At 43.1% G+C, this 69385-nt stretch overlaps 8 protein-coding genes across 9 annotated transcripts in view; 5 read left to right on the plus strand and 3 right to left on the minus strand.

Annotated features, from left to right (window-relative positions):
• Positions 1–12562: 12562 nt before the first annotated feature.
• On the plus strand, positions 12563–19522 carry bbs5 (Bardet-Biedl syndrome 5). Its single transcript, XM_076264149.1, has 12 exons — positions 12563–12723; positions 12921–13003; positions 13404–13469; positions 13600–13649; positions 13838–13965; positions 14311–14446; positions 14876–14971; positions 15346–15408; positions 15695–15829; positions 18038–18121; positions 18582–18605; positions 19015–19522. Exons 1-12 carry the CDS (start codon positions 12662–12664, stop codon positions 19114–19116), a joined length of 1029 nt encoding a protein of 342 aa, XP_076120264.1. The 5' UTR covers positions 12563–12661; the 3' UTR covers positions 19117–19522.
• A 951-nt stretch (positions 19523–20473) lies between these two features.
• Positions 20474–25138, plus strand: klhl41a (kelch-like family member 41a). The gene is made up of 6 exons (XM_076264148.1): positions 20474–21855; positions 22125–22282; positions 22467–22574; positions 22733–22918; positions 23358–23504; positions 23973–25138. Exons 1-6 carry the CDS (start codon positions 20728–20730, stop codon positions 24082–24084), a joined length of 1839 nt encoding a protein of 612 aa, XP_076120263.1. The 5' UTR covers positions 20474–20727; the 3' UTR covers positions 24085–25138.
• Positions 25139–36513, minus strand: fastkd1 (FAST kinase domains 1). Its single transcript, XM_076264147.1, has 17 exons — positions 36180–36513; positions 35306–35862; positions 35086–35154; positions 34823–34948; positions 34006–34135; positions 33186–33454; positions 32268–32378; positions 31851–31982; positions 31479–31697; positions 30464–30731; positions 30063–30177; positions 29265–29393; positions 28505–28636; positions 27830–27943; positions 27054–27195; positions 26040–26154; positions 25139–25619 (listed from the first exon to the last, which is right to left on the minus strand). The coding sequence occupies exons 2-17, from the start codon at positions 35644–35646 to the stop codon at positions 25527–25529; spliced, it is 2505 nt and encodes an 834-aa protein (XP_076120262.1). The 5' UTR covers positions 35647–35862; positions 36180–36513; the 3' UTR covers positions 25139–25526.
• A 2205-nt stretch (positions 36514–38718) lies between these two features.
• On the minus strand, positions 38719–46310 carry cfap210 (cilia and flagella associated protein 210). The gene is made up of 9 exons (XM_076262692.1): positions 45066–46310; positions 44772–44980; positions 42421–42594; positions 42077–42282; positions 41530–41686; positions 41123–41262; positions 40128–40320; positions 39471–39635; positions 38719–39188 (listed from the first exon to the last, which is right to left on the minus strand). Exons 1-9 carry the CDS (start codon positions 45124–45126, stop codon positions 38835–38837), a joined length of 1659 nt encoding a protein of 552 aa, XP_076118807.1. The 5' UTR covers positions 45127–46310; the 3' UTR covers positions 38719–38834.
• A 142-nt stretch (positions 46311–46452) lies between these two features.
• On the plus strand, positions 46453–53709 carry phgdh (phosphoglycerate dehydrogenase). The gene is made up of 12 exons (XM_076264150.1): positions 46453–46658; positions 47241–47392; positions 47488–47553; positions 47765–47819; positions 48028–48126; positions 48557–48689; positions 49095–49243; positions 50016–50168; positions 50774–50912; positions 51199–51326; positions 51783–51999; positions 53267–53709. The coding sequence occupies exons 1-12, from the start codon at positions 46521–46523 to the stop codon at positions 53419–53421; spliced, it is 1584 nt and encodes a 527-aa protein (XP_076120265.1). The 5' UTR covers positions 46453–46520; the 3' UTR covers positions 53422–53709.
• Positions 53710–54943: 1234 nt separating this feature from the next.
• Positions 54944–59898, plus strand: klhl23 (kelch-like family member 23). Its single transcript, XM_076262693.1, has 3 exons — positions 54944–56171; positions 57042–57194; positions 59588–59898. Exons 1-3 carry the CDS (start codon positions 54944–54946, stop codon positions 59896–59898), a joined length of 1692 nt encoding a protein of 563 aa, XP_076118808.1.
• A 1408-nt stretch (positions 59899–61306) lies between these two features.
• On the minus strand, positions 61307–63569 carry mettl5 (methyltransferase 5, N6-adenosine). The gene is made up of 7 exons (XM_076264154.1): positions 63302–63569; positions 63111–63225; positions 62837–63021; positions 62673–62755; positions 62516–62567; positions 62376–62425; positions 61307–61465 (listed from the first exon to the last, which is right to left on the minus strand). The coding sequence occupies exons 1-7, from the start codon at positions 63399–63401 to the stop codon at positions 61424–61426; spliced, it is 627 nt and encodes a 208-aa protein (XP_076120269.1). The 5' UTR covers positions 63402–63569; the 3' UTR covers positions 61307–61423.
• Positions 63570–64055: 486 nt separating this feature from the next.
• The window catches only part of ubr3 (ubiquitin protein ligase E3 component n-recognin 3), an 81096-nt gene continuing 75766 nt past the window's right edge, over positions 64056–69385 (plus strand). For both annotated transcript variants that reach the window (XM_076264151.1, XM_076264152.1), the window contains exons 1-6: positions 64056–64570; positions 65411–65550; positions 65897–66049; positions 67732–67902; positions 68451–68491; positions 68578–68644. In XM_076264151.1, the coding sequence (XP_076120266.1) occupies positions 64137–64570; positions 65411–65550; positions 65897–66049; positions 67732–67902; positions 68451–68491; positions 68578–68644 (1006 nt within the window). In that variant the 5' untranslated portion in view covers positions 64056–64136. The remainder of the gene's footprint in view (positions 64571–65410; positions 65551–65896; positions 66050–67731; positions 67903–68450; positions 68492–68577; positions 68645–69385) is intronic.

A 69385-nucleotide genomic window follows, 5' to 3' on the forward strand; every position in this document is an offset into this window, starting at 1 on the left:
GTTGTCCAATACGAAAAAGCAATAGGCTATCATGCAAATTTTACTGCATCTGCTGCAATTAGCATATGTGAGTGTGCGTGTGTTTAGATATTTTTCCCTGCATATTCAAATATCTCTGTGTTTGTGTGTTCTTAGGTGTATTTTTATGCCAGATCAGGGGGCGTTCTTTGTGAACTATGTGATTACATCGGCTCTAAGTGGTGCAGTGATGGAACTCCTCTGGTTTCCATTGATAGAGCTGTTCGACATGGCCAAGTCATGGGCATGGTATAAGAGGGAATACATCAAGGTATACATGTGTGTCTGTGTGTATGTATGTGTGAATGGTAAGGGGGGGGGGGGGTATAAGGATTGCATGTAATTACCGGTATGTGTGTGTGCATGAGACAGAAAGAGTGTATTAATGTTTGTATGTGCATGTGTTTCCAGAAACAGTCATATTTGTTTCCGTTCGGGGCCATGTATGCCTGGAATTTGTCTGTGTTCACTGTTATCATGGCCTACAGCATCACATGTCCAGTCATCGTACCTGTTGGTGAGTGACATTAATTATTTTTATATGTATCTGAGCATGCAACTGGTGTACAAACAACACATTCTTGGTTGTGTGTGTGTATGTCTGTAGTCTGTTCTTCATGTTTGTGTACTGACTGTCCACTGGCCTACTGTTTTACTGCTACACTGTTTACATGCTATATTGGCACATATGCACAACCCCTCCCTCCATCCCACAGCCTGGATTGTGGCCATACTTAATACTTTATACTTAATACTTGTCCAATGGCTGTAACCCTATTACTTCAGTCTATTCTTGTACTGATATAGTTGTTTATATTACCTTGTCTACATTACTCTCTTACAGTATATGTCCATATTTATTTTATGCTGGTCTCTAGACTTTATTCTTGCACTAACTGTTAGACTTACTTATTTGCACCATCACCATGACACTCACTCTCATAGAACACCTTACTATGCATACAGAATCACAGGCTCAGTCCGTGCTCTGTCACTGCAAGCGCCTAATGCTTAATCATCCTTAAGCACACTATGGCGATACTTGATTTAGTTTTATTTAGTATATTTAGTATTGTAGTATTTTTTTATCTTCTACTGTCTTTATTGCTCAGTGGTGTTTTTTTTAATATTGATAATACATATATTCGCTTTGGACAAAGGCGTCTGCAAAGTCCCATAACCATAACCATAACCATTACTTTTTCTGCTGTAAGTGCATGTTGTATGTGATGTCTGTATGCTACTGAGACCTTGAATTTTCCCTTGGAAATCAATAAAGTATCTATCTATCTATCTATCTATCTATCTATCTATCTAGGTTGTGTGTATCTTATTCTGAAGCACCTGGTGGACAAACACAATCTCTACTATGCACACAAGACCAAGCACCTAGATAGAAAGGTGCACTTTGGAGCTGTCAAACTAGCCATGGCTGCCCCAATCATCTGCCTGCTCTGGTTGCACCTGTTCTCTGCACTTCACGCAGGTACACCTTCACACACCTGAACACAGCCAGCCCATCTGTACCAATAAACATGCACAAGTCTATCTGTCTGTGTGTGTGTATGTGTGTGTGTGGTGTGTGTGAGTGTGTGTATTTACTTTTGCCTGACTCTACTGGTGTCAATGTGACATCTGAGCTCTGCGAAATTTGTCTGCCTTTTCTTGTCTACTTGTGACAATACAGTTGTGCTCATACGTTTACATACCCTGTACATACACATGCTAAAGTTGACTAATAAAAGGAATAAGAAATAAACTTTTGGAAATTTTCTTTGTGAATAAATAATGTATCGTAAATTAATAAATGTGAAATACAGGGGTCATAAGTATTCGCACCCCTATGTTAAATTCCCATAAAGGCAAGCAGAGTTTTATTTTTAAAGGCCAGTTATTTCATGGATCCAGGATACTATGTATCCTGGTAAAGTTATCTTGGCCTTTGGAAATAAAATAGCCCCACATCATCACATACCCTTCACCACACCTAAGATTAGCATGGTTTTATTTCAGTTAGCCTAATAGCTGGTTTGATTTGCATTGAGAGATGATCTTATGGAAAGTACCCCAAAGCCAAGTGTGAGATATGGTGAAGGGTATGTGATGATGTAGGGGCTATTTAAATGAGCACAAATGTACAGGGCCAAGCTTGTTGTATTTATCTGTGTTTTTTTTACATATGCTGCCAATATACCTGTTCCAATCTAAGTGCGGTCACCTACCTGTCTACCATCCTATGCCAGTGTGTCATTGCCAGTATTTGTGTCTGTGTATGTACCTGTCCTGCACCAAGCTGCTTTAAATATCTGTCTTTTCTTCCTGTGTTACCCTGCTCTGCTTGCCAGCTCTTTACCTTGGTGTTCTGGCTCCTGTGTATGGTGAGGTGTCCTTGTATGTATATATTGAAATGATAGAGTAGATTGGTTGCCATGACGTCCGATGTCTCCCTCACAAACTAGATTATCTACCTGGCTAATGTATTGTACTAATTAAAATCAGCTGATTTAATGAATAGTTGGAACAAATATATAGGCTACATGCAGAGGCTAAGCTCTGTGAGCTTGTTTGTTTCTAATGGAGCCAGGTGTGTTTGAACCTGCCGCTATTGTTAATGTAATTAGTGTCTACACGAACCTGGTTGGGTATTGCACCTAGTGAATCAGCATGTTACGATAAAGAAGGATTTATGCGTGTGTTATAATTGTTATCATTGGGCAAACAAGATATTCAGTGTCGGAGTGAAGAGGTAAGGAGCAGAACAGAAGATGCTGTTACAACAGAGCTAACACTCCATCGGAAATACATGAGCGTACAGGAAGAGCCTTTCGTGCACGTAGCCTATTGTAGGACTTTTACACCTGTCATCCCTGGTTACAGGGTTCATGGCGGGGACATCTCTCTGTGCCCTGGTGGTCCTTTGCATCACCATCTTCATCTGTATTGTCCACTCCTATTACGGCTGCTTCAAGTACTTCTGCCCATTCAGCTGCACGGTGAGCTTTACAACAAAGTCTTGTACGACTGTATGTCTTGTTTGACTATGTTAAGACCCACACAAAGAGAGTGAGTTACACAGCCCCACAGAGTGGGTCTAAAAGCCTTCACAACTACAAGAGAGGTTAAGAACCTCACAATGTAAAGACTTCAACAGACCCATCCAATTAAAAGTGAATTTCAAACTATTTCAAAGGTGAGCTCAACATTGTGAGGTAAAGCCTACATAGTATAGACCCTTATGAAGGACAGATTAACATGCCTGTTATTCCAACTAGCCACTTAGATTATGCACAAGGTGAGGAGATATCAACAAGTACTGGTTTGGATGATTGGTTGGGATGTTTGTTCAATTATGCTCCTCTGGTGTCTTCTCAGAAAAAAGACAATAATGGAGGACCTTCTAACAATGAAGAACAAGGACTTTCTAACAATGAAGAACAAGGACTTTCTAAGGATGAAGTTAGTCTAGCATACGCATGCACGCACACACACACACACACACTCACACACACACACAAAATCTTAATAATCAATATATGAAGGAATCAAGGAAGAAGTGGAATCCATGAGAAGCAGTTGAACCTACCTGCACAAGGTGCATTACAGAATAGGAATAGCAAGGTTTGGAGGTGAGAAGATGAAAGCATGGGGTAAGGCTGCATTACTGGAGAGGAGGCAGATAATAACTAGCTACATCTGCGACCAAGATGAGGGAATTAGAGAAGTAACTGCAGAGAAAGTAGGGGCAATGGATGAACAGAGAGAAGGAAGACTAGATGAAGGAAGTTGCAGGCTATGGATGCTCACTGCATTTAAGTTATTACTGGAGCCACTATGTTTTCTCTACTCCGCAGTCCAAATTTAAAGTTGTTTGCAGGTATTGGCTAAATTAAATATATTCCCTCTGGCTATGAAACTACAGTGTCAGCAAATGCAGTCAGATTTTAAAATCATTGGCATGTTTGCTTGAGGGTAAACAAGCTGAGGGGAGCAAAGAAGTGGAAATTAGGCAAGTTTAAAGAGCCATAGCTAAATAGACTGAGGTGCTGAAGAGGACATTACTGACTGACATCAAGCAGATTGACATAAAAACAGAATATTGTAGACTAAGTCACCGAATGCAGGTTCAGTCACAATGAGGCACATTTATCATGAACAGCATCTCCTGCAAAAGGCCTCCTTGAACTACCAGACAGAGATGAAAACAACTCTACATTGGATTCTGAACCGCACAGACATACAAAGACAAATAGACAAGCATACACACACAGGAAGACATGTATGTGCACACACACACACACACACATACAGTACATTCATGCACACACATATACTGCACACAGACAGACAGACACACAAACACACAAACAAACGGGACAAGAAATACACACGCTTATTAGGGGTCTGTTTTGTGTGTTGACAGGAGTACATCCCTGATGCGCTGAAGGAAGAATCTCAGCAAGACTCGCCAGACAGGGACCCACAAGATGGCCTCCAGGTGCAGGAGGTGTGACTGTATCACCCAAGGTCACCCCAGTGACTCCGGCATGACTCAGGCTTTCTGTTTTGGTGTTAAAGAGACCTGTTACAACGGGACAACATTTTCCAAAGACCGCTTTATTATCGTAATACAGACTAATATGCTTTCTACATTTTGTACTCTTAGATGCTTTTGGAAGTAATTGTGTACTCTAGTAAACGTGTGGCCAACTAGGACCTCCATCTGTGTTTTCGGATGGGTCAATTCTTCACTTTTTTATATTATTTTGCTCTGCCTTTATTGTAGGTGCTTAAGTAAAGTTATGTTAAGTAAAGTAAAGTTGGCTTCATGCTTCATTTGATAGCAAATGAATCTTGAATTTCCCCTGGGGATCAATAAAGTATCTATCTATCTATCTATCTAGCACCTGAAGACACTTGATACAGTAAGCCTGGCTAACTAGCAAAGCTGTAGCTGCAGGAATGGTTTGTTATGTCCTGTGTGAAGTGAGTGCTTCATAACAGACTGATGTGATATGTCACAACCCCATCAGAGTTTCCATTGGCCCAAAATAAATGAAAAAAAAAATGGTCCCCATTTGTAGATGGGATTTATTTACTTATTTACAGGACCTGATTGACCAATCATCAGACCCATGTCTGTTCATTCATTGATTCCCTTTTGCTTTATAGATCAGCCATTCTGCCTCTTAGTGGACCAGGGGTAGACATTGGCCAGATGTGTCATCGATAGCTAGTGTCCATATGGGCATTGTGACCCTAGTCCTCCCCAGAGGTATAGCGTCCATATGGGCATTGTGACCCTAGTCCTCTCCAGAGGTAGCTAGCTGCCAGAGCCTTATAGATATGGCTCTGGCTAGCTTCCATATGGGCATTGTGACCCTAGTTCTCTCCAGAGGTAGCTAGCGTCCATATGGGCATTGGGACCCTAGTCCTCCCCAGGCCGCTGTGCCAACTGTGCATTATATCTACTGATGCAGCGCCCATGTCAGCCGAAAAGATCATCGCCTAACCCTACTGTGAAAGCAATCATTAGACCTGAGCTAACTAAAGGTAACTTCATCATACTGTATAGCCAGTGCTCTCCATCTCCGGGTCTATCAAGAGGGGTCTAAAGGCATATCTGTTCAACACGCACTCAGTTTATTAAGCGCTTCTTAGGGGTTATGGTTTGTTTAATATAATATTGTTTATTGATTGAATTGATATTGTTGTTTATTATTGCTATTCTCCTTAATGTAGTCTCATTGTTATTGTTATTATATTATTGATTGATGGACTTTATTGTTTATTTGCTTATCTCCTTTACTCTAATTGTTTATTTTCATTAGGCTATTGATTGAATTAACATTGTTGTTTATTATTGCTATTCTCTTTAATGTAGTCTGACCAACATTTTAAATTGTTCACTGTTAAATATAACTATTGTATTGTTTTTTATTTGTGTGTCGCTTTGGACAAAAGCGTCTGCCAAATCCCATGACCAACCATATACCTCACGTATATAAACCAGTTATAACATGTCAGAGAAACATTAATTTATAGAACAGTAATGAAAGGAAGTTTTGTATGATGTTATTTTTATTGCCTATTATGCTTGTGCACAATTTTGCTTCTTTTACAAAAGACTATACTGTATGAGCATTGTTTTTGTATTAAAACTATATTCAAAGACTCGAAGTACTGTGTGCTCACAGGCAAACACACACATGCATGTACACCCCAAAAAACATATACACTTTCACAAACAGACACACACACACACTAGCACTTATTGTAAACGTACAGCATAGTGATGAGTAACATGAGCATCACATAACGCACACATAACATGGCAGAAGTACATTTTTCCATCACCAAGTTATGCATTGTCGACACACGATTTATACTATTTTGTAACAACAAATATTGTAAAACTAAGCCTATGAGTGAAAAACATTACGTGACTAAAGTAACTTTTTTTGTATCGATAATAAACATGAAATGTTGGATAAGTGTACAAATACATATTGAAAATGTACAGAGGCCTAACGATTACGAATATTCTGTCAAATCCGACCTTTAGTCCATTAGTAAATGAACTGGTGGAGCTGTCTCAGGCTGATGCGTGTGGGTTTAGACGCTGAGTTCCTCCATCTCCATGTCATCAGGGAGGGCTCCATCTCCTCTCTGCTGCCCCTCTCTGCTCGGCTGTCCTGGAGTCTCAGTGTCTCTCCTCAGGCTGTCCTGGGAGTCCTGGTCTCCTCTGTTCCTCAGATACACCAAGATCAGAGCAGAGACCATCACCAGCAACCCACAGCACATCACACAAGTGTACACTGTGTAGAAGAGAGAGTCAACACTGTAGTACAGGTGGAAGGTTTTCTCAAGGCACAAGTATTGAGATGAAAATATTTTCATCCTGCATGAGTACGTGCCACTGTCGTCAGCTGTGGGCTTGGATATGACCAAGGAGAATAGAGCATTTGATGTGTTCACTCTGGTTCTCAGATCCGCAGGTAAAAGCACAGTTTTGTTATGAGAGTCCAGAATCAACTCTTCTGCTCCTGCGACTTTCTGACGGAACCACTGGACCCTGCCTTTATTACTTGGAAAGCATTCTAGATTAACGGTTTTATATTTGGAAAATATGGCGGTTGTATTCAAAATGTTGAGGCAAATAAAAACGTCATACTGCAGTAACACTTTCTGGTGAGTACAGTAGTATGAGCCATCTTGTTGGTGTTTAACAGAGGGGATGATGAGGGAGTAGTCTCCTGTCTGGCTGCCGTTCAGCATGTACATCTCCTCCTCTTGGTGATTCTCATAGTGAGGTATCTGAGAGGGGTCTTTAGATTGACCAGTGACCTTACCACTGGGAGTTTTCCAGTAGACCTGATGTGGAGACGTGGAATTGACATTACAGGGAAGAGTCAGTTGGTCTCCATGGTTTGGGTAGAGTTTAATCACATGCCACCAAACTGACGTCACTCTCCGGTTTTGGCACTGACCTCTATGCCAAATCAAACACTCATATTCATGACAGATATCCTTTTCTTTTATATGGAGGATGACTGATGAATTATTAAGGTCAACCTGCAGTCTACCCCTCAGATATTCAGGGAGTCTCTCCATGAATGAGTTGGTGTCCAAAACCAGACTTCTTGGGACATACCTTTGACAGTCTGCAGCAGTCCTGTACAGTTGTATTTTGTCAATCTCTAGATCCCTTGAATCTGTTCCACACAGTTGAAGTCTACTGTCCATCTGTGTGTGGACCAATCTCTTTCCTGCAGAACAGACGACGAGGGAGTAGTTCTTCTGCACTCTGATGCTCCCCCCCATCCAGCTTTCCACCCGGTAGTCTCCGCTGTCAGAAGTACCTGTTGCATGTAGCTTAAAATGTGGTGAATTAAATGTGACACGATGCTGTGGATGTGATCCATCAGGCTGAGAAGTGTTGAGCAGTAGCCGGTCTCCGTCTGTAGACACCCTGTACAGCATGAAGTAATCAGCAGGTTCCAGACCCCGTGCGCAAAACTCAGGATTTTCTCCGACCAATGCAGTCACAAATGACTCAGCGTTCTGGTGACAGTTTGCACCTCTGATGAGGATCAGCAGCAAAAATGGGACCAGTCTTCCCACTTCCATTCTGAGACTCTCAAACTCACTACTGCTCTCACTGATATTCTCACACATACTGAATCCCCTCATTCTCACACAGACTAATAAGTGCTGTGGGTAATATCTCTGTATCTTGTACAGGCTCCGCTCCTCAGGAAGTGTATATGAGATTATATAAAGCTTATACAATGCTTCAGTTGATGCAGATAGGACAATCATGTCCACAGCCATGTCACCAGTCTTACTTCAATGTGGTGTTGGTGAATTTGACATTGTAAACGCTATCAAGGAATCTAAGCTATCTATTCTCACTGTGAGGAATCATAGTGGGGTCCTTAGGTAGAACAGTGACCTTTACGCTGGGAGTTTCCCAGTAGATCTGATGAGGAGACGTGGCATTGACATTACAGGGAAGAGTCAGGTGGTCTCCAAGTCTGTGGTGGACTTCAATAATGTCCCAAATCCCAGTTGTGGCTCTATAATTTTGGCACTGTCCTCTACGCCAAATCAGACACTCATATACCCGACACAAATCATCTTTAATACCCTGGAGGATGACTGATGAACTATTAAGGTCAACCTGCAGTCTCCCCCTCAGGTCTTCAGGGAGTCTCTGCACGGATGAGTTGGTGTCCAAAACCAGACTTCTTGGTCCACGCCATACTTCACAGTCTGCAACACTCCTGTACAGTTGTATTGCTGCCGCTTCCTGCTCTCCTGAGTCTGATCCACACAAATGAGTACTACTGTCCAGCTGTGTCCCTTCTACAGTCTCTACTTCAGAACAGACAACCACAGAGTAGTTTCTCTGGACGATGATGTTCCCACCACTCCAGCCTTCAACCCGATACTCTCCACTGTCAAAGGATGTGATAGCCTGTAGTTTAAAATATGGTGATGTAGACTTGACATAATGCACATTTGGATATGATCCATCACGCTGAGAAGAGTTGAGCAGAAGCAGGTCTCCCTCTGTAAAAACTCTGTATAGAACGTAGTAATGAGCAGCCTCACGGCCCCTATGGAAAAACACAACATCCTCTCCAGTCTTTTCAAATATTAATGAGTCCCCCAGGTCCTGGTGACAGTTCACACCGCTGATGAGGATCAAGAGCAAAAATGGGACCAGTCTTTCCACCTCCATTCTGAGACTCTCACACTCACTACTGCTCTCAGTGATGTTCACACACGTACTGAACCCCCTCATTCTCACACAGACTAAAAAACACTGTGGGTAATATCTCTGTATCTTGTACAGGCTCCTCTGCTCAGGAAGACAGTGGGAGATTATACGATGCTTAACTTGACATTAACAGGAAAACGGTTGATGCAGATGAAGCAACATGTGAAGTTGCTGTTGTTAATACAGTTTTTTTAACAGAGTAAACAGAATTATTTATTTATTCATTAATTCATTCTCATTCAGGTAGATACCTCTGTAGCCACAGACAGAAGGAGGTTCTATCCTCAAGATATTCGGATTCTCAAAACTACTTGTCCAACCTCCACATCACCTACTCACTTGTAAAACCAATTTCTCATTAATGAACAGCAAATGCTTTGAACAATTGTCTGCTGTTTTTTTCACCATCCATTGTCCACCTCATCCATTACTATGTCATGTTAGTCAAATTACATTATACAGGTCTCTGTTGAATAACAACTAGGCATTAGTAGTTCATTGCTTCAGTCATTACCTTGAACACCTCGCCATATGTAATCTGTCGAGTATATAATATTATTTCTATAGAACTGCAGTGATGTATGACAATGAATGACAGGGCCTAAAACCAACTGCAGTCCAAACAGTAGGCCTACTGTAAAGGTTTAAAATAAATATGTATCTGAGTCTCCCACATACAGTTATATGTAACTTTTAACTGATGAAACTGATATGTGCCAAATAACTGCAGCCTTGTGGATTTTTATAAGAAAATGCTTACAGATTTATAGTGTATAGGGTCACTGGCAACATATGCTAAGCATTTTGACTATCTTATTCATAAGAGTCACACAGAAACATATCATTCTGATGGCACTGATATGTTGATTGACATTGTTTTCGGACATGTTGAGTGACTTATGTGCTTTTTGCACTGTGTGGTCAAGACTAGTTTGCACAAATTATTTTAAGATTTGCACTTACTGCTTTGTATGTGTGATAGGTAGGAACTATGAACAGCCATAATTAAAAACCCTCCAGCTATTTTTCGTTATAGAATTCTGGGACCCCCTCGGAGACCCAGAAAAGAAATCATGGCTGAAAATTACTCTAATTGCAATGGCTACCCTGATAATTCTGATAAAGATATGAACATAAGCTTTATATTTCTATATAGCATGGGTTTCCTAGTTTCACCGACCAAAAGATGAAGATGAAGCATTGAAATTAAGAAGGTGTAGGCCTACTGGGGGGTTATCAGAACCACTGTAAGCTGAATTTTTATCTCTACATTTTGGTCATTTTTATGAGCCATTATCTCACATGTACAGTGGCTTTGGTGGATGCTTTTACTGTTGCTGGAGAGAGGAACATCTACTAATTCAAAAACAATCATTGTCTAATTGGGCCACACATAACACAAGCTGTGACAGGGGGGTCTTTATGGGGATTTGGGGGGTATAATAAACCAGGTTATAACGTCTCACTACAGGGTACTAGGTCTATAGTAGCCTACATCCTCTTAATTTCAATGCTTCATCTTCAACTTTTGGTCTGTAAAACTAGGGAACCCAGGCTCTATGGAAATATAAAAAGCTATGTTCATATCCAGGGTTCTAAATTAACACCCGCCAACCCGCCAAATGCGGGTTAAAATAAATTTTGGCGGGTGTTAATAAAAACTTACTAGCCAGTTTGGCCGGTGATGCATGAGGCATTAGCCTACATGCATGATACATAAGGCTCTGTTTTCGGTCATATATCCCCTGGCAGTACTTCCTACATTTCCCATGACCACTGTGCCGTAATGCTAATGTACGTCGGCTGCACGCAGTTTGCAGTGAAACCAGCGCGAGAGACCATGGAAACGAACGGAGCGTCTACCAGAAAACACAAGGAATTAGAAGAATGAACGGAGCCAGAGCAGGGAGCATAGACCGAAAGAGGAGGGAGTTAGCCAGTAAAGTAAAGTAAAAAGTACCTAACACAATGCATTACGAAATATTAACGCATTGTGTTTACCTATTTCCTTTGTGGGGGGCTGATGTCATGTAACGGCCGCAAAACCTGAAGCAGCTAGATCGTTTATTTTATTGTCTATTGAGTTAGCTGAAGATGGAACGTGAGGAGCTTGTACTGTAGGCGAAAATTTTCAGTTTTAAAAAGTCCTGATCAGTTATCACCACCACCACACGCATCACGCACACCTGATCAGTTATCACCACCACCACACGCATCACGCACTGTGCATAGGGCACCAAGAGACAGAGGAGGGACCAACATTTAGCCAATAAATAGTAGCTGTACTGCAAACTGTTTTTCACTCTTGTTAGAGAAAGTATACAATGTCAACATGCACCTACAGCATGTTACATAAAGATGATACTTTTCAGGTCCTCTCTATAAAGATCCAACTTGAACATAGGCCCTATGCTACTCCATTTAATTGAGAACGCGTCTGAGTGCGCAGGAGAGGGAGAGAAAACGAGTGGCAGGTTCTAGCTGGCTTGTCATTGTTGATGATAATTGATATCTCCTTTTTATTAAGTTAAGATTAAACTAAATGCGGCAGTGGTTGGGACAGACTTATGGGGGTGAGAAAAGGAATGAAGCAGGGGAGGAGGATATCGATAGATAGATAGATAGATGAGATCCCAAACATGAAATGAAGTGTTTGCACTTTCTGTGTATATTTTGTGGTATGTATTCATGGCAACAATGTTAATAAAATGACCAAATGCATTCAGTGACACTCATCTCATAAACTCATAATTCTCTTATTTTCACCAGAAAAAAAATGGCTAATAGAAATTCTGATTGGCTAGTAACTTTAGAAAGTTACCAGCCACATTGGCTGGTGATCAAAAAAGTTAATTTAGAACCCTGTTCATATCATATTAGAATTATCAAGGTAGCCATTGCAATTTCAGTCATTTTCAGCCATAAATTGCCTGATTTTCGAGGGTCTTCAAGGCCCTCATAGCTATGGCTCATTTCCATCTATTTAGTCTATTACATATTAAGTAGGCCTATGAGCCGATTTGGCCGACCACCATCTTCCGACCTCTGTCTGTTTTTCTCATGACTCTTAAAATCTTTGTTTACAATAAAGATGCACTGCATTTTTCCTAATGTAGGCCTAGTTTACAATGCAGTGCAATGCAGTGTCATGTCCAAAATACTATTTCAACGTTAGTGCAGTACATCTTCTAGGCTGGACTTTATTTGTCCCTCAACGCTCACCATAGATGGGATGTTGCCGTGGTGACGCAGAGACGCGGATTAAGCTTGCCTTGTAGCTAGAAGCTAACTGTTGGAAGGATTGGGAATAGATTTGACTGACCCTAGAACTAACTAAACAGATATTCTGATCGACTGATTATGGCGTCTGTCTTAGATGTGCTATGGGAAGACCGAGATGTTAGATTCGACATCACTGCTCAGTGAGTTCTTGATTCTAGCTGTCAACCAAGATAGTGGCGTTAACCAAAATATGCTAAATCAACGTTAGCTGCTACCATAAAACACCAGCACATTTTTTTGAAGGAGGAATGCTATAGAAAGCATTATATGTTCTAACACATGTTAGGTAAATGCAGCTTAGTGGCAATAACAGACAATATAATTAAATATTTTATAGACAAATGAAAACGAGGCCCGGAGAAGTTCTTATTGACTGCTTGGATTCTATTGAGGACACGAAGGGAAACAATGGTGACAGAGGTACCGTTAAATACAGATACAGTTCACAATGCGTGCAATCTGGTGTTAGTTTACGTGCCAACAGGTAACTTCGTTAACTTCCCACTCATTCACTTACAGTTTAGCTAAAGTGATGCCATTTTGCTGCTTTTTGCAGCTGATTGTCTATTAGACCTGTAAACAATGTCGATTCACCCAGCATAACGTTACACCTGTTTCTGAATGGGTGAGTTGCACATTAGTAACCTGCATTTTCAACGAACTAGTAAGAGTGAACGTGCCTTTGTGAACATGAACATGCTTCTGTGTTCTAGACTAGAGTATAGACAACAGCACCATATTGATACTTGCATTACACTGTACTGGTGCTTGTGGGGTGGCACTGGCAGGCTAACTATATCATTAAATATTAACTTCGCAGGGAGACTTTTGGTGACTAACCTAAGAATCATCTGGCATTCACTTGCTCTACCAAGAGTCAACCTTTGTAAGTAGCTACAATATACCCCAGCTCGACTGGCATTCAACAGAACATTCTTCAATTTATTTGATGTAGCCTGGTATACAGTTGTACTGACCAAGAGTTACTCGTCTCGATGCTATCCTCTATTCCACAGCTGTGGGATACAACACTATCATCAACATCACAACTAGAACAGCCAATTCAGTATGTCAAATTATCATTATGTAATTTTTGTCACATTTGATTTCTTAGTTTAATTTGGTGTTCTCTCTAACTTTCTCTTTCTTTCTCTCTCTCTCTCATTCTCTCATACCAACCACACACACACACACACACACACACACACACACACACACACACACACACACACACACTGCTGTGTATACACACAGAAACTAAGAGGACAAACAGAAGCTCTGTACATACTAACCAAGTCCAACAACACCAGATTCGAGTTCATTTTCACCAATGTGGTACCAGGCAGCCCAAGACTGTTCACATCTGTCATCGCTGTACACAGGTAAGTTCCTTATCATGTCTTTGGCAGCTTTTCACTTCTTTTGTGACAATGTTTCTTAAAAAAAAACTCCACAAGGCCCAGAAACATACAAACAGAATAAACAGACAAAAATGTATTGTCCACATTTAAGTATGAGTATCTCTAAATTGTCAGAAATTACAATATAATTCACCATCTCAGTTTCAGTTAGGTTGTGTATGTAATTGATGAAATTGGTTCTACATTTTTTAGTACTGGCCACTTACAGTGTAAGAAGTGCCTTCATTTAACTACTGTTAACTATAACAAAGTGGTTGTTAGTAAAGGTTGCTCTGATGACTAATGTAATTGTCTATTTTCCTGCAGGGCCTATGAAACCTCTAAAATGTACCGGGACCTGAAGCTCAGGGGAGCTTTGATTCAGAATAAACAGTTGCGACTGCTTCCACGAGAGCAAGTTTACGACAAGATCAACGGAGTGTGGAATTTGTCCAGTGACCAGGTATGGGGCCTGGGCTTCCCGTGACTGATTTAAAAAAGTTTATATCTAAAAATGACTTTAAAAGTGAATCTCACCATTCTGGCGAGAGGTGGTTGCCTTAAATGTCAATCAAAGGTTGTGTTTTGGTTGACTGGAGTAGTGTTGGGCTCAGTTGGCTCCAAGCTACATTGTTGGTCTCACATTTACATAGCTGGGACTGGATAATCACCTTGACCTTTTTGACTGGCTCTGATTAACCTTTATTTTTTAAAAGACCTTGTCCTTAATCCCTCAAAGTGGTTCAGCAATGGTTGGTCTTGTAATTGTTTAGTCTGGGACAGGAAACAATATGACACAGCATTTCACCTTTAATTTCTTTTAATCGGAAGAATGAAACATTCAGATTCAGCACCAGAATTTGTAAGCAGACTGGCTTATGGTGTGTTTCAGGGCAACCTGGGGACCTTCTTCATTACCAATGTCCGGATTGTGTGGCACGCCAACATGAACGAGAGCTTCAACGTCAGCATTCCCTATCTACAGATAGTACGTATGCCAAACAACTCTGCTTCATCAGGAGAATGTTAGCGGCATTCAAGTGCCTTTCACGTACAAGCCAAAAGAAGCCTTTGATCAGAAAAATATGTGAAATTAGCATATCCTCAAATAATTTTGTAAACGTGCCTTCTTTCAGCATTTTATCTTATGTTTATGTTTTTTATGTATGCGCTGCAGCAGTGTACAGAGAGAGAGACAGACAGACAGAGAAAGAGAGAGACAGACAGAAAGAGAGAGAGAGAAAGAGAGACAGAGAAAGAGAGAGACAGACAGATAGACAGAAAGAGAGAGAGAGAGGAACACAATTTTATTGTTGTGGATCTACTGAATGTGTGCATTTTGCCGTTTGTCTTTGTGTGAAGCGCTCCATCAGAATAAGAGACTCCAAGTTTGGCTTGGCCCTGGTGATCGAGAGCTCGCAGCAGGTACGGCCACTCTACACTTCACCAGCCCCCACCCCCCCCCCCCCCAATCACTGACAACACACACAGACACACACACACACACGCACACACACACAGTCACTGACAACATACAAGTCACTAACAACTGACAACACACCGCTCAGACACAATCCCCATAAGTCACTGACAACACATGATGGTGATTAAAGGCTTGCCATGCTGTGTTCTGGATAATATTACACCCGTGCAGCATATTGGTCAATGTCCTGTTGATTATATATTTTTGTGTTTATTTCAATTTTTACAGACAGGAGGGTATGTTCTCGGCTTTAAGATCGACCCGATGGACAAACTGCAGGACGCGGTGAAAGAGATCAACTCGTTGCACAAGGTCTATTCTGCAAACCCCATCTTTGGCGTGGACTACGAGATGGAGGAGAAGGTAAGTGTGATGTGTGATTCAACACTGAGAGGCGTGCTTTTGTTTATTTTGTACACGGGTACACGTTTACTATAATTTCACAACATATAGGGTTTCACAAAAGTCTATCAGACTGTCCTGCAAGTGACGATAAATGTGATGTTGCTGCATGATACAACAAAGTTAAATAGGGTAACATCAAGTGTTCCGAATATGCAGTGACAATGATACTATTCTCCCTACTATGAGTCAGTCTGCCATCAAAATGAGCTTGAAGTTGTTATTTTAAAGGAAAAATACTGCAGTGTTTCTTTGATAATAAGACATATTTTCAGGAAATTCATAACTTGTGGTTTTTGGTGTTTTATCTCTTGGACTAATTTTGGTGCGTCACTCGTGTCCACTGACATTGATCTAATAATTACTTATCTCAACACGGCAGCCGGGGGTTTTTAGTGTTTTGAAACTAAAGCTGATAATCATATTAGTTGGAAATAAATCATCAAGCTGCATCTAGTTGCAGTCCGCACATGCACACTAGATGGTACACTAGATGGTTCTCAACCCACGCACACTAGATGGTAATCTACAGAAGAGGTTTGCAACCTTTTCGGGGCTAAGTTCAAACTGAAACGCCAAGGCACAACGACTTACAGTTACTGACTATGATTGTAGCAAAGGGAGAACGCAGTGACCCAACCCGGCCTTGAACCTGCAGCAAAAATGCATTGGGTTCCTCAAAATTCCACGGGACACTTTGCTTTGCCTTACGGCACTCCAGGAAAACCTCAGAAAACCAGATGAGAACCACTGATGTCCAGTGCATGCAAGAACCACTTTTGCACATTAGTGCACCCTAGTGGTCAACTGAAAGTAGTTTACATGTGACATAACATACAGGACATAACTTCAGCACGATGTGATACTATAAAGTAAAAATACTATACAGTGTTTCTTTAATAATAACACTTATTTTCAGGAAATTCATAACTTGTGGTCTCTGGTGTTTTATCTCAGATTAATTTTTATGCATCACTTGAGCCCACTGACATTAATCAAATAATAGGCTACGTGCACTCTGTACACTCATTTGTTTACGGTGGAGCCATGTGTGTTTGAACCTGCCGCTTGTAATTAGTGTCTACACAGACCCGGTTGGGTGTTGCATTAGGGTGTGTTACGATATAGAAAGATTTTATGCGTGTTATAATTGTTATCATTGGGCAAATATATTCAAGATATTCAGTGTCGGAGTGAAGAGGTAAGGAGCAGAATATAACCGAAGATGCCGTTACAACACGCCATCGGAAATAAATAAGTGTAGAGACGTTCGTGCAAGTAGTCTATTACTTATCAACACTGCAGATGGGGGTTTTGAGTGTTTTGAGACCAGCGCTGATAAAATCACATTAGTTGGAAAAAAATTGCCATGCTGCATCAAGTTGCAATCCACATACACATACATCAGCCTTTCTCAAACGTTTTTGACCTGAGGCCCTCATGTCAGACTCAATGGGGTGTCAAGGCCCTCATGTCAGAGTTTGGGGTGTTAAGGCCCACCCACATGCTCCCCCCACACCCCTGGCCCAGTCTAAGGATAGGCCCAGAGATCTACAGTATGTGGATATACAGGATGCATATATTATCATCATTGTTGTTGAGCTATTGTTGTTGCTGTACACACGTATGCATGTGAAATTAGCACATGTGCACATTGTGCCGTGAATTATCAGACGATGACATAATATGGCAACGGACATAATTTTACTCTGCGGACCAACAGGCTCCTCACGGACCGGCCCATAGTTTGAGAAACACTGCACTAGATGGTAATCTACAGTACTTACCAGAAAGACTTTTGCACATTTGTGCACCCTGGTGGTCAAGTCTCACACTAGTTACCTATAAGGAATTTACATAACATAACACAACACAACATGACATACATATACACAACATAACAGACGCAACATAACATAACACAACATGTAACATCACATACATAACTGACACAACATGACATACAGCACATAACAGACACAACATGACACACATAACAGACACAACATAACATACATAACAGACACAATATAACATACACAACATGACATACATCACATAACATTAGCTAGTTAGTTAGGTGGGAATGGTTAATGAGGGATTTGAGATTGTGTTAATGTGTCGTGTAGGCTAACAATATGAACTGTTGTTGTTGTTGTTGTGTTTAAGCCTCAGCCACTGGAGGAGCTGACCGTGGACCAGCCTCCTGATGATGTGGAGATCGAACCAGATGAGCAGACAGATGCTTTCACTGTAAGCATATCTCCCTTTCTCCCACATACACACACTCTTTATCTTGGACACACTCTATCTCACACACACACACTCACTCTCTCACACTCTCTCTCACACATACACACACACACACACACACACACACACACTCTCTCTCTCTATCTCTCTCTCTCTCTCTCTCACACACACACACACACTCTCTCTCTCTCACACACACACACACTCACTCTCTCTCTCTCGTTTTCCATGTTCTCAAAATAGAAGGGTGCCATAGCCAAGTATCGCAATGTCCCACAAACACAAACTGATGTTGCTTAGCTTCAAACACATCATTTGCCAAATGGCTTTAGGTTAGTGTAGGAGTCAGGTGTCACTAAACCATGTAGCCCCTTGAGACCTGACCTGCAATCGTAGACTTGTCAAAGATGCTCTCTTTGTGTGTGTTTCTAACGCTCTCCCACCCTTGCTATCTCTTCAGGCATACTTTGCTGATGGAAATAAGGTGAGACACTCATTTAAACTGCATGTGTGTACTCCACATTTACATACAGACACACAGGTGATTTGTTGAAATTCAAGTTAAGCTTTTGAAATTGTTGTTGAACAATTACTGACCATCACATTAACCAAACCCAACTTTAATAAAAACCTTAACCATAACAATTACTGACCATCACATTAACCAAACCCAACTTTAATACTAGCCTTAACCATAAATTGTTGTGACAGTTTTCAACCGATGGTTTGTGATGTACAGATCTGAGCATCTGTACATAGTCTATAAGCGACCATCCAAGTGTGACCCAGAGAACACCTCTTAAATATAAAATAGCCATACAAGTTCATACATGCAAGTGTGTGTCTGTCTGTATGAGCCTTTGTGATTTCCTCCTGCTCTTGTTGTTCTGCAGCAACAGGACCGGGAGCCGGTGTTCTCTGAGGAGCTGGGTCTGGCCATAGAGAAGCTGAAGGACGGCTTCACCCTACAGGGGCTCTGGGAGGTCATGGGCTGAGTCTGGCTCAGGTCCGGCTGTGACTCGCGGCGCTGATCTGGTGTGGATCCCTGCCAGACTCGGCCTCTTGCTAATCTGGGGTCTAGTGCACGGGGTCACGGCTGTCTGCACAGTGGTCTAATGGGATGCTATGGTAGTTACTTGCTTACCACAGTTAAGTCTGTGTTGGTAATTGAATGTTCAGTAAAATATTTAATTATGTCTGTCAGTGCACAGGTGGTCATTATGTAAACTATAGAGTTATTATGAATGTCAGTGGCATTTGCTGATAAAGTGTTGTTGTGTGAGAGGTTATTTATTTATACTTCAGGTCTTGTGTTATTTTTACATGTAACTGTATATTGTACTTTGTATAGATTTCTACAGGAAAAGGCTTTGTTATTTTGCTACTGACACATACATTAAAGTCTGTAAAGGATTAAACCCTCTTGTTCTGTGCCTGTGTCAATCCTGTTGATATGTTGATTTAGTGTAAATGCTCTCGAACAGTAGTGGAGTTCTCGAGGGTGGGGGGTCATCGGAGTCATCCGCTTGCTTTAGCCCGCCGCAATGCTTTGCTAACAATAATCCCGGAGCTATTTACAAACGTGTGTGCAGAGCCAGAGTGCTTCACCAAAAGCTAGAGTGGACGGACAAACGTCACCTGTCGGGCTGGCAGCTGCTCACTGACCCATGCTTTGGAAGGTCAGACTCTGGGAAAATCATACTCATGGTTAAATACAAACTAATTACAGTGTGAGGTGTCAAGGGGGACAGGAGCACAGGGTGATTATCAATGATGAATCATCATCATCTGAGGTGACGATGCCAGCCATCCTTGTGCTTTAGTCACTGCATTAAGAAACCAATGACATCTTGAACCCTCAAGCCTCACCTGCTCCATCATATAGGAGCATCATATATTCACTACTCCTCAAAAACACATACATCCTCTCATTCTGTAAATGACCCTCAGGCAGACAGACTCAGCCTCTGTGCTATGCCGATGCCCCAACGCTACGCTCACTTTTGCCCCTTGTTACCCCGCAGCTTCTGGTATCACCTACTACTGCTGCTCATGGAGTGATGTAAAGGGCAGTTAGAGCAAACGTGTTCTCTCCTGGGGAATGCACCCCGTCATAAATACACTCACTCACACACACACTCACAAAGTGACTTAAGCTCAGCAGTTGTTTCTTTCACTCCGTGACAGCTGTCGGAGTGTCCTCGTCTGTTTTCCGATTCGGCCAACCTGAATTCCTGCCGGCTATGACGGCCTCGCTAAATTTAGAGGCGGCGGAGTTAAATGTGCGGGAGACAATTCGGGCTGCCCCACTGCCTCCAAGGCTGCCCAACTGCCTCTTCATTGTGCCAAGACCAGAGGACCAGACGATCAGACCCGAGTGGCTCCGTCCCTTTGCTCTGACGGTTCTCTCTTCTCTCCCACCTGCTCAGGACTCTGCTCACTTCCACCAGGGACTACCCAAGCCACTACTCCACTTGTAAGAGAGGGGATCCTTCCTCCTTTACTCCACCACTCTCTCCACGACCCTCTCTCCTCTCCGCTTATTCACGCTCACCCCCCCCTGCTTTCTGCCTGACACACACACACACACACACACACACCGAGACATGGAGCCAGGGAGTATACGTGAGGACCTGCGCCTCTACCAGAGCACGCTTCTCCAGGACGGCCTCAAGGAGCTGCTGAACGAGAACAAGTTTGTGGACTGCGTGCTGAAGGTGGGTGAGCGCAGCCTGCCCTGCCACCGGCTCATCATGGCCGCCTGTAGCCCCTACTTCAGGGAGCTCTTCTTCGACGAGGACGAGGAGAAGGGAGTGTCCGGCGAGGGCAACAAGGACGTGGTTCTGGAGAACGTGGACCCGTCCATCATGGAGATGATCATCAACTACCTGTACTCGGCCGACATCGACATCAACGACGACAACGTGCAGGACGTCTTTGCCATTGCCAACCGCTTCCAGATCCCCTCGGTGTTCACCGTGTGCGCCAACTATCTCCTCAAGCAGCTCTCCATGGGCAACTGCCTGGCCATCTACCGGATGGGGCTGGTTCTCAACTGCCCCCGGCTGGCCGTGGCCTCCCGGGACTACATCACGGACCGTTTCGAGATGCTGTCGAAGGAGAAGGACTTCCTGGAGCTGGCCGCCCACGAGCTGTTTGCCATCATCGGCGTGGACTCGCTCAACGTGGAGAAGGAGGAGCTGGTTTTCGAGACGCTGATGCGCTGGGTACGCAAGGACAAGGAGCACCGTCTCAAGACCCTGGGCGACGCCTTTGACCACATCCGGTTTCGCCTGCTCCCGGAGAAGTACTTCAAGGAGAAGGTGGAGACGGACGACATCATCAAAGCCGACCCCGAGGTCATGAAGAAGATTAAGGTCATCAAGGACGCGTTTGCCGGGAAGCTGCCCGAGAAGAAGGAAGGGAAGAAAGGGAAGGATGGGAAAGAGGAGGAGGAGGAGGAGGAGGAGGAGGAGGATGGTGGCCTGCCCGGGTACCTGAACGACACGCGCCGGCTCGGCATGTACGTCAAGGACATGATCCTGATGATCAACGACACAGCGGCCGTGGCGTACGACTCGGTGGAGAACGAGTGTGCCTTAGTCGCCATTGGGGAGCAGATACCGCGGAATCACGTCAGCTTCATCTCCGCCAAGAACCAGCTCTACGTGGTCGGAGGCCTGTTTGTGGACGACGACAGCAAAGATGCCCAACTCCAGTGTTACTTCTATCAGGTACCTCACAGAGTGTTAGCTGCAGTTGGCCTCTGGATCAGATGAACTCACAGATAAACTGACTAGTGCGCCTGCTTAAAATCTTAAAATGTTCCATCCATCCATAGATTTGTGATATATTCTGTTCAAATGCATCTCGGCAATGTTGACATTTTAAATTGTGGGTATGTGAGGCAGGTATATTAGGGACATTATAAGAAATGTTACTGTTGTCACATTAGATATCTAATGAGGACAGAGCCTAACCAAAATGGGCGTGGCTCTTTCAGCTGGACCCCATTTCTGCTGATTGGACAGCACTTCCCCCTATGCCCTCCCCCAGATGTCTTTTCGCTATGGGGGAGTGTGACAACTTCCTGTTTGCTATTGGTGGCAAAGACCTACAGACCAACGAGTCCTTGGACTCAGTGATGTGTTATGATACTGAGTAAGAATGGAACAAGATATTAATTTATATACAGCATATTTGTTGTTCCTTATGTATAGTATTATACAATATTGTTGCCTATAGCATTTCATTTTACTGTTTATTATAAATCATTATATAATGTTTAGTTTATCATAGATAGTGCACATTAATGTAGTGACTAATCTGACCATGTGCTGTACAGTAAACTGAAGTGGAGTGAGACCAAGAAGCCGCCCCTGCGGACTCACGGCCATTGTGTCATCTCACAGTACGGAATGATCTACTCCATAGGAGGCAAGACAGATGACGGGTCAGTCGACTTTTTTTTAATATTTGAATGAATATGGTATATTATGAATATGACACCAAAAAAAATCCCAGTAGACTTAAAGCTTCAGACGTATTGATTAAAAATCTAAGACCTATTGGGATTTTGAATACATTCCATTTATCTCCCCCTGACGACAGCAAACACATCAACAAGATGTTTGTGTACAACCACAAGAAGGCCGAGTGGAAGGAGGTGGCTGGGATGAAGACGGGTCGGTCCATGTTCGGCGCGGTAGTGCACAAGGGGAAGATTATCGTGGTCGGAGGGGTCAACGAGAGTGGGCTGTTGAACTCATGTGAGGCCTATGACTTTGGAACAAACAAGTACGTGCTCTTGGTGTGTGTGTGTGTGTGTGTGTGTGTGTGTGTGTATGTATATGTGTGTGTGTGTGTGTGTATGTGTATGTGTATATGTATGTGTGTGTGTGTGTGTGTGTGTGTGTGAGGCACACCCATTACAGATGTATGGAGAACATGTATATGGTTTTTATAATATAAGATAAGAGAAGATAAGATAAGACTTTATTGATCCCACAGCTGGGAAATTTACTTGTCACAACAGCCCAGTAGTATATGAATAAAAGAGTAATCATGGAGTGATCATGGTATTTAGCAGACGCTTTTTTCCAAAGTGACTTGCATTATATGAGCATTACATACAGGCGTTAAAGCCAAGAATGAGGAATGAGCAACAAATTATACATTTTATTCTCTCTTAATTAGTTAACCATGAATTAACCCCCCCCCCCCCCCCCCCGGCTAGGTGGGAGGCCTTCCCAGACTTTCCCCAGGAGCGGAGCTCTCTGAACGTGGTGAGCAGTGGGGGGGCCCTGTTCACCCTGGGGGGGTACACCATTGTCGAGACGGACGATAAGGAGTGCGCTCCCACAGAACTTACAGACATCTGGCAGTAAGTATGGGTCCATTGGCACAGAGCGGTTCATTATGTTTTTTTTTTAGTTTGGATTACTTAAACTCTGTTATAATTGTATTTCATAGCGCATTTTCAATCACCTGTACTCTTCAAGGAAAACTTCACATATAATTTGCCTTATTCACCCGACGGCCAGAACGAGGCTAAAGGGAACACTTGCCATTACACCTAAGTCCAGCAGATGGTGGTGGTAATTGCAAACTGCCAAAAAAAAAAAAACTCACTGAAGTGAACCCTTCTTCTTTTTCGGTGAGCTTTTTTTTTGGCAGTGTACCCTTTAGCCTCATTCTGGCCGCCGCGTGAATAAGGCAAATTGCTACTTAGAACCCTTCAATGTTTTATGTTTAATGTTGTGGGACTCTTCCTAGAATAGAAGTGAATGAAGCCTATCATGCCACCAGTCTCACTGCCGTCTCACTTCCATCTCATTGTCCGTCCCTGCAGGTACGAGGAGGACAAGAAGCAGTGGACGGGCCTGATCAGAGAGATGCGCTACGCGGCAGGGGCCTCCTGTGTGTCCATGCGCCTCAACCCCACCAAGATGCCCAAACTCTAACTCCGTTCTCATTCACACACACATAGCTCTCATAGGGCCAGAGGCAAAACATACCAGAAGAAAAGCACACAAGTCATATTACAGTATCCTTGTTACATTGGGAAAAATACCCATCACAATTAGTAGTGTAAGCACACAACTAAGTTGACAGTGTAGTATCGCAGGGCTTAAAGCAAGGAACATCTCTGTGCTTGAGTTTATCAGAAATCTTTCAAAGCCTGGGAGCTTTATGTCCTGATACTGAGTAATGTAAAGTTGGACACACCGCTAAAGGCCCAATGAATCAAGGATACTTGTGATATAGATTGTTACTAAAATGCTGGTTGGTGTTTTGTCCGCCAGTACGCCTACTGAATGTGAAAATAGTAGAAGCACAACATCCATTTTTCATGAACATTCTTGTTCAACAATTTTGTTTGTTGGAGTTTCACCATGGCAACACTGCATGCTCGACTGAACAAGTGATTCCTTTAAGTTTAAGTGCTTAATTTTGAGCATTTGAGATGAGATTTGTTCCGAAAGTTTCAGCAAGAACTGTTAGTGATGCTTTAGAGGAAAGTGGTCATGTAGCCTGCATAATTTCACAAGCATTACGCCAGCGGACTCTAAAATTTGAGCAGGACCTATTGGCTCAGGAATGTCTAATACCAACACACTAGCACCACTAGAGGGCATCATTGTCAACATACACTTCTTGCCTTTAGGACTACAAACTCAACCAGTTCACATTTTTACACTTATTCTGTTTTGGTACACTGTGGAGTGAGTGGCTTGGGGTTTCACACTAATATTCCATTATCTTTCTTCCTTTCTTTAAAAAAAATAAATATGTGTTGTGGGGTGGAGGTATGGCCTTCTTACTCTGCTGTGATAGGCCTAGCAGATGCATCATGCAGAGTTCAATCAGTGTTGAAATGCTGACCACTGTTCTCAACATAAACCAGCAGAGGTTTAGTATAGGACACTGCCACATGTTGTTAAAAAAGACTTTTCACTTTAAATAGACTCTGTTGTAAGTTATTTTATAAAAAATAAAGTTGTATTGACCATGCTGCTTTTCATGTGATCGTCCATACATATATATTGCTTGCCTTGACTGCTGAAGGTTAAGAGCAGGCCTTTTTGATGAAATGTGTACAAAAGAGCATCAGACATTTTATTAAACATTCTGTAGCGATATTAGCACAGTGGTCAAACTCAATATTAGCACATAGGATTCACACTCATGATTTAATATATTTCCCAAGGCATCGTCCGTTTTTTGGATGAGTCTCACTACCATACTGCAAGGTGCACTTAATCCCCAGTCAGTCTCCCCTTCTTGCTCGTAAGCATGGTCATCTTCAAATGATGTCCAACCTTGATCCTGTGGCAATGCACTGAACTACAGGACCTTTATAAAAAAATATGTGTATGTGCATATATTCATGTCTGTCAGAAGTTCATGGTATGTCGTGGAATATCCTCTTCTTTAGGTACTGTTGCCACGCATCGTGAGTGGACAGCTCCATAGAGTTCCATTCATAGTGAGGGATCTATTGAATCAGAGTTGGGAAGTCACGAAATTAGGGAGGAAGTTGTATTCATAACTGATTTCACATAGTACTTCACAGTGAAAATAACAGTCTTCATAAATAATTTCAAATAGTACTTTACAGTGAAAATAACAGTCTAAACAAATAGTAGAAATATTAACAGGCTAAACATCCTAAAGTAAATCATACATTTATGTAAGATGATAAAATTAAATAAAAAAATGTATTTCATCCAAAAATGTCCAGTCTGTACAGGTCAATGGGGTAATGGTGATTATGAATAACTGAGATGCTAAAAATGCAAGCTGCTTTACTTGCAGTTTTTTATGACTACACAAATATAAATATTCACACACACACTATATATAAAAAAAATCGCCAAATAAAAATATTTACAAACACCAGTGTCTTTTACTTTACCTGGATGACATGGTATCCAAGAATTTCCAAGTGCCTTTTCCTTAAAAGGACCTCTCCTTTCCTATGCCGAGAGTTTTTGCAGAACGACCTTGGGCCGAGGAAGTCAAGGGCAATTCTTTTCAGCAGAGAAGACAGCAAAAACAAAGGTCAGATTAACCGTCTGTGTGACTTTGTGGATTTTGTTACTTTACCTGATACTATGATGCTCTGACTAGAGTTACGTTCAAATTCCTTCAACAGAGGTGAACATTCGCAGCGAACACTTTCTCTTTTTACCTTTCTCTTTGTCTTTTTTCACTTTTTAATTTTACCAAACCAAATTTTATCAAACAATCCATTTCATTGGTAACTACCTTCTAAAATTGTCTGAGTGTTCACAAATATTTGTGGAGAATTCAAGGCAAGCAGAAAACTTTGCAAATGCTAACATTCGCTAATGTTTTCGAATTTGAACGACCCTCTGGTCAAGTGAATTTTGAAAGGAATAGCATTTAATTTCTGGTGGTGAAAAACTGAAAATATTTTCCTCATTTTGCCATTTGACCGGGTGTGTGTGTGTGTGTGTGTGAGTGTGAGTGAGTGTGTACCTATATGTGTGTGTGTGTGTGTGTGTGTGTGTGTGTGTGTGTGCGCGTACGTGTGTGCGCGTACCTACCTCTGGGCTGTGTACGAGAATGTGTGTGTATGTGTGTGTGTGTGTCTGTGTGTGTGTGTGTGTGTGTGCGTGCGTGTGCGTGTGCGTGTGCGTGTGCGTGTGTGTGTGTGTATGTGTGTGCGCGTACCTACCTCTGGGCTGTGTACGTCCCATAAGTGCGAGAATGTGTGTGTGTGTGTGTGTGTGTGTGTGTGTGTGTGTCTGTGTGTGTGTGTATGTGTGTGTGTGTGTGTGCGTGTATGTGTGTGTGTGTGTGTGTGTGCGTGTATGTGTGTGTGTGTGTGTATGTGTGTGTGTGTGTGTGTGTGTGTGTGTGTATGTGTGTGTGTGTGTGTGTGTGCGTGTATGTGTGTGTGTACCTCTGGGCTCCTGCGGGGAGCTCCGTCCTCTCCTCGGTAGTGTCTGACGCCCACTGGACCTTGCCCTCCTCGCTGATCTGCAGCTGGCTGGGCATGGAGTAGGGCACCGGCTGGCCTTGTCGGTCCAACACACACTCAAAGTCTGGGGAGAAACCACAACACATGCCAGTCAAACAAACCTCACATCAAGGAGAATGGGGAGAGAGTATAAAGTATGGAGTGTAGAGTGGAATACATGTGGAAGTATATAGAGAATGAAGTAAGGGTGTGGAGTAAGTATAGAAGTATGGAGCATGGAATGAGTGTAGAGATTAGTGTAGAAGAGTGTGGAGTGAGTGCAGAGAGTAGAGTGTAGAAGAGTGTGGAGTGAGTATAGAAGTATGAAGCATGGAATTTAGTTTAGATGAGTGTGGAAGTGGAGTGTAGAAGTAGGAAGTGTGGAATGAGTGTAGTAGAGTGTGGAGTGAGTATAGAAGAGAAGAAGTGTGGAGTGTGTGGAGTGAGTGTAGAGTAGAGTGTAGAAGAGTGTGGAGTGAGTATAGAGTATAGAAGTATGAAGCATGGAATTTAGTTTAGAGGAGTGTGGTATGAGAGTGGAAGAGTGTGAAGGGAGTATAGAAGAGTAGAGTGTTAAGTGTGTGTAGAGGATTATGGAATGAGTGTAGAAGTATGGCATATGGACTGAGTGTGGAGGAGTATGGTGGAGGAGTGTGGAGTGAGTGTAGAGTGAGTATGGAAGTATGAAGTATAGAAGTGTGGAGAGTGTGCTTGCTTACCAACAGTGTAGAAGTATGGAGTCAGCACGGCCACACGGGCGCAGTTGATCCCGCCCAGAACCTCCCCAAGCATCTTATGGATCTGCTGCTGGACCGGAGTCACAGAACCATTGCCTGTAGTGAACACACGAGACATGAGAACCATTTCCTGTAGTTAAAGGCACACAGGAGCGGCATAAGATTGTTTCTCAGCCCTAGTGAGGCTCACTGAGTTGGAAGCCTGGGCTTTTAGCTCAGTGGTTAGAGCGTTCGACTCCCATGCCGGTGAGTGCGGAGGTGTGCGGGTTCGAGGGCCGTGAGCAGCGGACGAATTACGACTTCGGTTACAGTGGTGAGGTGACCCGGATGGGAGTGAGGATTTAGGAAGGTGAGTGTAATGGAGGCGAAATGAGCTAGCGTGCTAGTTGCCCGTGTAAATCCTCACAGCCCTAACCTTAAGAACGCTTCTAACCGCTGAGTTGGAAGCCTGGGCTCTTAGCTCAGTGGTTAGAGCATTCGACTCCCGTGGAGGTGTGTGTGTGGAGGTGTGTGTGTGGAGGTGTGTGTGTGGAGGTGTGTGTGTGGAGGTGTGTGTGTGGAGGTGTGCGTGGAGGTGAGCGTGGAGGTGTGTGTGTGGAGGTGTGCGGGTTCGAGGGCCGCGAGCGGCAGACGAATTACGACCTCGGTTACACCTACCTCTCTTCTGCTGCTGTTTGCAGTAGCGCTCGTGGAACCAGGGCACCTGGTACTCGGGGCACTCCAGACACACGGCCCGGTTCAGCTCCATGAGTCGGAGCCGGATCCGCATGTTCAGGGCGTCCGGTAGCGCTGAACATAAAAACACCCAACGCACACCGTAAGCCACGCACACTATACACATCATCACACACACTTTAGATCAGCTTTTCACTTATGAACATGCGAAGCACACTGAATTGCCCCAGTATATGATGTGTGCTATGCATCTAAACTTGCCTTGCCGTCATGGATAAAGTGAAATCAATCGTCACTGACGATGGCTTAGGCCAAAACACGTCTGTGGACATGGTATTAATAAATAAGTAAAGAGAATGTACTTGAGAGTGCGGTTTTTCTATTCTATTCACCTTTTGGCTCGCACCCGAAATTGTTGTGAGATTTGGAGTTGAGCGCGCCTGCTCTCACTGCTAAAGTGAAATCAACTCAACAGAAATGCAAGAGTAGGAGTCAACATAGTTGCTAATGAAGTCCTAGAGATGACAATTACTAGAGGGAGAGTCACTAAAAGTCTTTTTTTAACATTTTTTGAAAAATCTAAGAAACTAACATTAAAAGGTACAACTGCTAAAATGCATATTAAATACATTATTTTTGCGTGTCCAGTCCCCTTTAAAAGGACGCCAGGGAGTTGAATGCGTGATATTTGTATGGGTTACTGCCTGGACGTCATGGGTGCCCTGGGGGCGTCCATACTCACTCTCCAGCTGGGAGTCCAGCTTGGCCAGGAAGTCCACGGTGAAGATCTCCTTGATGACCTCCTCTGGGAAGTAGTCGGCCAGGGCCAGCGCGTACGCCAGCAGCACCAGCAGGTGAGGGTCAAACGAGCCTGAGAGAGGGGGAGGGAGAGAGAGAGGGAGGGAGAGATTTACATTTACATACAGCTCATCCAATTCAAAGATAGTAGCCGGTTGCACCAGCTGAGTTTATGTTTTATCGTAAGTTTGGAAGTCTGCATCTCACTCTGCAACCTCAGAACTATTTGTACTTTCAGTAGCTTCTAAACTCCAACGTAGTGCATTTTTATGTTCAAACTAGACAAAGATGCAACTTACACTCTGCTAATTGCAAATTAGCCAATTGGCCTTTTATGCAACACATCTACACATATTGTTATGGCATATTGTGATATTGTGTTTATGTATGTAAATATGTATGCTGCATTGTCCCAGACAAATAAACAATATATAAACAACAATATAAATAAATAAATAAATAAATAAATAAACAATGGCAACAGACCATCTGAATCCCATTCCACTAGGCCTACAGAATTGTATAAATCAGACTCCACTGTGCTTCAAGAAATATATGAATAAAAATCTACTGTGTGATACTATTCTATTATCACTTTTAGTGTGTGAACAAGTTCAACAACATATTTTCACATTTCCTATTTCCTATATGCAAGAATCTATTAAACATGTATATTTCCTTTAAAAATGCAGTATTATATAACCAATATGTAGTATAATAACCAATATGCATGAGATCTTACTGATATGTGGGGTAAGGCGTTGAATGCACGCGTTGAATAACTCGTCCACTAGTGGCGTGTCATAGTTCAGCACGGCGAAAGGCAACAAGGTGGCGTAGGTGGCCGAGAAGTGAATCTACAGGAGAGTGACAATTGCACAAACATTACAACAGAAAGGTCACCCAGCAAAAATTGTGTGAAAAACAGATGTTTTATAGCCTTCTTGCAACGAAAGTGTTTACATGCAATTTGATGTGCTCGCAAAAGCCCATATGATATAGTCAATAACTTGGCAAAAGAATGTAAAATAATACATTTGTATTTTGAGTAGTAGAACTAAGTTGTAACTTGTGTAGTTGACACTGTGACATGTAAAGTTAAGCTTGCCAATAGCTTAACAGTCAGTCATAGGCCATAGGCACCTGCTGTATGTTCTCCAGTGCCACCTGGGCGATCCGATCCAAGAGGTGCGGGCTGAGGTAGTTGGTGCGTGTCAGGAAGATGGCCACATCCGGCACGTTGCCCGGGGCGATCTGGTCGACCAGTCTCCGACATGCGGCCACCGACTCCTCGAGGAGCATCTCCTCGAACCACTCCCCTGACAGGTACCGCAACTCCTCTAAGAGCAGCTCCAGGCGGTCCGCGTGGCCCAACCTCTCATGGCCGCAGCGGATCAGGCTCTGGAGGAGTCTGGGGGACAGGGGAGAAAAGAAGACCTCATGTCTCATATTTTCACACATCAATTCAAAGGCATTTTTAATCTATGATTTACAGTACAGATGGCTGTTTTTTTATCAGTAACAGTACTAACAAACACATGACCTTGCAGTGGTTAGGGTCTTGCTCTACCATTTCAACTACAGGGATCAATAACAGAAACATTTTCGTTATAACAGGGCAGCAAACATCAGCAATCAGTACAGAAGATCTAAGGACTCACATCAATCATAAATAATTGAGAGCTGAGAAGGCAGACACAAAGTCTCCCACTCACAACGTCAGCCATGGGAGGCACACATGCTAGCGGCACACATGCTAGCGGCACACGTGCTAGCGGCAGATGTGCTAGCGGCAGATGTGCTAGCAGCAAGGCCAAACCCTGTGGGTGGTGGCATCTCTTAAGGGGTCAGGGAGTGAAATCTACCTGCTGACTACACAAACTCCATGTCTATTGTTTATTCAACTAATTTAGTGTTCCAGGGCTTCCATGAAAAAGAGATTTAGATCTCAATGGGACTCATCTTAAAAAATAATAAACAAACAAACTGCATCAACTAAGCAGTTCAGCTTTGGAACCAACTTCCCAATGACATACAAAAACATGCTCCAACTGTTGCCAGTTTCAAATCCAAGACCAAACTGTTCTTACAGTTACACCAACTCAAAGTGTATTCAATTATTAATACCCCCAACCCAGGCAGAGTCCCCCACACACACCTGACATAGCGGCTGGGGGTGCTGTGGAGGTACGTGGGGTCGTGACGGAGCCACTTGGCGATGGCCTGGGCGTGGGTGTTGAGGTCGTTGAGGTTGCACTGGGGCAGGACGGCCTCCACGCGGGCCAGCGCCGTCTCGTCCAGCCGGGGGGAGGGCAACATGGAGAGGATGCGCGTCAGCATGGTGACCTCATACGGGAACACGCTGGACTGCAGGAACCTGGGGAGACGAGCGAGGATGGAGGAGTTCATGGAGAGAGAGAGTGTGTGTGTGTGTGTGTATGTTATCTAATATATATATATATTTTTTTTCTTCTCCTCTTTATGGTCTGTATGTTAGCATCCTCTAACACCTCTTGGCTTTAGAACTCACTTGAGCATGATGGTGCGGAGGCGATTATAGATGTCCGGACTCTGGTAGTGCAGCACCATGAGGGTCTGGGTCGCCCTGACGATCTCCACTGGACGGAAGTGGTCCAGGTTTTTGTGCAGAATGGAGGCAAACCTGTGGGCACACTCAAAGTAAGACTCACATCCTCCCACACATAGTTATACACGCACCCCTTAAAAAGTTCAGATGGATGCGACTGTTGTTAGGATATCATATTCTTCAAGAGATTTTCTGACTTTGGACGCATCTTTTTTATCCTCTCAGTTGTCTTCTTGTGCCTGTTCTTTTAAATAATCTGTACTTTATCAAACCTCAGTGCACAGCATATAGAGTACAATGTATACAGGAATCTGTGTTTCACTCAAAACTGTAAACTGTGAGGAGGACAGAAATACTTACTTGTTGATGAGCTGGGGGTTCCTGCACTGCAGCTCCTCCAGAGTCTCTGCCACAGCCAGGGCCTGCTGGCCGTTCAGCTCATCCGCCAGGAGCAAGGCCATTCCCTCCAGCCTAGCACAGCAGCACAGCACAGCGCTGGATTAGAACACTACTGCCTCATATTTACGCTACATATTACGCTACCTATTACGCTACCTATTCGCACTGTACCAGATTGTTCTGTATTTTTTTTAAGTCGCTTTGGACAAAAGTGTCAGCTAAATGAATGAGTCGGAATGTGTTGGTCAGGAGTAAGATGGTTAGAATGTAGGGGTCAGCCTGGATTCTTTTAGACACTTTATCCAGGATGGGAGCGGGCGTTACACAATGATAACCAGCGTTTGAAATCACTTTGCATATAACCAAAAGTTCCACTGACCATTATTATAAGATACAGACATCTATTTTTATTGAGTAAAAAACTGTGTTTAAAACCTTCATTTACAAGAACGATGTGTTTGCGGTCCTTTCATGAGGACTTCTGTAATTTCACCACTGATTGCATCGAAAATGAACTGAGAGTGTTCAGACCTATCCTCAAATGAGACTGGTTTGGTGTCAGCCAGGCTGGGGGTCAGGTGACCTTTGACCCCATGATCTAATGTAACCTAATCACATTAGGCAGCATTAATATGTTTGAACATCAGTCAAAATCCCTAAACGTGTGACACATTGTGCAATATTCTATTCTAACAGGAAGTAATTTCTTGATCCCATCTCCATCTCTCTCTCCCACTTGTTTCCTGTCACTCTCAACTGTACTATATACATGTTGCCAAAAAGCTCCCAAAATACACATAAACAACAACAACCACAACAACAATCACAAACATGAACCTTGAGTCTCTCCGGCCGGTCCCCTTCCCCCCCCCCCCTCACCTCTCGCGGGTGTCCTGGTTGGCCATGGGTCCGAGCGTGGCGAAGAGCTTGGTGAAGGCCACGGGGTCGCTGCTGGCGTCCACCAGCTCCAGCAGGCGCTGGCGGGAGGCCAGGCGGAAGTCGCAGTTGTTGAACTGCAGCGTCTGGTAGAGGCCCGTGATGATGGAGATGTCCTCGGCGCTCATCTGCGCCACGTTGAGCAGCAGCAGGCGGTTGCACTTCTCCAGCAGCGGACGGTGCGTGTGCTTGGAGTTACGCATGAACTGCACCTGGTGCACGGGGAACACATAACAAAGATTTCAATTTTACATATGTAAATTGGGGAGGTCTGATGATTATGAAGTTTATTCAGTGTATCTGGTAAGGTGGAAGAATAAAAAGACTGGTGTAAAGGTATAAAACAGTATTCATGATTTATAGTTGTTTACCTACATATCACAGCAACAGGAACATGCATGATTGTGAGCTTGATTCTTAAATACCTGCCTATCTGTCTACAACTCACAATGCTTTTGTGCATGAATCACACACAACAAGAATCTGACACAAACAAGAAGCTGAACATGAAACCTGAAACTGCTGCATCCGCAACACTTTAACAATCAGGAATGTGAAGATGCAATCAGAAAGCACTGCACTCACAAAATGTTATGGCAATCATGCGTGTGGGGGATTCGCTCTGACAGTACACTGAATCACAATACACTGGGGTGTCCAGAGACAACAAAGGACACAATCATAAATAAGGCGTACAGTATCAAAAGTGATACAGAGAGAGGAAACGTCATAATCTTGCGTGTGTTCCACTTATGTGACGCACCACACGGCGTGGGTTGTTGTACTTGGTTGGGTTCATGGAGTCGAGCAGGACGTCAGCCTTCTTGATGAGCGCGTCCCGCAGCCGAGGCGACGACAGGGAGGAGATGCTGATCATCAGTGTAGTGAGCACCCTGAGGAGAGTACAGGGGCCGTTAGGTAGAGGAACTGAGGAACATACACACACTTTCTACCCTGAGGAGAGTAGAGGGGCCGTTAGGTAGAGGAACTGAGGAACATACATGTACACACACTTTCTACCCTAAGGAGAGTAGAGGGGCCGTTAGGTAGAGGAACTGAGGAACATACACACACTTTCTACCCTGAGGAGAGTAGAGGGGCCGAGGGGCCGATGTAGGTTATTAATTAATTTATTTATTTATTCATCTATTTTAATCTAAAAGTAAAACGCAATCAATATTTCCATCGCTGATGTAAATGTGGACTTTACTTTGATGGACTTCGATGCTGACATGAACCGCCCTTACAAGGTGTTATAAATAAATCGAGATTCCTAGGAGACACTATAACTTGGGCAGCAATGGACACAGGTAGCACCATGACCGCACACACAGCACAAACAAAGCACAAAGCAGAGGAGGCAACAGGAGGAAAGGAGGAAACAGGATCTCTCTGGATTTCACTGATTCCAATAGGGCAGGAAAGAACACACATGCAAAGATTCCAGTGGGGTCTCAGTCTGGAGAACAGAGGTTATTTAAGTTGTCTGATGCCAGGTATGTCCACACAATCTATTGTAGTCAAACAGAGAATTTTAATGTCTTAACAAAACCAAACAGCAGAGGAAAACCAGCACCCACCTTGCATCGTTTATCAAGTGGACCTTCTGTCTGACAATCTCCGTAATCTCACCCATCAGAGTGCTATGCTGCAGGTACTGATCATTAAGGCAGATAGAGAACTTGGAGAGTGTGGGCATCTGAAGCCTGGGAGAGAAGGTGGCCCACAGCTCAACACACTGACGACATGGCAATACTCAGCTTATTTGTGAATGCTCAAAATGCATTTCCAATCCTAAATGCTTCAAGATACAGGATTGGAGGGGATTGAATAGGCCACTCACCTGTCTAGTCTGTTCCATGCCTCTGTCACTAACTGCTGGATGAGGGAATCATGGGGTTCCACACGGAGTCTGTGAAAAACACATCACGTCAAATTAAGTGTTCATTATATTTTAACTTCCAGACTTGTGGCAATCGTTCATCATAACCTGGACACACAGTCCACCTTACCCTAAGTCTGTCCAAACACAAACACACAACACACACACACCTGCCCCACACCTGAGTGCATCGTAGAGCATGTCCACCACCATGCTGTCGTCCATCTGGCTGATCTTGTTCTCGGCCAGCACACGCAGCGTGAGGAACTGCGGATGTTGGCGCACCTGCTTGATGGTGCGGAGGAGCTCGGGCCTCTCCTTCTGGAAGTGCCACAGCAGGCCCATGGCGCAGCCCACATGGCCCACCGACAGCTTGGCCTTGTGCCGCCCCACCACCTCCAGGACCTTGTCCTCGCCTGAGCACGCCTGCAGCTGGTCCATCACCTGGTCCCGAGACAACGGGCTCAAGCGGAGGAACCGCCGCTGGGACGTGCAAAGTCTGAGGGATGTCAGGCGCAGCATGGCTGGTGAGGAAGGGGTAGGATGAGGAGAGAGGAGGAAGGAGAGAGAAAGAGGAGGAAGGGGGGGAGGAGGAGGAGATGGGAGTGACCAGGTTTGATCAGGAGGGTGTCATATTCAAGCTATATGGGATATGCTGGTCATCGTGGTTCTGTTTAAGATTAGGAGTTCGGTTCAAGTGAAATGCTGTCGTCTTTTGTCATGTCTGAAGTGTCACAGCTGCAGATAAAGAGAAAGAGGAATTGAAGTAAGTTAAATGTAAAACTTAGATGACAGCTAAGAAACCTCCACAGTATTTCTTAGATTTAGAGATGCTGACATGATGTGCCATAGTTCTGCCTAAAATTATTTTTGTCAAATTGCGCCGAGACGTGCAAGTTTTAAGTGTCACTACCTATGTTATACAGTCTATGGTCACTGGTCAGGTGTCAAACAAGAGGGTAGGTGTGCATGTAGCGTGATGCTAGTATGTAGCCAATTTACTAATGTTATCGTAGCCTAACTTTGGTACAGACAAGTCTCAAAATTCAGCTTACCTCTTAAGGTGCAAGTCCACATCACAACACCACCGACGCTGGCCTGAGGTCGGTTATCATTGTGACAGATAGCGGGTGTGACTTTCAAGCATGGCTAACGACAACGCACGTCCCAGCGTTATAAAAACGACCTGGCTAACTTAGCAACTCACGTGGGGACCCTTGTCATATTTGTCTATGCATAACGTTACAACATAGCTAACACGCTTGTCGGGGAGTTTGGTAGAGACTGTATTCTGACAGGATCTTTTCACAATTATCAATATTCTTCTACTGTGTGCTTTAGAAAGAGCGGTTTTCGGAAATATTTGTTGAAGCCGGGCATTGCGGCCAACTGTGGGAGTATGCGGTTAGCTAACATGCAAAGTACAGACAGCAGCTAAAGTCTGCTCACGCTTGCCACTGTAGGACAGGAGTGCAATTGCTGTTCACGAAGGACAATCATACAGACTCTTCTGTAGGGCTACTATTTACTCCAGTGTTTTTCAACTTTTTTTGTGCCACGGCACACTTTTGACACTTAAAATGTCCCACGGCACACTAACATCCTGTGTGAAGAAAATATAAACATACCCTAAAATTTCAAATAATACACAGATGGCCTTATTGGCTTCTATGCAAGACCTGCTCAAAAAAACAAGCGCCTCCGTCATTTGTAGGTGACTATATCTATTTTAATTGTTGTTTTGAACTGGATATGTGATGATTCTGTGAATTCTGGATATGGGGCCCCCGTTGTACAATGCCTGCATACCACAAATAGTGCAATCATACAATCAATGAGAGCATGTGGTTATAAATTCTTTGATGCAACAGTTGCTTTTCTGGACCAGTGAGTGCAAGGGCGTAGGGTTGGTCTGAGCTTTGGTGGGGACACTACCCACTAATTCCCCCGAAAAAAAAAAAAGGAAAAGCTATACTGAACTCTTTCACCAGCCACTATAGATATATAAAATTATTAAAATGTGCTACTGTCCAACTACCCATGATTAACATGTGCTACTGTCCAACTTGATCTATACTGTGTAGCACATAATCTGATTTTAATATGTATACATATGTAGGCTATATTTAACATTTATTTTCTATTTGGTCTGTTATGAAATCATGCATTGACCCATTTAAGCACAGCTCAGTTTTAAGAAACTTAAATACATGCATGCTTAGCATTTTGTGAAAAGAATCATTAAGGCTACATTGACAACTCTTAACCATAAGCTGCCTGTATATTCTCTAATAGGCCTATTTACAGATATCTAGGCAATGTAAGCACAGCTCAGTTTTAATAAATGCTTAAGCAGAAAGACCATGTTGAATTTTTCTACAATTTATTTCAAAACCGGATTACTCTGGAACAGCTAACTATACACGGGAATGCTTTTACACCTTTGTGTTCGGTAAGGTCTGCTGTTTATTCTGATATATGGGTTGTCATGTGTTGCGTGAAGAGTGTGTAGGCCTACGATATTCCACCGAGACGAATGGATGTGGAGATGGGCACAGAGAATAATTATTAAATCTCGATTTTTCTCGCGAACTGTTTATCACAGCAAATAGTGGCTATAGCACCGTTTAAAAGCTGAGAAAAGGCTCTTTCATGTGACACATGTGTGATGAGTAGCCTACTCGAGGAGTTCAACAGAGAAGAATAGATGAATTTGGACGCACTTCATATGCCTTGTAGTGAAGTGAAGCTGAAGCGCAGCGTCTCCTGCGGCTCACTGGTAGTTATTATAGGTAACTTCAAATCAGCGCGATTTACCCTTATAGGCTACTGCACATTACACGATCTGTACGAGATGATCCGCAGCAAAGTGAGAAAGTATTTAACTCTTTGAGCGCTTTCCCCCCCACTTCAACCTGAATATTGGTGGGGACATTTCAGTCGTAATCTGACATTGGTGTGGACACGTCCTTCGGTCCCCACGCAAATCTACGCCCCTGAGTGAGTGACATTTTGGTAATTTTCTGCGGCACACCTGATGATCTCTCACGGCACAGTGTGCCGCGGCACAGTGGTTGAAAAACCCTTTTTTTCAAAAGTACCACATTTTTAAAAGTACAAAGTTATTTCATCAAGACAAGTTATGTTTATGGGATTTGGCAGATTTTGTCCAACGCGAATCACAAAATAAGCAATTTGGACATAATTGAACTATTTGACTCACATCTAGTGTATGAAAGAGCAAGGTACGAATTCCAGAAATGGATGCTTGGTAATAGTAAAATGCACTTAGAAAATTGTTTACAGAAGCTTACCACCAAATTCATCAACATGTTTTTTCTTAGATTAGTAAATATTGTAAATATATTATTCAATTCAATTTCAAGACATTCTGTGTGTCATGTTTGCCTACCCTGGAGTCAAATATGAGATCTCACACAGCTTTTAAAAATCCAGACATTTGTTAGGGACTGGCACCTCTAGGTTTTGTAAGAATACTTACAGTACTTATACAATATATTTGTGACTTTGATGATTTGGTGGCATCCTTTATTTCAAGCCTTCACTGCACAGATATACTGACAACGCTTGATGTCCTTGACTTACATGTTCACATTAATGAAACTTTTATTAAGCAAATCTGTTTTGATATCAGGAAAGATATCAGGAACCATAGTCCCACAACCTCATTCTATAAATGACAGCCTGTGTCACCATGTGAATCCCAGGCGTTTCTTCGCTTTCTGGATGTCAGTCGTCTCGTTCAGCTCTTTGATATCTTGGGAAGCAGCGCCGACGTAACTGGGCATCTGAACACCGGTGTCATCCTGAACCAGGTAGCTGGGTCGTACCCCACCAAAGATGGGGCCCAGCCCTCCCCCGATGCCCTCTCGTGCCGCCCTCTGGAGCAGGCCAGGGTCACGCCCGGCCTCCTTGGCCGTGGCGATGATGCGGTTGGCGTACTGTTGGAACTGTCTCTCCTCCTCAGACACCAACAGGCCGTTGGTTATCTCAAACGTCTGCAGGTCCTTCGTCAGCTTTTGCTCTCTGGCTCGTTTCTCTGCCTGTGTGTGACAATCGATACGCGATGGCAAATAGCCGGACTCCAGTAATCTACCTCTTTAGCGCTAGCATTTTAAGTGTGACAATGTGAGACATGATTAGAGGTCAAATTACATTACTAACACGATATGAGACTATCAATTTCATGCACAACATGGAAACGGAACTTGGTAATGCCACATTCTTAAGACATTAATTTCTTTACATTTCTGACTCACTGAAACCTATAAAAAAGGTTGTTAAATTAATCAAAAACAATTCAGATCAGATTAGGTCATGCTCACCATCTGATGGATGTAAATCTTTTGGAGAGTTTGACTGTCCTCCTTCATTCTTGCGGCCTTTATATGCTGTTTCTCCAAGAAGATCCGGTCAGCCTCTTTCTTAGCCATGAGCAAATCCAAAGCTTTCTGCCTCTCTTCTCTCTCTTTCTCTTCCTGTTCTTGGCGCTAAAATGGCCCCACAAAAAGTCAGACATCAAGAACGATCCATATTTGTAAATCCATACTATTAGTATACAATAAATGTAACAATCACACAAATGACAAACAAATGACACCTGCATTGAACATGATACAGCACACTGACACACTGTATAGAATGAGAATGCACCTGGCACCATACTTAAATATTTAGATGAAAAGATGAATTTTTACTTTGGTGAGCCAACCAGTTAACATGTGAGCACAATAAAGCGCACACACGCAACCACAATAAAGAGAAAGTTTCCCGTACGTGGATTAGGTCCTTTAGTCGTCTAGACTAAAAGAAAACTTCAATGAAAATCTCCATTTAAAAAAGCTCCAAAAAAGCTCTTTGTCTAAGACTAGTAGGCTTAATCCATGTATGAGAAACTGGTCAAAAGTCTTAACATCAAATCCTGTTTAAAACACAACAAGGTCCCATGGGGCCATCTTGGTTTCACGAGAGGCTGCCATTACCGTGGTGTCCCGGTGAGCAGCAATGGACTGGAGCATGGCATCCCTCTTCTTCTCTTTCTCCATCAGCTGACGGGCCTCCCGTGCATCCTTCTCCTCTATGGCCTTGGCTATGAGCTCCTCCTCATTGATCTTCTGCTCCTCCTGATGGGCGGCCAGCCCTGCAATGATCTCTTCTCTGACCTTCTGCTTCTCCCTTGGGGAGAGGGAGGGGTAGGGGGAGATGAAGAGGTAGACAGGTTCCAGAGGATTCAAAGTCAGCACCCGATTAATAACATGCCAAACAAAAATTATTATTTATCAAATTTCATCACTGGAAACACCTCTGAACCAGTACTAATATTGAGTACTGAATACTGAGTATTGAACATAGCAGTGTTTTTCAACCACTGTGCCGGGGCACACTAGTGTGCCGTGAGAGATCATCAGGTGTGCCGCAGAAAATTACCCAATTGTCACTCACTGGTCCAGAAAAGCAACTGTTGCATCAAAGAATTTATAACCACATGCTCTCATTGATTGTATGATTGCACTATTTGTGGTATGCAGGCATTGTACAACGGGGGCCCCATATCCAGTATTCACAGAATCATCACATATCCAGTTCATAACAGCAATTAAATTAGATATAGTCACCTACAAATGAAACAGAGGGCGTTTGTTTTATTGAGCAGGTCTTGCATAGAAGCCTTAATAAGGCCATATCTGTGTATTATTTGAAATTTTAGGCTGTTTATTTTTTCTTCTCACAGGATGTTAGTGTGCCGTGGGACATTTTAAGTGTCAAAGTGTGCCGTGGCACAAAAATGGTTGAAAAATACTGGAATATAGAGTATGGTGAGAGTGTTTTTTGGCTGTCAATTTCATGACATTTACAACGATCCTGTAGATGTTCAAATTTGAAAACATCTACTTAACCCGGGTTTGTGGTCAATTCTGACAAAGTCCCAACAGTTGCATGCATTACAATTCCATAGTGAAAGTAAACACACATGTACCTGAGCCTCTCTGCTTCCCTTTCCTTCCTCAGCTTCATCATCCTGAGCTTGGCATTGGCAAACATCTGGCATTTCTCCTCCTCAATCTGCTGCTTCTGAGTCTCCACAGCTTTGAGCATGTCTCTGTTGCACATGTACTCCTTCAAATGCCAACAGGAAGAACAACTTCTTTTATCATTTTATTTTTTCATGTTGCGATTTTCATGATGCAACATGACAACAAAAGTTCACAGATTCCCCATACACTCTTTTCAGCGTTCTGTCTTTTTGCAAACATGTCTAACAAGAAATTACTCATTTTAAAGCTTCTATATGTGTCAGAAGAACCCAAAAAGCATGCATTTAGCACTGAATGCAAAAAGCTTTGTGTGAAAGCACAACATAGTTCTGATGTCTGAGTCTCGTACATTGTGGGACTTCAACAAGTTTCTCTTCTCTTCTAGTCTTTTCTCCTCCAGCATGGCCTGCTCCTGGTCGTAGAGCTCCTTGAGACGCTTCAACTCGTCTCCCTGTCTTTTATCCTCCTTCATTTGTTCCTCCTTGGTAAGCTCATGCTCTTTTATTCTTGCAAATGAGAGAAAGAGAGAGGGAGAGAGAGAACCATGTCATTGTAGCTTAACACATTCAGGAATTAATAGAAAATGAATTGAAAATCCCACTGCTGCCACAACTTCTTTTAAATTTCAAGTGTAAAAGTGTGAAAGCAAACATGCAACAAAAACAAACACAAGTGTCTGCACACACATGCACACACACACAAACGTGCGCGCGCACACACACACACACACACACACACACACACACACACACACACACACACACACACACACACACACAGCAAAGTACCAAAACGAAGACCAGTTATCTGAAAGGACCATAATTCTAACAGTAAGTGGGTGGCTCTGATCAGTGACAGGTCTATTCCACATCAGCTCAGCCCCAGGAGTCTCTTACTGCTGTAGCAGCCCTTTGACAGTAACTTCGCTCTCCTGCCTCCTCTTCAGCTCCTTCTCCATCTCCTGCTGCAGGGCCTGCTCATCCCGATGCTTCAGTGTGGTCATGACCTCTTTGTCCTTGTCGCGGGAGGCCTCACGGATACGTCTCTTCAGCTCAAGCTGAGCCTCTCTCTCCTTCAGCACTTCCGTCAAGAGCAAAGCACTCTGGGAAAAGGACGAAGATAAAAGGCTGCCCATGACAAAAGTGACCATGTTCTCTAACCATGTGTAATTTGAACTTGTTTAAGAAAATATTGTGAGATGCATACATGTAGATTATCTTTTTCAACTATGAATACTTACATGAAATCCTTTAACTCGATCGGTCTGGTAGTATTGCTGAGCTTTTGCTCTTTCAATGGCTTCTTTCCGTTTCTCGGCCTGGTACATGGCCTCTTCCAGGTCTAGTCTTTTTCGCTCCTCCTCTTCCACCTCTTCTCTAATCTTCTTGGCCTCCAGCTTTTTTTGTCTTTGACCCTGTGGGCAAATCATTAACAAGGTTGCAAGGCGATCATCAATGCTACAGGGTAAAGGAAACAATAATGGCAGTTACAGGCTGATAGGGAATTGAGTCTGGGAATTATTTTGTGTTCACTGCAAAAGCAACTGACCAATCAAGTATAGATAGCTATATATACTGTATCTATTAGCAATAGAATAATATAGGCTACACATTTCAAACATTCAAATTGAGTGACCACTGAGCTAGATCCTGGTAAAAAACATGTTTATCAGGTCAGATGCTGGAAGTACAGAAAAATACTGCATTTAGCTTTGACCTGCTCATTGGTTGTAGCAGGGCACACATCTTATCAGAATTGAGAGTTGGTGTAGTCAGAGGTTTTTGCTTACAGTTGCATAGAATACTTGCTCTCAATAATTACCATAATGGGAAATATGGTAGACAACTGCTCCTGCGTGTTTTATATGTTGAGAAATCATATTAATTTCAGAATTTTAGGAGCCCTAACATGTAAGTTAATTAAAAAAAATAGCTGAAATAGAAACAGTGTTTACTTATGATGCCTTTGAGAGGCAGTGGTTTTTGACAACAAAGTCTTCTGCTGCTTTAACTGAAGTTCCAGTAAAGCAATGGAAGAGCTAAGTTCTGAACTGCAGAGTTGTTCAACTTTGTATTTATTTGTGCCTGCCTCTTTTACATCAATTCAATTCAATGTTATTGATTTATAAAGCTCCATTAACAATTGTCTTATAGCGCTTACTGTACATTCCAGGGAGACATTGCCATTAAAATGTCATAATTTCTCAGAAAGGGCTGAGGCCCCACCCAACCTTAAGGGGTGCAAGGCTGTTTTGTGTGGACTGGTGAGGTTTCAGTAATAATAGTCCCAACTAAAAAAATGTTGAAGGGACAAAAACACTAGCCGCTCTCATGGTACAGTGGCCATAATATAGCCACATAAGAGTCCTCATTGCTATGTGTAGCCTACAATAATTAGTCAAACGGGGCAGCCGTGGCCGGTTAGCGCTTCAGATTTGTAACCGGTGGATTGCCGGTTCGAACCCCGACTAGTAGGAACGGCTGAAGTGCCCTTGAGCAAGACACCTAACCCCTCACTGCTCCCCGAGTGCCGCTGTAGCAGGCAGCTCACTGCGTCTGGATTAGTGTGTGCTTCACCTCACTGTGTGCTGAGTGTGTTTCACTATTTCACAGATTGGGATAAATGCAGAGACCAAATTTCCCCTCATGGGATCAAAAGAGTATATATACTTATACAAACCACAACTTAGCATTCAAACTGACATAGGTGCCCTGACATATGTGCTGGATGTGAAAGCTAACCCCAACAGCAAGCATTCAACCACAATACTGCAGGGGGTATTTTTTCACTCTGTCACATCATCAACATGAGCTGAAGCTGTGAAGCTGTGCCTGCTCTCGATTAGCAATAAATGCCTTCTGGCATAGATGGAAAGGTTCTGGAATCCTCGTTGAAAGACAAAAAAATGAGCACAATCCCCATAGACTTGTCTGGGGCTTTAGGTCCGTTTATAAGGCAAGTGTTGTGCCTCACCCTCAAACTGGTTGGATTGTTGACCAGTAAGGTGTAAGTCAGAGTGGCCACACAAGCCTTGCTGATGCAGCGCTCCTGTACAGGCTCTGGCAGCTAGGGGGACAGAACACGCACAGGGGACTCATGGCCCCAATCGTCCAAACTTGCAGGGCAATTCCACGCAAAACTGTCACATCCATAACGCCAACTAAATACCATGGCATTTTTGGCGTTATGGATGTGACAGTTTTGTGTGGAATTGCCCTGCAGTTATACTCATCTCTCGTTTATTCTAATGTCGCGAATCGGGCCTGTATTGCTGGGCACAGAGATGTTTGAATGATCAATGAGCACCTTGGGTTTGCACCTGGTGATATCTTTGGGTCTTTCAAGAGGTCTAAAGGCGTTCAACATGCACTCAGTTTATTAAGCGTTTCTTATGTGTTAAGGTTTGTGTATAATAGTATTTATTTGTTTTCATTAGGCTATTGATTGAATTGACATTCTTTGGTGTAGTCTTGTCTTACCAACTTTTTAAATGATTTACTGTTAAATGTAACTATTGTTGCTATTTGTATGTTGCTTTGGACAAAAGCTGCTAAATACCATATAACCTCATCTAAATTAAGTCAAACTTACAGCAATGGTATTGGACCAGAATTTCACCACTTCTTTGGAGCGTTGATGCATGGCTTCCCTTTGCTTGGCAGCCTCCTTGAGACTTTCATTATATTTGTTTACATGGTTCAAACTGTCTTGAATACGAAGCCACTCTGACTTCGGCAGGATAGTGACTTGGCGTAGATCCGGCTGTGGCATCGGTTCAGTTTTCATCTCTTGTGCATGAACTATTAGGGAAAAATAGGGGTAACGTTAAGACTATACCCTAGAACAAACTTAATAAGCACACAATAACCAAGGCCCGATACTTACTGTTTTTCGAGGAGCCCTTTCGCCGACCGTACTGGACCACAGAAGCTGATGCTGTGGACATTTTGTTGTAGTCCTGTGTACTAGTCTTTCTTGAAGGGAAAGATTTGTTGCATACAATCCATTAAGGATTTTTTCGGGGCTAGCTTGCCGACCAAAACAGACAAACTTCCACGTTTACTGCACTTAATAATTTGTCAGCGTGTTACATGTTGCAACCTAGCAACCTAGATTACTTTTGTTGCTGTGTTTCTAAGGGCAACCGCGCGGGGACCAATCAAATGACCAGATGACGAGGATAGAATGTCAAGAACAGAGGGAATGCATTTTCCCTTGGAAGCAAGAGCAAAGACTCTAGAGTCAAGTCAAGTCAAATTGATTTATATAGCACATTTCAAAGCAATAGCATTGCACCAAAGTGCTTTACATAAAATAATAATAATGATAAAAATAAGAATAATAGAGAGCTAACGTTACAATCTGACATCTTTGATGGTTTATTTTTCTTTGGTTTTTGGTTTTTCAATTGTCGAATTACCACTTTCAACTTAGCCTACTTCGACTATTTTTAACAAAGTTAAATAAATAATAAAGTTATTCTTTCACACAAACTCGCGTCACAGACCTACGTCACCGCCCATTTGGAGGTGCAAACAATCGAATTTTTGGTTATTTAACCATTAGTTAACTTCAAAACAGGCATTTTACTTTGGATAGACAAGAGCAATTAACGTCAAAAGATCTAACTCAACATGACACCTCCGATATGTTTAGTGTTCTAAAGACATCAATAGCCCGTTATACCAAATTGATAGCCAAGGAGCCAGAAGTGAACATAAAAAAAGTGGCTATAAAAACTGTGCCTTCATTTTACAACTAAACACGAGAAAATACTTTTATAACCCTTGAGCCAGCACCTTATGTGATCTCAATGGCAATGCAGCGTTTGGTTGCAGCTCCAACATGGCGTAGCCTACCTGGTTTCCTCCCAAAAACGCCGTTTACGCATACAGTAAAAGATAGCCTTTTACGCCCACAAATACCCTGCTGCGGGGCCTACAGTCAGGAACCCTGACAAACTTCCAGCTAAAGTCACCATCCCTAACAAAATGGCCTGTCATGTGCTGTTCTAATTGATCAGGTGCCTCTGTGTGCCTAAAAATAACTTGCCTAATTTGCACATGCCTCCTGTTAACCTATGCTATCTGTTGCCGTGTTGCAATCGTTTATCCAATTTTTAGACATAGGGATCCCATCGGGTGGTTTTTCTGGTTAACCTAGTTTGGCACTCCCAATTTCTCCCAAGCGTGATGGGAGGCGGAGTTGTCCAGTCATCCTCTCCTCAAAGTCCGCCCATCCCTCGTCTACTCATTCAAAACCAACGAGGTTGAAACATTTATCCCGACATACCCTCCAGACAAGGCAGTGTGTGCCCCACATCGACGAGAAACCTGCAAAATGGCCCCGGTATTAATCAAACGCATTTTAATCAGTGAAAGTGTGGACGCTTGTTGCAAAAAGATTCTGCAAGAAAATGGCATTGAAGTTACGGAGAAGCATAACATGAGCAAGGATGAGTTGATTGCTGACATAAAGGTAGGTTAAAAAATCCATCTTGAGGCAACAGTCAGGCAGCAATGCGCGATTGTAACGTATAGCTAACGTTATTTTGATAATGGCCAAACAAGTACTAGATTAGCCTTTATTCATAAAGTTTCAGCAGACTCAGCTAAAGTTGATGTATGATAATTTACCAGTCGACGTGAAAATCGTTAAGGTTCATGCAGATGCGGAATTAGAATTATTGGCAAATTTCACTTTTTTTCTTGTGAAAGTGGAGCTCCTCGCCAGCGCCGCCCTCCGTGCAGCCTATCAGTATGATGCAACATCACAAAGATTTACCTTGCCACTTGGCAATTGTCCTGATGAAATCCCAGGACTTTTATGCATCAGCAAACTGTATCTTTAAGCAACCTCTTTGCTCTCTAACCGATCATGAATGTCAATTTTGTGAACATGTAGACAGGTTCTGTCGACACTTTTCTGTCGACTCATCACTTTACAATACAGTAGAAGAGAGAGCCTAAACACATTACCCACAAAGTCACAGATCATGCGGATACAGATCAGCTTGTGAAAGTGATTTACTAGTTTCGCCTACTGCATATTGTCTTGCAGAACTACGACGGTCTAGTAGTGCGGTCTGCCACAAAAGTGACAGCCGAGGTAATCAATGCGGCAAGCAATCTCAAAATCATCGGGCGAGCAGGGACTGGAGTGGACAACGTGGATGTGGAGGCGGCCACCAAAAACGGCATCATTGTCATGAAGTAGGTGCACTGTATCTTTTACAGACCATAAAAGCTGCTGAATTAATTGTGTCGCAGCTCCCCACGATTTCATGGTCCCTGTGATTCTTTTACAGCACCCCAAGTGGCAACACTATCAGTGCTGCTGAATTGACCTGCGCCCTTATCATGAGTCTCTCAAGGTAGGTATGGCAATCTCCTGCAAGCATCCCTGTTTGACTTGACCAAACTATAATACACTTTTCCCTCACTCAGTTTCTTGCTTCATGCAGTTGCCACTACATTGAAATGCTAGGCCTACTATTCATGCATTGCCAAAACTTCTCTGGATATGAAAGTATCCATCCATCCTCTAGCTTACTGAGAGATATATTGTATTATTTCCCCTCATAGGCATGTGCCACAAGCAGATATGTCAATGAAGGCTGGAAGGTGGGACCGTAAAAAGGTACACTCATAATACCTTAATTGTGCTGTTTGACTGTAATCAGTGTGCCCCCATCAGAATAGGGAGCCTGTCTGTCGCTGCCAGTGTTTTTGTCCCCAACTGCACTGTTCACTCTGTTGACACTAATCCACTTTGATTACTGAAATGTGCCGAGCGGTGTGATGTGAGCGGGTGCAAGCGGGGTAATGTTGTGTTAACGATTTTGCAGTTCATGGGCGCGGAGTTGTATGGAAAGGTACTGGGCATCGTCGGATTGGGCAGGATCGGGAAGGAGGTGGCCAGCAGAATGCAGTCTTTCGGGATGAGGGTGAGGATCAGTTTATCTCTCCACTCACTTCTCCACTCTGTCCATCCATCTGTCCATTTGGTTTCCTCTTCACTTTCCAGTTCTTGTCCCCCTTTTCTCTCTCTCTCTCTCCAACAACATTCTCTGTTGATTATTTTCTCAATTAATTGATTAGTTGTATGATTGTTAAAATGTCAGAAATTTGTGGGAAAAAATGTGGATCCGTGTTTCCTCAAACACACTTTATTTTTTCCAAAGATATTTAGATTACTGTTAATTTTAATAGTGGACAACTAATCGATTAATTGCTGCGGTCATAACTTCAGCTTCACCCCCCCCATCTTCCTCATTCTTCATTGCCAACTCTGAGCTCTCACTGAACAGTAGCCCGCCTCTCACACTTTTATTTTATGAAATGCTGAAGTGGCTTCCGTTGTGCTGTCTCTTGCAGACGATTGGGTACGACCCCATCACCCCCGTGGAAGTGTCCGCCTCCTGGGGGGTGGAGCAGATGTCTCTGGAGCAGTTGTGGCCCCAGTGTGATTACATCACAGTGCACACCCCACTCATGCCCTCCACCACAGGTCAGTCAAGATCAAGGGGGACCCTGCAGGGATGCAGAAGCCTTGGAACGCCTGGGCCATATTTGGGCTTTGTGATTGCTACTTGAAGTCTACTGGCAGTAGATTAGATTGCCTTGCAGAGCAAACTATATTGGGGACAGTCAGAGAGAGAGAGAGAGAGCGAGAGAGAGATTTATATTTTATTATTTCTTCATATGTTTGGGGTTTACTCCAAGAAGAATATGACAGGGAGGGAGGGAAGGAGGGGGGAGGGGCTTTTATTCTACCCATGCAGTGCATTTCCTGACAACTCTCAATGAGTGTGATTTGACTAAGACATTTCTGTCTGCTTAGTGGGTGGAAAAGTGGGCTGATCTAGATTTGATTTCCACTTTGTCATAAAGTGTCCTGATGGCTTCTTCGCAGGACTTCTGAACGATGAGTCGTTTGCCAAGTGCAAGAAGGGAGTGAAGGTGGTGAACTGTGCTCGGGGTGGCATCATTGACGAGGTGGCCCTGCTCCGCGCCCTGGAGTCGGGGCAGTGTGGGGGGGCCGGCCTGGATGTGTTTGTGGAGGTGGGTGTGTGTCCAAGCAACTGTATCCACGTTTGAAGTGTAATGACTGTTGCATAGGGATGCACGATTTGGTGGAAATATCTAATTGAGATTTTTCTGACAGATATTGCAAAGCTTCAGTTCAATATTCCAAATTACGCTTGGGAGTTGGGCTTCCTCTGATTAGTGAGTACGCCTAGTGCATGAAAAACACAGAACTCCTGTCATGCGAGCTTCAAAGTCTGTCACATATGGAGAATACTGTCTCACTGTCTGTCACATGGAGCATAACATGAATTAAGAATCATAATTGTGATAAGATTAACCATTGGGACAGAGTTGAAGGTTAATTGTAGCCTTTTCAATAAGATAATTGTGTTTGTTAAATTTGCGATTTTGGTTAAAAATCAATTAATTGTGTAGTTAATTAATCAGTACTGAGCAGTAACATCTGTGAGGTTCTTGGAAATGCCAATAATGATGCCTCCTATGTGATGTGTTCAGCAGTAAAGCTTTTATGGCAGTGCTGCCAAGCCACACACTGCACCACTAAGGGAGAAGGGGGTTGGTAATCCAGTATGTGGAAAAAGCACTGTCATTTTTAGACAAGCGTCTTTTAGTGCTTTGAAGCGTGAAAGCAAATCCAGCAATCTCCTTTCTTCTGTCCAGCCGGCCATCAGTCTTGTGTGTACACACACACACACACACACACACTTTCAGTCTTCCACTCCATATATCCAGGCTGCTCTGGTACCAAATCTCTAGTAATGTTTGTTAATGTCTGTGTGTACAGGAGCCTCCAAAAGAACGCGCGCTGGTGAACCACCCTAACGTGGTTAGCTGCCCCCATCTGGGCGCCAGCACCACGGAGGCCCAGGCGCGCTGTGGGCAGGACATCGCCCTGCAGATGGTGGACATGGTGAAGGGCAAAGCTCTGGTGGGAGCGGTGAGTGGCAATGGACACATCTTGTTATTTATCCGCTTTAGTTATTGATTATGGGGATCCATTTATACACTTGAGGCCGGTTTCCCGTATATGGAATAAACTTAATCCTAGACGAATAGAAAACATCAGTGAAGATCTCCATTGGAAATAGATGTCTTAGTCCTAGACGAATAGAACACATCAGTGAAGATCTCAATTGGAAATAGATGTCTAGTCTAGGATGAGATGAGGCTTAATCCATGTATAGGAATCCAGCTCTGTTTGTTTTACACAAGCATGTGCTTGTATGACTGCTGAAAATAATGTTTGTCTTTCATTTAGAGCTTGATAAGAAAGTACCGACTTTGCATTACTCATAAGTTATATTGTCAGGGTCATTCCCAAAAGAATCTGGTGTGCGTGTGTAAGGGAGAGAGGGTCACCATAGGCATGCATGGAATGCACCAGATGGGACTGGGTTACCTCAATAACCGTTATTGCAAATGATACAAAAAACGCAAAAAAACTTTTGCCCATGTTTTACTTTTGTTTTATTTGTAATTGAAAATGTGCCATACTAATTGATAAAAGTGTTTTTATCCCACATTGTCATATCCCTAACCCAGGTGAATGCCCAGGTTTTGGCCAGTACATTCTCCCCTGAGTCTCACCAGTGGATCAGGCTTGGAGAGGCTATGGGTGCAGTGCTGAGGGCATGCACCTCCTCAAAGCAGCCCTACAGCCAAGTGCAAATCACCACCACGGGTAAGAGCGCACAACTTAAAGCTCATTGAACACCTAACATGTGCCCTCTGCTGGCGAAAGGGGGTTATTGCAAGGTGAATTGTTGCTCCATTGCCCCACCACTTCCCACAAGCCACAATTGCAAATTTACCACTGCCTGCAATAATACATTAATCTCATTAAGGCTGTGTGTGGTGTAAGTGGGAGGGGAAGGAAAAGAAAAAGACTGAAATCACTTTGAGCATCTTTTTGTGTATTTATTCAATTATCTTTTTGTGTATTGATTCAATTACGGTTCTCATCTCAGGTGACTGCCTAAAGAAGTCCACTGGTTTCCTCAGCTCAGCGGTTGTGGTCGGGCTTCTGACCGACAGCTCAAGTGGTGGTCCTAACCTGGTGAACGCGCTGACCCTGGCCAAGGAGACGGGCCTTGAGGTAAAGTTCTGACTGCGCAACAGAAGGCTGTGGGTGGGATTCCCAGTTGCCCTCGTTGTGCCCTTCTGCAAGGCCCTTAAGCACAAATTGCAGTCCCTGAAATTGGTCTATGTAAGTCGCATTGGACAAAAGCGTCAGGTAAATTCATAATTCAAGAAGAGCATGCTGATCTCACAGTTCATATTCAGTGATGAATAGCACACATGAGGTTTGGTTTTGACCTGGATGATACAGTACATTTGCTATTAACTTCTTAAAAGAGAGGAAAAACTACCTCGAAAATCAAGATTTCTCAATCACCAGGCAAATAACTGGTATACACAAAACACAATACCTCAGCCTCAGCCCCAAAGAGTCCCATTGGGATTTGAATCTCTTTTCCAAAGGAGCTGGAAAGTGTGTGTGTGTGTGTGTATGTGTGTCTCACCTCCTCCTCCTCCTCTTCCGCTCCCTCAGGTGGCCATGAAGCACGATGGCGGCGCGGGCGGCACGGCGTGTGTGGTGGAGGTGTGTGTAAACGGCACGCGCAGCAAGGCCCAGGGCTCAGTACAGGCCGACGCTCCGGTCCTGGAGGAGCTGGAGGGCAGCCCGTTCAGGCAGCCCGTCCCCCTGGCTGGACACCTGCTCTTCTTCAAGGCCACCGCCTCGCCCCAGCTCCTGCCCTCCATCACAGGTGATGGGCTTTTTTTTTTTTTTAGCTTTGATTTAAATGACCGGTGGTATTTTGTGACTTGTGTGTTTAACATACACATGATAACGTCTCACCTCAGCTCAGCTGGCCTCCATCACAACTGTGTCCATTCCTCAACCATCAGTTAGTCCAGTGTCCATAAAAAAAGTCCATACAGTATGCAGTTTTTATTTTCAATTTTTTTAGCTTTGATTTAAATGACCGGTGGATTTTTGAGTGTTTTAACGTACACATGATGATGCAACCTCACCTCACCTCAGCTCCTCTCCTGTTTCACAGGTGAGGCGCATCACAGCTGCTGTGAGGACACAGCTGTGGGCAACTGTGTCCATTCCTAAACCATCAGTTAGTCCAGTGTCCATTAAAAAAAACTCCATATGCAGTGGAGAAAAAAATGTCTGTGTGATTTAGCTATATTTTTAGCGATTAGTGATCAGTGTGATATTAACCTAAAGTGTGTTAAAACATGATGCCGAGTGTGAACTTTTGTCTCATAGCTCATCTCGGCTTGTCCCCTGCACTCTGAAATCTGGCGCTAGTTAGCCGATGCTACCAACAGGTTTTCAAAGGGGGTGCCTCTGGCATCGGCCTAGCCATGCAAATAAATCACTGTTTTACACCATTTACGAGGCTCAAAGTAGCTTCACACTTCATTGGTAGACTTTGAGGGCCCTGACATTTAAAACGAGACATTGAGAACTTTGAAAAAACACTGGTAGTTTATTTACAAGACGATTTATACAGACAGTACCTTCAGGAAGTTTACCGTTCGCCGCCATCTTGAATTTAGTCACGCTAAGTCGAGCGACGAGTACGAATGAACCGGTATGATAAGGGATCAGATTCCAAAAATAATTCTGTGGAAATGCATGGATTTCAGTTGCTGCTACTAAAGTGTGTGTGTGTGTGTGTGTGTACAGGCCAGTATAATATTAGCGATAAAGAAAAGAAAGGTGGCAGTGGGAGGAAGATCACTTTTCTTGCCTCTATTCTTTTCAAAAACTGGAACTCTTGGCCAGTCGATGTTTTGTTGAGTAAGACGTAATCAATTGATTCCCAAGTGGTGTTATTGTTATTCCCAAAGTAGGGATTGTGTTCATTCTGATTTCAGTATACTCTCATGTGTTGCTTTCAGAAATCCATACATGATCATCTGGTGTTGATTGCTTTTTCGAAACTGTGTACACACCATAGACAGTAAAGGTACACACACACACACACACTGACCTTTCTTTTCTTTTGCTTACAGGTGCCTTGGCAGCAGCAGGTGTGGAAATGGAGTCGTTTAGCGCCCCCACTGCCCGTGGTGGTGAGCAGTGGTACTGCGTGGGGATTTCCTCCTTGATGGGAGATCTTGGCGCTCTCAAGGCCTTAGTGAAGGAAGCAGCCCAGATTACTGTTTGAAATTAGCAAGAAGCCACTTTCCCTAAGGGACCAGTGTTCTAGCATTCCACAGTCTAATAATCTAACCATACTTTATGTCTATTGTTAATTTTTACATCTGCTGTATGTATTAACATTTCAGTCCGATATGGAAAGTTTTATAATAAGCACTTGGGTAAAGTTGTTATTTGACATTTTTTACAACGTGCACTTACATATTGCAGACAGGTTTATTATGTGATTAAACTCCTGTTTAATAACAATCTTTCATGTGTTTGTGTTTCATAGATAATAAAAACTTTAATCTTGTTTAAGAGAAGTATTGTTTTTTTTATCTCAATGCTAATGTTTCTCTTAAACACAAACAGTCTCTATAGTTACAATTAGTTATTTCTGTGCATTCTCTAGGGTGCATTTGATGGGAGAGTATATCATGGAGTCAAGCCAAATTTAGCAAAGGCCCTTTGCCGGACTCATCTGAGGAATTTGGGAATGGAAATATATATATATATATATATATATACAAGCGTAAAGAGAAATGAAATATCCAGTCTAAAAGATTAATTTTTGGTGTGTGCTTGTGCTGAACACTAGTGGACTATGTTAGAATGCACATTATGCAATGTGCTTAATCCTTATTAGGATTAGACCGAGACTGCCATGGCAACAAAGAGGAATGACCATAGGCTACATGATCATTCCCCTTTGGATATAGGGTATGGTGTTTTCTCTCCTTAGGATCCATATTATCCAGACACAACAAAACGTTATTTAGTGACTTAAAAATAACAAATGTGTGGTTATTCATCTTTGCTAGGCCATCTGAACAGTTATCATCAGCAATCCTCTGAAGTGCAGGGCCTCGTTGGAAAGAATGATCTCTTAGGCTGCCTAGAATCAACAGAGCCGGGTGACAGCGGGTGCCTCTCCAAGTGTACACAGATACCAAAATAGGACCTCAGCAGCCCACTATCGCGGCTCAAGCTAAATCGAGGTCTAGATGTCTGAGCTGGTCGAGGGAGTTACACACGTTTGGAACACAACAAACGCGAATATTTGAATGTCTAAGGGAGGGATACCTGGCGCACATTCACTAAAAAAGGTACGTTTTGCTATTACCGGAGATACTGGTGACTTCTACAGAAAGGCTGACAGATCAGTTGTATTACCTTGTAACCTAGGTTGGAGCTGGTTCTCAATAAATGGAGTCAAGTTTCTCCTGAACTGAAAAAGCATGCGATGTCACGTGTCGGTTAACTTCATTCAAACAAATAGTCCGTGCCTTTTCACATTGGACTGTTGGAATTAAACTGCATGACCCTTCAGTGATTTGTGTCAATTGAGACGTTTGTGTCTGGATATAAGTTTAATGGTTCGGTTACTATTAAATAGTATTATTAATTTTAAAAAATGTCATAGGTCTTTTGCATAATTCAACTGAGTAACATCAGATGAAACATTTAATATTTCACAAAACTCACACGGTAGCCTAAGGCCTTCTGAAACCTGATGTCAACAAGTTATTATTTTCCTTAAGGTGCCAATGTCATCAAAAGGTCAGGAAAGTTACACCTATGAATTCTGTGACACCACTCACCCAACGGAACTCCTGGACACGCTCCGGGAATTCTACACCTGCGGACTTTTCACCGACATAGCGCTCACGTGCGCCTCCGGTCAAGTTTACCGCTGCCACAAAGCCGTCCTGTCCGCGCGCAGCTCTTACTTCCGAGTCATGTTCACGCTTGACATGCGGGAACGCTCGAACGAGCTCATCAACCTGCCTGGTGTAGACGGTGACATCCTCGACGCTCTCATCACCTACGTATACACATCCAGAGTTACCATAACCCAAAATAACGTCCAGAGCCTCCTAGAAGCATCAGACTTGCTGCAGTTCTCCGCGGTCAAGCGGGCCTGTGAGGAGTTCCTTATCCGGCTGCTGGATGTGGACAACTGCCTGGGCATGCACTCCTTAGCAGAGCTCCATGTGTGCGTGGCCCTGGAGAGGGAGGCGCGCAGGGTGATGCTCAGCCGCTTTGAGGAGCTCATCCAACAGGACGAGTTCCTAGAGGCCGACCAGAAGAAGCTCACCACCGTCCTGGCCGCCGAGAACCTCAACGCCTGGCGGGAGGAGCTTCTGCTGGAGGCAGTGGTCAGGTGGGTCGCCCATGACCCAAGGTCTCGCCTGGATTGCACCCAAGAACTGCTCCGCTGTGTTCACCTGGAGCTTGACGAGACGCGCTTCGCCGGCTCGCTGGACGCTGGCCACAGGGCCGTGGAGCTGGGCAGCGAGGAGAAACTCCGTGCCCTGATCCTCCACTCCCTCAAAGCCAGCAGCAAGGGGTTTGCCCTCGGCTGCAAGAAACTAGCCTCCAGTATGTACATCGTAGGTGGCTACTACTGGCATCCACTCTACGAGGTCCACATATGGGACCCCATCTCTGACACCTGGGTTCAGGGCAAAGACATGCCTGACTATGGCAGAGAGAGCTACAGCATCTCACTGCTGGGCCCAAACATCTATGTGACTGGAGGCTACAGAACAGAGACCATAGAGGCCCTGGACACTGTGTGGATCTACAATGTGGATGGCGATGAGTGGACAGAGGGCTGCCCCATGATCACGCCCAGATACTACCACTGCTCGGTGACTGTGCGGGGGTGCATATATGCCATGGGGGGGTACAGGGGTGGGGCCCCTGCACGGGAGGCAGAATTTTACGATCCACTGAAAAAGGAATGGTTCCCAGTGGCAGACATGATACAAGGTATGAGGAGATTAAATGTCTTAAATGTCTTTAAATGTGTAGTCCTTGACTCCACAATGTTAAATCCAATATACACTCTTTGGTGGTATTCAGCCAATTTGCTCCTCACTGTTCACTAGCTGTCTGTTCTATTTGTTTGTGTAACCTGTATCAGCTGGCTACCTTTACATTTGATCAGTGAGAACAAAACGTTGTGTTTGTTAAGTCCTGGCTCTGTAAGTGGCTTGGAGAATGGCTGCATTTTGCATATAAGTCCATTTTCACATTCTGGCATAATGCCCTACTTCAGTGTGCTGGCCTTTTCTCCTTTCTTTTACTTAGTTACAAGTTCGGTCCAGCACTCTTAAGAGACTGAGTTTAGCCTGCTCCTATTCCTGTAAGTGGTTTAGACCAAGCCAATTCTAACACCAACTCCAGCTAATTAACACATTGCTTCAGAAACATTGAAGCGAGGGGTGTAATTTGACTGGCGGATGAACTGAAATATCATCATCCAGAATTTAGCCACACACTGTGGCTTTAAACCACACAATAAATTACCTACCAGTTGGACTGCACAGGCATGTCAGTGATCTGGATCTTAATTTGTATTTTGGGTAGTGGAAGGTTAAGGGATTGAAGCCCCCTTGAGTCTTTGGTTTAGCCAGTTAACACTATGTGGCAGTAATCCTGCACAGTCACTCTGTGCAGCTTAGCTGTCCTTGACCCAGTCACATGAACTTAACATGGCCTTGTGGGTGGGACATAGAAAGCAACTTAGAGTACTGCTGAGTTACAGGGTGACCACTGCTTTTGAGTTGTCTCCAACAATTAAACTCTTTATTTCTGATATTACTTGTGTTTTCATAAGATGTGGTAATGTGCTTTCAGGAGTTGGAAATGCCACAGCCTGTGTTTTGAATGACCGGATCTATGTGACTGGTGGTCACTATGGCTACAGAGGAACTTGTACATATGAAAAAATTCAGATGTACAGACCAGACATCAATGAATGGAGCATTGCAACCATTTGTCCTCATCCTGGTAATACTGTTTATTTAGTAGATATTGGGCTGGTTGCCAGTGCATGGATTAGTATACTCATTAATTAAAAACTCTTTCTAGTCTACTCTAGAACTAGGCTTAATCAGAGATTTTCTAATGAGGATACAGCACTCAAAGAATCCTCCAAAGAAATGCATGGGGTTAGTTTGTAATGCCAATATGGCAGTATCTCTACATTGTATGCCTCCTCATTCACTTGAATAGGAGAATAGCTGCCTGATATCTGCCCAAAGTGTGTTGCAAGATGGCCACCGAGTGTGTGTGTGTGTGTGGGGGGGGGGGACGACTGGAAAATGGCTGGAAAATGTCATGCAAAAATATGCAGAGCACAGATTTTCAAGACAAAAAAGCCAATAATTCACACTGGCAACACATGCACAGTATGTAACAGTTTTGTATGCCTGCCCTGAAGTATGCCTTAGGGCAGTCGTGGCCTACTGGTTAGCTCTTCGGACTTGTAACCGGAGGGTTGATGGTTCGAACCCCGACCAGTAGGCACGGCTGAAGTGCCCTTGAGCAAGGCACCTAATAGCTAGGATGCAATTCATGAAAATTGGTCACTTCTGGATAAGTTTTTGATTTTTGGCAGGGTGTTAGGTATAGGTCTACGATTTTCAAAAATCCATGGATACAAGTTGGGGTGGCCCCCTAGTGGCAGTTATCCATAAAATCCAAAATGGCCTCCGCCGAAAAGAGAAAAGGTTATATCTCAGCTTCCTGTAGTCTTAAATTGTTGTATAATGTATAGACCTCTCCAGAATAAGTCCCGCCTCCGTAACTTCCGTATCCATCCAACTTCCGGGCGTGGATTGTCTATGGTAAATAACATGGCATTTCGAAATATCATACCGGTAAAACATCTGTAGGTAGCGAAGTAGAAAAAGCTGGTGGGCAGATTGGCCTACACACTTCTGCCATCTAGTTTCCACTGGATTTGATTGTCGGTGCCGTTTAAGTAGTATACTATAGACTATACTACTTAAACGGCACCGAAAATCAAAATCTCTGGAGTTTTGGAGAGGGACTGCTTCCAGACAAAAACTGCAGTGTGCAGGGCATGCTTTCCATGCTGGAATAAGGCATGATGGGTCGGGGGGATTGAATCCAGGGATTTGAGGCCATGAGTGAAAAGAAGCTTCCGGGTTTCATTGACTGACTCGACACCGCAGTTCTTACTATACATGAGTACAGTCCAGCGTTTGAGAACTTGCATGTGCACTGATTCCAGTGTGAGGCTGGTTGGGTCTTGGGTGATCAGAATGAGGGTGCCGGTGACTTCTGGGTAAGCTGCCCACGCATTCCATGCTTTTTTTTGCCAATTCCATACATTGCTGATACAACGTCACATCCTGTGAAGAGGGGCAGTGCTTGACATTTTTGAGGTCCCAGCATTTCTGAGATGTGGTGGATTGGAATATCTTTATATGCCTTCCCTGATCCAAATCCAATCCACAGCTCTGAGAGGCCTGACTCCTGGAACACAGCTCTGAGAGGCCTAACTCCTGGAAATCTTCACAACACACTACATTATTGGCTCAATGTATTCACAACACAGCACATGATTGGCTCAGTGGATTCACATGTCAACATTTTGCCGCGGAAGGGGTGTGATTTGCGTAGACAACTGCCATATTGCCGTTACAAACTAAGCTCATGCATTTCTATGGAGGATTTTTTGAGTGCTGTGTCTCCTCATTAGAAAGTCGCTGGTTTAAGTATGAATTGTTTTTTGTGTGTTATTTGACTAAAATGTAATATTGATCCTTAACATGGTGAAAAGTCTAATATACTGTAACTTTTCACTGTGGCATAGTTCTGAATTTGTGTTTATTTAAGGCCTCAACAATGGTACTTTTGGTCACAACATGTGATTTTTGACACTATAGTGATAGTGACCCGTCCAATCAACAAAGAAATGCATACCTTGGAGGTAAAATATGGGTCTAGGGACCGGAGTAATATTTCAATGTGACTTTTTCAGAGATATTGACAGTTTATGAGCTAAATATGACTATGATACTAGCTTTAACATGGAAATGGACTTAAAATAAAAAGAACATAATCAAAATTGGATTCCTTGTATCAAACAAAGTAGAGAAAATACATTAGCCAGTGTTGTTGCAGGCAGCTCACTGCGCCAGGATTAGTGTGTACTTCACCTCACTGTGTGTTCGCTGTGTGCACTAATTCACGGATTGGGATAAATGCAGAGACCAAATTTCCCTCACGGGATCAAAAGAGTATATATACTTATACTTACTTATACTGCCTCAGATCACAAATAAGGCATTGAGATTATAATTTAAAGCCACCATGATAGTAATTTTGGTCATTTTAATGATTCATTTCTCCCCTTTCTTCCTTGCTGACAGAGTATGGGCTGTGCTCGGTGTCCCTGGACAACAAGCTGTACCTGGTGGGAGGCCAGACGACCATCACCGACTGCTACGACCCCGAGCGGGACGAGTGGCGGCAGATGTCCGTGATGAAGGAGAGGCGGATGGAGTGTGGCGCCGCCATCATCAACGGCTGCATCTACGTGACGGGTGGCTACTCGTACTCAAAGGGCACGTACCTGCAGAGCGTCGAGAAGTACGACCCCGAGCTGGACACCTGGGAGATCGTGGGCAACCTCCCCACTGCCACCAGGTCTCATGGCTGTGTCTGTTTCTATGGCGTTTAATACCGGAGTTGGGCATTCAGTGTTACCTTGTGTGGTGCTCAATGTTTATGGTAAAAGTTAACTTTAGGTTAATGTGGTGGTATTTTTTAAGGATAATTTTAGGTGAGTGTGATAACTTTCTGCTAAACCAGCTTAGAGTGTATCTCAGGTGAGAGCTGCAGCATGTATTTGAGCCAAAAGGATGCAGCTACTGACTGCCATCTACTGTTGATGAAGGTTCACAACCCCAGATTACCTCTGTCATAGCAGGTGGTATTCTCCTTGTACTTATAGATAAGAAAGTTAAAAAAGTAAATCTACTTTATCAACCAAAATATGCCTTGTTGGCTAATACGGTTAACAGATTTTTGACATCTATAAATATAATCATAATACCAAAAAGAAAATGCCTTGAATAAGATTAGAGTAAATAGTTCCAACCACTTGATGGCCACAGCTGTACTAAGAGTTGCCACTTTTTCATAATAAGATCAATTCTGACACAAAGGCACACTGAAAGATTTTACAATATACCGGTAGTGTTGGATAGTTAAGACAATTAAGGATGATGTTTTATGCAACCACTGGTAATGCAGCCAGTACCAGTTTAACAGGTTTTGGGGCAAACATTAATTTTTTCTGTTTTGTACACGATGCATGCCTTAGCAGAACATACACAAATGCACTAAACCATTTATATTTGTTGTAGAATGTTATGTATTTATGAACTAAAATTGTATTCCTTTTTTACTTTATTGTTGGGTGAGTATACTGTAGTATCTTTGTCTTCTGAATGTGCACTGTTTTCAAACACTAAGGGTGCATTCACACTAGACCGTTTGGTCCGGACCCCGAGTTCATTTGGACCGATGGTTCGGTTATTTTTGCTAATGTGAACGCTGTCGAACCCAGGTGCGGACCCGGGTCTGGACCAGGTTCCACTAGAAAATGGGGGTCTAAGGTACGGTTCAAAAACTCAGTGCAGTTTGAATGGGGGGGGGGGGGGGGGGGGGGGGAATGGAATGGGGAACATGGAATGCAATGGCATTTATTGTGCAATAGAATCTTCTACTGGTATCTTCTGCCAGTTAATGTTCTTGAATGTCTCTCAAAATGGTATCCCCAGAGAACCTCTGCTTTTTATTTTATTTAATCAATCAATATTTAATGTGTTTTTTAATTGTGAACTGTCAGTATTACCTCCCTGCAATTCATTTCTAGAGTTTTTATTCAAAAATAAAATGACTTAAATTTTGTGCCACAGAACTTTGAACCACAATAGAGTCTAATGATTTGTGTCTATTATCCTATGTAATCACAAAGGCATCCAAAACATACAGTATAAATGTAGTAATCACACAAACGTTTGAATATAGAGCAGTTATGTCTTATCTGATATAAGCGAATGAAATAAATGAAATGGTCAATATGGCTTTTGCATGGAAAATCTGGTATATTTTTAACTGTTCATTAAAATCAAGGTCATGATACATCACATATTAGAAACAAAACAAACAAAAGAAACCAACCGCTCCAAGCCCAGACTTCATTGCAGTGAGAATCTGATGAAGTCCACCTGAATATCAACCTGTGCAACAGATATAAACAGCAGGTGATTATTCTGTTTATTCACTACCACACTTTAAAATAAAAAACGTAGTTTGCCATCAAACATAATACAACTGAAAAATTTTGTTCACTCTTAACACTGATCGGTGAAAGAGTCAACACTAAGGGCAGACTGAATGACATGAATGACATCACTTGGGAGTTGTTTTCCATGGTCTGTCTTTCCAGAATTCAAACAATAAAATGGAAATGGAAAGAAAAGGCCTGCATCATGGAGACTGTATATCTATCAAACACACAGGACTAGTCAGAGGAATATTATGGTGCCTTGTGGAACTGTGTTACAGTACAGTGGTTCTCTGTAAGCACGCTGGCACACAAGGCACAGTGGTATGCCATGAGACGAAATGAGGTGAGCCTTGGAATTTTGAGGAACCCAATGCCTTTTTATATAGGCTCATGAAATAATACATAGGGCTATTTTAAATACATTAAATGACAGATTCTTAATGAACATCTGAATGAACACCTATAATAGCCTTATACTATTGTGTGTGACATAATGTTACTTTATAATTGGTGACCATGAATCGGTGTGCCTTGGTGTTTTGGTTAGACCTTTGGTGTGCCTTTGCCCCAAAAAGGACAACCACTTCAATCTCCCAGTTAATACAATCTGCTGGACACACTTTACTTGGATGGTCCCCTATACATGGTCTACAGATGCTCAGATTATAACATACTATGGATGGCACTGTTAATGACAATTAACATTTAAGGTTAGTTAAACGGTTGGGCTTGGTTAAAGTGATGTTCAGTAACTGTTTGACGACCATTTTAGAGACTGCAAAGTCTCTCTCTGTGGGTTAAGTATTCAAGTAGAGTACCACCACTCTCTAAAGTGTGTTGTGTACTGACACATGACTTACAGATTTCTTTTTATGGAACTTGTATGATGCAGGCAAGTCATATCTGAGCTCTGTGGAGAATAAAAAACATAATTTAAAAGAAATATTGGATCCCACTTTCGTTTAGAGAACTGTAAAAACACATCTGAATTGAAGTTTACCTGCTATTACTTCCATTTTCACATTCCAGTCATTGGCCTTTTTCTGTATATGCTGAGATAGTTGAACATTGAAAATGTACAATTACAGACAAAGTGTAAAAATGAACTTTAAAAATTTGTAATTGACAGAATCTGATTTAAAGATATGCTGACTTACTTCCCGTGTTGCCGTTTTGTGAAGAGAATACACAGCTGTTTTTGCCATGGTTATTGCAGTCTTCAAAAACTTCATGTCAATACCTTCATAAAAAAGAGGAATGTTGAATTATAATTGGTATAGCCTACGCCTGACTTGTTACAGTGGCCCAACTAATATCTCACCTTGATTATGTTTTGTGCCAAAAGGAGGATTCATAATGACTGTATCAAATTTCTTTGCAAATGACATTGTTTCAAGAGAACATACATCGCACTGGACCACATCCATGTTTGAGAGTTCAAACTCTTCAACATTTCCTTTGAATATGTCCACTGCGTCTTCGTCAATTTCGAAACCAACACATAACCTAGAACAAGAAACCAGACATGGCCATATATTGACAACAATCCTGGAAAAAACAGGTTCAAATAATAGCAAGAGAGGTGTTCTCTTTACCCTGCATCAAGCACTGCAGCTCCAATACTGAGGACTCCACATCCACAACCCAAATCTGCAACCAGCTTACCCTTAATGTCATCAAATGTGTTATGGATGGTGTAAAGCATGCAACCTGAAATAAATAAACAAAAAATCAATGATCTCTCTTTACTAGACTTCGCATCTAATGTGAGCAATGTCAGGTTTACCTGCTATGTGAGGGCTTGTTGGATACTGTTCAAGTAGAATTTTTGGTTTCTCGAACACGTCCACTTGCTGGAGGCAACTTTCTAGCTCTTTCAATTTCATTGTTGCCCCTACTAATCTTTCGCTACCGCTGTTGATCTGCTTTGGACGAACGAACGCAATGTGGGGTCAGTCAAGTAAGTTCAGGCATTGAAAACGGGTCTGCCTGCCTGCTCAACTCCTCACTACATTACTACATTAGCCTACTGCCAAATTATCCTATACATGCAAAAGCTGTAAACACGGACTACAAGGCAAGGCACACACACACTTCCGCGAAAAAAGTTATCCTACGTGCAACATGGCAGTATGGAACAACTGTTCCGCAAGAAATGGTCCAACGGCAGCTGGTCTTCAGTCGTTGTTTGGTCGTGTTACTTATTATGACCATGCATACCCTTCAGACAGACATGAAGCATATTATCCCTGTCTTCATTTAGTGTGTGGCTTAAATGGCAAGATAAACTGTACCTATTATCTATGCAAGCAGTGGATCGCAGGTGATATAAATGCTTATATAGAGTTCACATTCATCATGCTATGTGTATAAAAACATTTTGAGGAAGACCGCTGTCATGCGAAGTAAGCGTGCAAGTAATTAACCTAAAAATAGAACTGCATGGTCATAGTAGCTAGTTAGATAAGCAACCTAGCAGCAATCACATCTGCCCTGCCTCTTGCAAATAATCACATTGCCAGCAGGTTGGTTGTACGACGCTCACGGACCGTATCGCGAGAAAGACCGAGAACGTAGCAACAAGACAACAAAAATAAATTCTGGACAACAATTCAGAGTTCATGATGGCGGCGTCGATGTTACGCCGGGATAAGAAAACAACAGCCGCCACTCTAAAGACAGAACTAAATCGAACTGACAACAGTTCTGGAGTCAGACTACTTCAAGAACTGCTTGATAATGTTTTAAATCCTGAAAAGCCAGCGGCGGATACAGAGGCCCTTGAATGGTGTAAATACCTATTGGCAGGAGGGGAAGGATTCGAGGAGTTCTGCAAGACGGTCCGGTCCTATGACAACGCTACCTTGTGCGGCTTGGTCTGGACAGCCAATTTTGTGGCGTACCGATGTCGGACCTGCGGGATTTCCCCTTGCATGTCATTATGTGCGGAATGTTTTAACAACGGCGATCACACGGGCCATGATTTCAATATGTTCAGAAGCCAGGCTGGTGGGGCCTGCGACTGTGGAGACAGTAATGTCATGCGGGAAAGTGGGTAAGTCGTTAGCTAGCTGGCTAGTGATCAGGGTTGTCATCTATTAACAACGAGCTAATATATTTAGCGAATGTCTGATATGCAGGGGACACACGCAAACCAAAGACAAAACTGTTAAAAAACAAGGGAAGTCACCTATCTTAGTTGGCTTGCTAGGCAGCTAGGCGTAATGCTAGTCTGCTAACTTAGCAAGTTGTAGGTGGGAGAGTATGCAGCCCTGCCTTTCCGAGTGACAAAGTTTATTTTTAACTCACTAAGAGAACCATCGCTGTGTGACAGGTCGTGGTGTCTTTTTGTCTTTTTTACACCTTAGCGTGGGGCATGAGAATACAAGTTTATCAAGTTGATTGTATTTTCATCGGTGGGATCAACAGTTAAATGTCAGAGTTCTGTCAGAAGTCGCGAGGTGATCGCTGTAAAGATGAACTAAATTAGGCCTAGTTATTGTTCTGTCACGTTACTGTACTGTAAATGCATTGTAAAGTGACCCCTACTTTATATTTTCGCATGTCTTCTGTAAATAATATTGTATAGCATCGTAATAATTGCATTCCTTTTATGGTAGTTTCTGTCAATGCAGGGAGACCTGTCATTGTGGATTTCTATCAGGATTATTCATTAGGTCAAATGTTTCTACAATAACATTTTTGTTTAATTTTCCTGTTGTAATATTCATAATGGTAAGAATGTTTGGAATTATAGTATGTATGAAAACTACTGCTATGCCTCCATCCCTGTGGGTTAAACACTCCCACTACTACTTTGACAAGTCCAGTAAGACAGTGTGCTGTTGATGTGTGTGACTGACACTGTGTGGTGTTGATGCGTTGCTTTTGGCAGGTTTTGTAGACGGCATCGGTTAAAAACAGGGGAGAATGTTCCCACAGTACCCAGGGACTTGCTGCTGATGTCTGAAATGGTGCTACCTCGCTTCATTGTCAGCATCATACAGTATTTAAGGGATGGATACACAGAGCCAGGTGAAGCCCGGGAGTGGAATACCATAACATTATTTGAGACATGCATGACAGATATTGTACTGTTTTAAAGGTTAACTTCAATTTTGAAAATGTGGATGCAATTCTGCCCTCACCTAAACTACACATAATAGCCTTTGATATAAGTATTTGATTGTTTAGTTGGCTGTAGTTGTTGTTATGGTTCTGTAAAGTCAGTCTTAATTAGGCCTATGTGTCTTACACCAAATGTAGCCATAGATTTTAGGAAATATGTAAAAAAAAAAGTCTTGTATGGTCGGTTTGTCTTACCCTCTATGACACACACACACACACACACACACACACACACACACACACATTTACTCAGACTCGTCACCAGAGAGGGACCTGCAGAAGGTTCTTCAGCAGCTGGAGCCTCAGATATCCTTCCTGGAAGAGCTTACAAAGATGGGTGGGGCCATGCGGACCGTGCTGACAAAGATCCTGACCAATCAGCAGACCTTTAAAGAACTCAGCATGGGTATGTTGTTTACCCCAAAATGACACATGGAAAAACACCTCTTCTCTAGGATGCTCATTGTGTTGTACAACTTTGCTAGTGATGAACTTGACTTTAATATGAAAGGTCCAGGTACATAATCAATCAAGTACTCTTTTTGTCCAATTCAGAAGTCCTCTTGTGTTTGTTTACAGTCCTGACTTTAAATGGGAAATGTGGTGGCTCTGCCTGAGCCATAAACATCTTCAGTCAATCAGTGCATTGCTTCAGAAGCATGCAAAGGAACAGTGCAATTTCATTGGCTGTTGAGCTCATAACATCAGCCACCATTCACCAGTGCTGTGGACCTTTAAGCATGCTTGTTTGTTGCACTAGTGTCATTGTAAGACCAACCTCTTTGGAATTTGTCAAAACTAATCTAGAGATTTCTTGTAGTCTCGTTGGATTTGACCTTCTGTTGTAGCCTTGTTAAATATGACCAGTCCTGAATTCACAGAAATTTGAGTTGAAGGAGAATGTAATGGTATGGTATGATATCACCACTGTTGTTGCACTATACTCCTGTTCTTTCTTTTTTTTTTGGGGGGGGGGGCGCTTTTTATGCCTTTAATTAGACAGGATAATGGAGATTGACAGGAAGTGAGTGGGAGAGAGAATCGGGGTGGGATCCTGAAAGGACCACAGGGCGGGAATCGAACCCGGGTCGCTGGCGTACGGTGCAGGTGCCCCAGCCAGTCGCGCCACTGCTGGGGCCCTGTTCTTGCTATGTTTCGCTTCCTCACTAAATGTCCACGTAGCATTGATGTAGCAGAAGTGAGAGGAGTAATTGAATGATGTGTATAGTCACAGAGTAACACACACCAAAACATGTGCTGAACTCTGGTGATACAAATAACTGTGAAAATTTAAGAAAAATTTAATTTTCTTATTAATTTTAAGTACTTGAATGATGACCAGAAGTGTAGCCTAATAAATTATCATTAGGCTAAATGTACCAGTGTAGGACAAAGATCATGTCAGAACTAAATTGTGCCTAGCCTATCCCACCAGAGGTTTCATTATATGTAGAAAGGCGAAACGGATTCCTGATAAGCTCTTCTAATCTGCTGTGCTTTATGAATGCAGTGCACAGAAGGTGTGAGTTCACGTCTCATGTCACAGAAGCCTTCAGGAGTCATTTCGCTTCCTTCCTGTTTGATTGGTTGTCAAGTTTATAACCAGGATGAGCCAAAACCATAGTCATAGTAATAGTGATGAGAAATGAAAACTGAAAATGTGCCTTATGTGTTCACATGTTTGTATTCAAGTTTAAACACCCCTGGACAACTGATCACTGGCCTCTTGAAATGAGGAAAATTACTTTTTGAGTTATTGGACAGTTATTGTACTTCATTCTATTTTATTACATACACTTAAAATAGAAGCAGTTTATCTGCAGCGGTGGAATCTGTAATAATTTAGTCATGGATATCCAAGTTTGTAACTGTATACTGTCATATGGTTAATTTATATATTGACTGTATAATATCATACGTTTAATTTATGTAGTAACTGTATAATATCATACATTGAATTTATGTAGTAACTGTATAATATCATACGTTGAATTTATGTAGTAACTGTATAATGTCATATGTTTCATTTATGTAATTTAGATCAGATAATAAAAAAAAACACTTTTCTTCTTCATCCACTCACCTCAGGTCAGGAAGAAAACGTGTATGCAAAGAATAACTATGACAAGTATCTGTCTGCACTGAAGAGCTCGGGCCTGGTCACGGTGGAGGAGAAGGGAGCGGCGGCAGCAGCCGCGGCTGGAGGAGGAGGTGCCGAGGCTGGGGCAACGGCTGGAGCAGCGTCCCTAAGCTTACTGGGTGAGGCTAGGCTAACGGCTATGGTAGGGTCCCTTAGCTTACTGGGTGAGGCTGGGCTAACGGCTATTGTAGGGTCTCTTAGCTTACTGGGTGAGGCTAGGCTAATGGCTGGAGCAGGGTCCCTAACGGCTATTGTATGGTATGGTATTGTATTGTAGCCACACGACAGGTCACATGCTCATGCAGGTCAAGCCAGGTTGTGTGGTGCAGTAAAACCTTCTTTTATGTAAATCTGAGTTTTTTTTTTTTTTTTCTTCTTACACATGAAGAATGTTTCGTGGATTATTCTTCAGTTTAAACATGACATCATAAAAATCCTAAACATGAGGATGGCCTCAGAATCTTTAGAAATGTGAAATGTCCTTGTACCCTCACAAGGTACACTCTAGCCTGTGTTGTGTTTTGTAGGTATGAATGTTAATGGTGTTTCTGTGGTCCTGGACCTTCCATGCACTTAGCAGTATACAGAGACAAATGCTCGACAATATTTTTCTCCTACTTCCTCGTTTATAGTGAAACAATTAATGCTCTGGTTGTGTTTTCTACAGGAGCCACTGCTGCTGTAAGCTCTGTTGAATCCAGTAAAGAGGTAGGAGTTTGTCTTTGTTGGCTTGTTTTTGCATAATGTACGACGGTGGACGACGATTTAGATGGTGTGGTGTGGTTGGGTTTCAGGAGGACCAGGATGGAGGGCAGAGTGTGGGGCAGCGCAAGAGAGTGAAGCTCAGCAGCACCACCAAAGGTAAGGGTCACACTCTGCCCACACCTCTCTCACAGATCACCCAGGGACCGCTCACGGACCTCACATGGACCTCACACGGACCACCTACAAAACCACTAACAGATCACTCACGGACCTCACACGGACCACCTACAAACCACTCACAGATCACTCACAGACCTCACACGGACCACCTACAAACCACTCACAGATCACTCTCAGACCTCACACGGACCACCTACAAACCGCTCACAGATCACTCACAGACCTCACACGGACCACCTACAAACCACTCACAGATCACTCACGGACCTCACACGGACCACCTACAAACCACTTACAGATCACTCACAGACCTCACACGGACCACCTACAAACCACTCACAGATCATTCACGGACCTCGCACGGACCTCACACAGACCACTCACAAACCACCTACAGACTTCTCAGACAGTACACAGACCACTTACCGACTTCACAGATGGTACACAGGCCACTTACAGACATCAGACGGCTCACAGACCCCATACAGACTTCTCAGACTGTTCACAGACTTCACAGACCGCGCACAGACACTCAGACTTCATAGACGTCACACAGACTGCTCATAAACCACTCACAGACTTCACACATTCTTCTCAGACCACTGACACTTTCACAGACCGTTCACAGACCTTTCAGGCTGCCCATGGATGATCTTTCTCTCTCACGCTCCTCTCATAGACCACTGACCGACTGCTCAGGCCACTCCCAGTCCTCCC

Source organism: Alosa pseudoharengus, unplaced genomic scaffold (assembly GCF_046254945.1).
Source record: "Alosa pseudoharengus isolate Yale_2024_CS ecotype anadromous, Long Island Sound unplaced genomic scaffold, YU_APseudo_1.1 YU_APseudo_1.1_scf_3, whole genome shotgun sequence".
Lineage (NCBI taxonomy): Eukaryota > Metazoa > Chordata > Actinopteri > Clupeiformes > Clupeidae > Alosa > Alosa pseudoharengus.

Excerpts from the sequence above, each read along its gene's own strand:
- bbs5 (XM_076264149.1), top strand. The coding sequence starts at position 12,662 with ATGGCGTCTGTCTTAGATGTGCTATGGGAAGACCGAGATGTTAGATTC. Across the intron at positions 13,470-13,599 it reads TCTACCAAGAGTCAACCTTT|CTGTGGGATACAACACTATC; the intron begins GTAAGTAGCTAC and ends TCTATTCCACAG. Across the intron at positions 15,409-15,694 it reads TGATCGAGAGCTCGCAGCAG|ACAGGAGGGTATGTTCTCGG; the intron begins GTACGGCCACTC and ends CAATTTTTACAG.
- klhl41a (XM_076264148.1), top strand. The coding sequence starts at position 20,728 with ATGGAGCCAGGGAGTATACGTGAGGACCTGCGCCTCTACCAGAGCACG. Across the intron at positions 21,856-22,124 it reads TCCAGTGTTACTTCTATCAG|CTGGACCCCATTTCTGCTGA; the intron begins GTACCTCACAGA and ends TGGCTCTTTCAG. Across the intron at positions 22,575-22,732 it reads GGAGGCAAGACAGATGACGG|CAAACACATCAACAAGATGT; the intron begins GTCAGTCGACTT and ends CCCTGACGACAG.
- fastkd1 (XM_076264147.1), bottom strand. The coding sequence starts at position 35,646 with ATGCTGCGCCTGACATCCCTCAGACTTTGCACGTCCCAGCGGCGGTTC. Across the intron at positions 31,983-32,267 it reads AACCCCCAGCTCATCAACAA|GTTTGCCTCCATTCTGCACA; the intron begins GTAAGTATTTCT and ends GTGTGCCCACAG. Across the intron at positions 31,698-31,850 it reads CTCCGCACCATCATGCTCAA|GTTCCTGCAGTCCAGCGTGT; the intron begins GTGAGTTCTAAA and ends TCGTCTCCCCAG.
- cfap210 (XM_076262692.1), bottom strand. The coding sequence starts at position 45,126 with ATGTCCACAGCATCAGCTTCTGTGGTCCAGTACGGTCGGCGAAAGGGC. Across the intron at positions 42,283-42,420 it reads ATCGAGTTAAAGGATTTCAT|AGTGCTTTGCTCTTGACGGA; the intron begins GTAAGTATTCAT and ends TCCTTTTCCCAG. Across the intron at positions 41,687-42,076 it reads GTCAAAGGGCTGCTACAGCA|AATAAAAGAGCATGAGCTTA; the intron begins GTAAGAGACTCC and ends CTCATTTGCAAG.
- phgdh (XM_076264150.1), top strand. The coding sequence starts at position 46,521 with ATGGCCCCGGTATTAATCAAACGCATTTTAATCAGTGAAAGTGTGGAC. Across the intron at positions 47,554-47,764 it reads CTTATCATGAGTCTCTCAAG|GCATGTGCCACAAGCAGATA; the intron begins GTAGGTATGGCA and ends TTCCCCTCATAG. Across the intron at positions 47,820-48,027 it reads GAAGGTGGGACCGTAAAAAG|TTCATGGGCGCGGAGTTGTA; the intron begins GTACACTCATAA and ends ACGATTTTGCAG.
- klhl23 (XM_076262693.1), top strand. The coding sequence starts at position 54,944 with ATGTCATCAAAAGGTCAGGAAAGTTACACCTATGAATTCTGTGACACC. Across the intron at positions 56,172-57,041 it reads AGTGGCAGACATGATACAAG|GAGTTGGAAATGCCACAGCC; the intron begins GTATGAGGAGAT and ends ATGTGCTTTCAG. Across the intron at positions 57,195-59,587 it reads AACCATTTGTCCTCATCCTG|AGTATGGGCTGTGCTCGGTG; the intron begins GTAATACTGTTT and ends CCTTGCTGACAG.
- mettl5 (XM_076264154.1), bottom strand. The coding sequence starts at position 63,401 with ATGAAATTGAAAGAGCTAGAAAGTTGCCTCCAGCAAGTGGACGTGTTC. Across the intron at positions 63,226-63,301 it reads AACAAGCCCTCACATAGCAG|GTTGCATGCTTTACACCATC; the intron begins GTAAACCTGACA and ends TATTTATTTCAG. Across the intron at positions 62,568-62,672 it reads ACAAAACGGCAACACGGGAA|CATATACAGAAAAAGGCCAA; the intron begins GTAAGTCAGCAT and ends CAACTATCTCAG.